The sequence below is a fragment of the Magnolia sinica genome, chromosome 3 (genome assembly GCF_029962835.1).
Source record: "Magnolia sinica isolate HGM2019 chromosome 3, MsV1, whole genome shotgun sequence".
NCBI classification, from domain to species: Eukaryota; Viridiplantae; Streptophyta; class Magnoliopsida; order Magnoliales; family Magnoliaceae; genus Magnolia; species Magnolia sinica.
Window position 1 is genome coordinate 50,734,554 of NC_080575.1, and position 72,089 is coordinate 50,806,642.

The 72,089-nt window shown below is 40.8% G+C and overlaps 1 protein-coding gene and 1 non-coding gene across 2 annotated transcripts; both read right to left on the reverse strand.

Annotated features, from left to right (window-relative positions):
- Positions 1 to 31,065: 31,065 nt before the first annotated feature.
- Positions 31,066 to 32,598, reverse strand: LOC131238880 (early nodulin-like protein 21). Its single transcript, XM_058236469.1, has 2 exons — positions 32,373 to 32,598; positions 31,066 to 31,526 (listed from the first exon to the last, which is right to left on the reverse strand). The coding sequence occupies exons 1-2, from the start codon at positions 32,596 to 32,598 to the stop codon at positions 31,171 to 31,173; spliced, it is 582 nt and encodes a 193-aa protein (XP_058092452.1). The 3' UTR covers positions 31,066 to 31,170.
- A 33,357-nt stretch (positions 32,599 to 65,955) lies between these two features.
- Positions 65,956 to 66,062, reverse strand: LOC131241863 (small nucleolar RNA R71). The gene has a single exon (XR_009169429.1). It is a non-coding gene; the product is annotated as a small nucleolar RNA R71 (small nucleolar RNA).
- Positions 66,063 to 72,089: the final 6,027 nt, after the last annotated feature.

Here is a 72,089-nt window from a genome sequence, read left to right on the forward strand (position 1 = left end):
TTGCAAGAACAAACTGTGAAGACTTCATCAACTTGCGAGCACAAACTATGAAAACTCCAACAAATTACGATCACAAACTGTGAAGACCCCAACAACTTGCAAGCACAAATTGTGAATAGTCCAATACTTTGTGCGCACAAATTATGAAGACTCCAATAGCTTGCGAGCACAAACTATGAAGACTCCAACAACATGGGCGGCAAACTGTGAAGACTCCAGCAGCTTGCGACCAAAAACTATGACTACTGCAAAAATTTGAGCGCACAAACTTTGAAGAATCCAACAGCTTGTGAGCATAAACTGTGAAGACTCAAATACTTGATGCGTACAAACTATGAAGACTCCAACAGCTTTCAAGCACAAACTGTGAAGACTCCAACAGCATGCGAGTTTAAACGGTTAAGACTCAAACACTTTGTGCACACAAAGTTTGAATATAGCAACAACTTACAAGTATAAACTGTGAATACGTCATCAGCTTGTGAGCACAAACAATGTATACTCCAAAAGATTGCGAGTACAAACTGTAAAGACTCCAACAACTTGTAAGCACATACTGTGAAGAGTCCAACATTTTGCGCGCACAAACTGTGAAGACTCTAACTGCTTGCAAGCACAAACTGTGACGACTCCAACAGCTCGGATACAAACTGTGAAGACACCAATAACATGCGACCATAAACTGTGACTACTGTAAAAATTTGAGTGCACAAACTGTGAAGAATCCAACAGCTTACAAGCACAAATTGTGAATACTCAAACACTTTGTGTGCACAAACTGTGACGACTCCAACAGCTTGCGACCGAAAACTGTAACTACTATAAAAATTAAAGTACAAAACCTATGAAGAATCCAACAGCTTGTGAGCACAAACTGTGAAGACTTAAACACTTTGTGTGCATAAACTAAGAAGATTCCAACATCTTGCGAGCATAAACTGTAAAGACTCCAACACCTTGCGAGCACAAAATGTGAAGGCTCAAACACTTTGTGCGTCAAAATTATGAAGACTCCAACAGCTTGCGAGCACAAACTACGAAGATTCTAATAGCGTGAGACTACAAACTGGGAAGACTCAAACACTTTGTGTGCAAAAATTGTGAATACTCCAATAACTTGCGAGAACAAACTGTGAGAACTTCATCAGCTTGCGAGCACAAACTGTGAATACCCAAACACTTTGTGGGTACAAAATGTGAAGACTCCAACAGCTTGCTACAAAAAACTGTGACTACTGTAAAAATTTAAGAGCAAAAACTATGAAGAATCCAACAGCTTACGAGCGCAAACTGTGAAGATTCAAACACTTTGTGCGCACAAACTATGAAGACTCTTACAGCTTGCGAGCACAAACTGTGAAGACTCCAACAACGTGCGAGCACAAACTATGAAGACTCAAACACTTTATGCGCACAAATTATGAAGACTCCAACAGCTTGCGAGCACAAACCGTAAAGACTAAAGCGAGCGAGCACAAACTGTGAAGACTCAAACACTTTGTGCGCATAAATTGTGAATACTCCAATAACTTGCAAGAACAAATTGTGAAGACTTCATCAGCTTGCGAGCACAAACTATGAAAACTCCAACAAATTACGAGCACAAACTGCGAAGACTCCAACAACTTGCAAGCACAAATTGTGAACTATCTAAAACTTTGTGCGCACAAATTGTGAAGACTCCAATAGCTTGCGAGCATAAACTATGAAGACTCCAACAGCATGGCCGACAAACTATGAAGACTCCAACAGCTTGCAACCAAAAACTATGATTACTACAAAAATTTGAGCGCACAAACTTTGAAGAATCCAACAGCTTGTGAGTACAAACTGTGAAGAATCAATTACTTTGTGCGTAGAAACTATGAGAACTCTAACAGCTTTCAAGCACAAACTGTGAAGACTCCAATAGCATGCGAGCTTAAACGGTTAAGACTCAAACACTTTGTGCACACAAAGTCTGAATATAGCAACAACTTACAAGTATAAACTGTGAATACGTCATTAGCTTGCGAGCACAAACTATGTATACTCCAAAAGATTGCGAGTACAACTATAAAGACTCCAACAACTTGCAAGCACATACTGTGAAGAGTACAACATTTTGCGCGCACAAACTGTGAAGACTCTAATAGCTTGCGAGCACAAACTGTGAAGAGTCTAAAAGTTCGGGCACACAAACTGTGAAGACACCAACAACTTGCGACCATAAATTGTGACTGCTGTAAAAATTTGAGGGCACTAACTGTGAAGAATCCAACAACTTGCAAGCACAAACTGTGAATACTCAAACACTTTGTGCACACAAACTGTGACAACTCCAACAGCTTGCGGCCAAAAACTCTAACTACTATTAAAATTTAAGTGCAAAACCTATGAAGAATCCAATAGCTTGCGAGCACAAACTATGAAGACTTAAACACTTTGTGTGCATAAACTATGAAGACTCCAACATCTTGTGAGCACAAACTGTAAAGACTTCAATAGCTTGCAAGCACAAAAGTGAAGACTCAATCACTTCGTGTGCAAAAATTATGAAGACTCCAACAGCTTGCGAGCATAAACTACGAAGACTTTAATAGCGTGTGACTAGAAATGGTGAAGACTCAAACACTTTGTGCGTAAAAATTGTGAATACTCCAATAACTTGCGAGAACAAACTATAAAGACTTCATCAGCTTGCGAGCACAAACTCTGAATACTCAAATACTTTGTGAGCACAAAATGTGAAGACTCCAACAGCTTGCGACAAAAAACTGTGACTACTGTAAAAATTTAAGAGCAAAAACTATGAAGAATCCAACAGCTTATGATCACAAACTGTGAAGACTCAAACACTTTGTGCGCACAAACTATGAAGATTCTTACAGCTTGCGAGCACAAACTGTGAAGACTCTAACAGTGTGCGAGCACAAACTATGAAGACTCAAACACTTTATGCGCACAAATTATGAAGACTCCAACAGCTTGTGAGCACAAACCGTAAAGACTAACAACGAGCGAGCACAAACTGTGAAGTCTCAAACACTTTGTGCACATAAATTCGGAATACCCCAATAACTAGCAAGAACAAATTGTGAAGACTTCATCAGCTTGCGAGCACAAACTATGAAAACTCCAACAGATTGCGAGTAAAAACTGTGAAGACTCCAACAACTTGCAAGCACAAACTGTTAAGAGTCCAACACTTTGCGCGCACAAACTGTGAAGACTCTAACAACTTGCAAGCACAAATTGTGAATAGTCTAACACTTTGAGCGCACAAACTATGAAGACTCCAATAGCTTGCGAGCACAAACTATGAAGACTCCAACAGCATGGCCGACAAACTATGAAGACTCCAACAGCTTGCGACCAAAAACTATGACTACTACAAAAATTTGAGCGCACAAACTTTGAAGAATCCAACAGTTTGTGAGCACAAACTATGAAGACTCAAATACTTTGTGCGTACAAACTATGAAAACTCTAACAGCTTTCGAGCACAAACTGTGAAGACTCCAACAGCATGCGAGCTTAAACGGTTAAGACTCAAACACTTTGTGCACACAAAGTTTGAATATAGCAACAACTTACAAGTATAAACTGTGAATATGTCATCAGCTTGCAAGCACAAACTATGTATACTCCAAAAGATTGAGAGTACAAACTGTAAAGACTCCAACAACTTGCAAGCACATACTGTGAAGAGTCCAACATTTTGCGCGCACAAACTGTGAAACTCTAACAGCTTGCGAGCACAAACTGTGAAGACTCCAATAGCTCGAGCACACAAATTGTGAAGACACCAACAACTTGCGACCATAAACTGTGACTACTGTAAAAATTTGAGTGCACAAACTGTGAAGAATCCAACAGCTTACAAGCACAAACTGTGAATACTCAAACACTTTGTATGCACAAACTGTGACGACTCCAACAACTTGCGACCAGAAACTGTAACTACTATAAAAATTTAAGTACAAAACCTATGAAGAATCCAACAGCTTGCGAGCACAAACTGTGAAGACTCAAACACTTTGTGCGCATAAAATATGAAGACTCCAACATCTTGCGAGCACAAACTGTAAAGACTCCAACAGCTTGCAAGCACAAAATGTGAAGACTCAAACACTTTATGCACAAAAATTATGAAGACTCTAACAACTTGCGAGCACAAACTACGAAGACTCTAATAGCGTGAGACTACAAACTGTGAAGACTCAAACACTTTGTGTTCAAAAATTGTGAATACTCCAATAACTTGCGAGAACAAACTGTGAAGACTTCATCAGCTTGCGGGCACAAACTGTGAATACTCAAACACTTTGTGGGCACAAAATGTGAAGACTCCAACAGCTTGTGACAAAAAAATGTGACTACTGTAAAAATTTAAGCGCAAAAACTATAAAGAATCCAACTACTTGGAGCACAAACTGTGAAGATCCAAACACTGTGCGCACAAACTATGAAGATTCTTACAGCATGCGAGCACAAACTGTGAATACTCCAACAGCGTGCGAGCATAAACTATGAAGGCTTAAACACTTTATGCGCACAAATTATGAAGACTCCAACAGCTTGCGAGCACAAACCGTAAAGACTAACAGCGACCGAGCACAAACTGTGCAGACTCAAACACTTTGTGTGCATAAATTGTGAATACTCCAATAACTTGCAAGAACAGAAGACTTCATCAGCTTGCGAGCACAAACTATGAAAACTCCAACAAATTACGAGCATAAAATGTGAAGACTCCAATTACTTGCAAGCACAAATTGTGAACTGTCTAACACTTTGCGCGCACAAACTATGAAGACTCCAATAGCTTGCGAGCACAAACTATGAAGACTCCAACATCATGGCCGACAAACTATGAAGACTCCAATAGCTTGCGACAAAAAACTATGACTACCACAAAAATTTGAGCACACAAACTTTGAAGAATCCAACAGCTTGTGAGCACAAACTGTGAAGTCTCAAATACTTTGAGCGTACAAACTATGAAAACTCTAACAGCTTTCGAGCACAAACTGTGAAGACTCCAACAGCATGCGAGCTTAAACTGTTAAGACTCAAACACTTTGTGCACACAAAGTTTGAATATAGCAACAACTTACAAGTATAAACGGTGAATACATCATCAACTTGCGAGCACAAATTATGCATACTACAAAAGATTGCGAGTACAAACTGTAAAGACTCCAACAACTTGCAAGCACATACTGTGAAGAGTCCAACATTTTACATGCACAAACTGTGAAGACTCTAACAGCTTGCGAGCTCAAACTGTGAAGACTCCAATAGCTCGGGCACACAAACTATGAAGACACCAACAACTTGCGACCATAAATGTGACTACTTTAAAAATTTGAGGGCACAAACTGTGAAGAATCCAACAGCTTCTAAGCACAAACTGTGAATACTCAAACACTTTGTGTGCACAAACTGTGACGACTCCAACAGCTTGCGACCAAAAACTGTAACTACTATAAAAATTTAAGTGTAAAACCTATGAAGAATCCAATAGCTTGCGAGCACAAACTATGAAGACTCAAACACTTTGTGCGCATAAACTATGAAGACTCCAACATCTTGCGAGCACAAACTATAAAGACTCCAACAGCTTGCGAGCACAAAATGTGAAACACTTTGTGTGCAAAAATTATGAAGACTCCAACAGCTTGCGAGCATAAACTACGAAGACTCTAATAGCGTGAGACTACAAACTGTGAAGACTCAAACACTTTGTGCGCAAAAATTGTGAATACTCCATTAACTTACGAGAACAAACTGTGAAGACTTCATCAGCTTGCGAGCACAAACTGTGAATACTCAAACACTTTGTGGGCACAAAATGTGAAGACTTCAACAGCTTGCGATAAAAAAACTATGACTACTGTAAAAATTTAAGCGCAAAAACTATGAAGAATCCAAGAGCTTACGAGCACAAACTGTGAAGATTCAAACACTTTGTGCGCACAAACTATGAAGACTCTTACAGCTTGCGAGCACAAAGTGTGAAGACTCCAACAGCGTGCGAGCACAAACTAAGAAGACTCAAACACTTTATGTGCACAAATTATGAAGAGTCCAACAGCTTGCGAGCACAAATCGTAAAGACTAATAGCGAGTGAGCACAAACTGTGAAGACTCAAACACTTTGTGCGCATAAATTGTGAATACTCCAATAACTTGCAAGAACAAATTGTGAAGACTTCATCAGCTTGTGAGCAAAAACTATGAAAACTCCAACAAATTACGAGAACAAAATGTGAAGGCTCCAACAACTTGCAAGCATAAATTGTGAACAGTCTAACACTTTGCGGGCACAAACTATGAAGACTCCAATAGCTTGCGAGCACAAACTTTGAAGACTCCAAAAGCATGGCTGACAAACTATGAAAACTCCAACAACTTGCGACCAAAAACTACGACTACTACAAAAATTTGAGCGCACAAACTTTGAAGAATCCAACAGCTTGTGAGCACAAACTGTGAAGCCTCAACACTTTATGTGTACAAACTATGAAAACTCTAATAGCTTTCGAGCACAAACTGTTAAGACTCCTACAGCATGTGAGCTTAAAGGGCTAAAACTCAAACACTTTATGCACACAAAGTTTGAATATAGCAACAACTTACAAGTATAAGCTGTGAATACGTCATCAGCTTGCGAGCACAAACTATGTATACTCCAAAAGATTGCGAGTACAAACTGTAAAGACTCCAACAACTTGCAAGCACATACTGTGAAGAGTCCAACATTTTGCACGCACAAACTGTGAAGACTCTAACAACTTGCGAGCACAAACTGTGAAGACTCTAATAGTTCAGGCACACAAACTGTGAAGAAACCAACAACTTGCGACCATAAACTGTGACTATTGTAAAAATTTGAGTGCACAAACTGTGAAGAATCCAACAGCTTACAAGCACAAACTGTGAATACTCAAACACTTTGTGCGCACAAACTGTGACGACTCCAACAGCTTGCGAACAAAACTGTAACTAATATAAAAATTTAAGTGCAAAACCTATGAAGAATCCAACAGCTTGCGAGCACAAACTGTGAAGACTCAAACACTTTGTGCACATAAACTATGAAGACTCCAACATATTGCGAGCACAAACTGTAAAGACTCCAACAGCTTGCGAGCACAAAATGTGAAGACTCAAACACTTTGTGTGTAATAATTATGAAGACTCCAACAGCTTGCGAGCATAAACTACGAAAACTCTAATAGCGTGTGACTACAGACTGTGAAGACTCAAACACTTTGTGTGTAAAAATTGTGAATACTCCAATAACTTGCGAGAACAAATTGTGAAGAGTTCATCAACTTGCGAGCACAAACTGTGAATACTCAAACACTTTGTGGGCACAAAATGTGAAGACTCCAACAGCTTGCGACAAAAAACAGTGCCTACTGTAAAAATTTAAGAGCAAAAACTATGAAGAATCCAATAGCTTACGAGCACAAACTGTGAAGACTCAAACACTTTGTGCACACAAACTATGAAGACTCTTACAGCTTGCGAGCACAAACTGTGAAGACTCCAACAGCGTGCGAGCACAAATTATGAAGACTCAAACAGTTTATGCGCACAAATTATGAAGACTCCAACAGCTTGCGAGCACAAACCGTAAAGACTAATAGCGAGTGAGCACAAACTGTGAAGACTCAAACACTTTGTGCGGATAAATTGTGAATACTCCAATAACTTGCAAGAACAAATTGTGAAGACTTCATCAGCTTGCAAGCACAAATTGTGAACAGTCTAACACTTTGCGTGCATAAATTGTGAAGACTCCAATAGCTTGTGAGCACAAACTATGAAGACTCTAACGTGGCCAATAAACTATGAAGACTCCAACAGCTTGCGACCAAAAACTATGACTACTACAAAATTTTGAACGCACAAACTTTGAAGAATCCAACAGCTTGTGATCACAAACTGTGAAGTACTTTGTAAGTAGAAACTATGAAAACTCTAATAGCTTTCGAGCACAAACTGTGAAGACTCCAATAGCATGCGAGCTTAAACGGTTAAGACTCAAACACTTTGTGCACACAAAGTTTGAATATAGCAACAACTTACATGTATAAACTATGAATACGTCATCAGCTTGCGAGCACAAAATATGAATAATCCAAAAGATTGCGAGTACAAACTGTAAAGACTCCAACAACTTGCAAGCACATGCTGTGAAGAGTCCAACATTTTGCGCGCACAAACTGTGAAGAATCTAACAGCATGCGAGCACAAACTATGAAGACTCCAATAGCTTGGGCACACAAACTGTGAAGACACCAACAACTTGCGACCATAAACTGTGACTACTGTAAAAATTTGAGTGCAGAAATTATGAAGAATCCAACAACTTGCAAGCACAAACTGTGAATACTCAAACACTTTGTGCGCACAAACTGTGACACTCCAACAGCTTGCGACCAAAAACTGTAACTACTATAAAAATTTAAGTGCAAAACCTAGGAAGAATCTAACAGCTTGCGAGCACAAACTGTGAAGACTCAAACACTTTGTGCGCATAAACTATGAAGACTCCAACATCTTGCGAGTACAAACTGCAAAGACTCCAACAGCTTGCGAGCACAAAATGTGAAGACTCAAACACTTTGTGTGCAAAAATTATGAAGACTCCAACAGCTTGTGAGCACAAACTATGAAGACTCTAATAGCGTGAGACTACAAACTGTGAAGACTGAAACACTTTGTGCGCAATAATTGTGAATACTCCAATAACTTGCGAGAACAAACTGTAAAGACTTCATCAGCTTGCGAGCACAAACTGTGAATACTGAAACACTTTGTGGGCACAAAATGTGAAGACTCCAACAGCTTGCGACAAAAAACTGTGACTACTGTAAAAATTTAAGAGTAAAAACTATGAAGAATCCAACAGCTTACGAGCACAAACTGTGAAGACTCAAACGCTTTGTGCACACAAACTATGAAGACTCTTACAGCTTGCGAGCACAAACTGTGAAGACTCTAACAGCGTGCGAGCACAAACTATGAAGACTCAAACACTTTATGTACATAAATTATGAAGACTCTAACAGCTTGCGAGCACAAACCGTAAAGACTAACAGCGAGCGAGCATAAACTGTGAAGACTCAAACACTTTGTGCGCATAAATTGTAAATACTCCAATAACTTGCAAGAAAAAATTGTGAAGAATTCATCAACTTGCGAGCACAAACTATGAAAACTCTAACAACTTGCAAGCATAAATTGTGAACAGTCTAACACTTTGCGTGCACAAACTATGAAGACTCCAATAGCTTGCGAGCACAAAGTATGAAGACTCCAACAGCATGGCCGACAAACTATGAAGGCTCCAAGAGCTTGCGACCAAAAACTATGACTACTACAAAAATTTGAGCCCACAAACTTTGAAGAATCCAACAGCTTGTGAGCACAAACTGTGAAGACTCAAATACTTTGTGCGTACAAACTATGAAAACTCTAACAGCTTTCGAGCACAAACTGTGAAGACTCCAACAACATGCGAGCTTAAATGGTTAAGACTCAAACACTTTGTGCACACAAAGTTTGAATATAGCAACAACTTACAAGTTTAAACTGTGAATACGTCATCAACTTGCGAGCACAAACAATGTATACTCCAAAAGATTGCGAGTACAAACTGTAAAGACTCCAACAACTTGCAAGCACATACTGTGAAGAGTCCAACATTTTGTGCGCACAAACTGTGAAGACTCCAACAGCTTGTGAGCACAAACTACGAAGACTCTAATAGCGTGAGACCACAAACTGTGAAGACTCAAACACTTTGTGTGCAAAAATTGTGAGCACAAACTGTGATGACTTGAACAAATTGTAAGTACAAATTGTGAAAACTCCAACAACTCGTAAGCACAAACTGTGAAGAGCCCAACACTTTGTGCGCACAAACTATGAAGACTCCAATAGCTTGGGACCAAAAACTGTGATGACTCTAACAATTTGTGTACACAAATTGTGAAGAATCCAACAACTTGTGAGCATAAACTGTGAAAACTCAAACACTTTGTGTGAACAAACTGTTAATAATTGAACAACTTGTGAGAACAAACTGTGAAGACTCCATCAGCTTGGGAGCACAAACAATGAAGACTCCAACAGCTTGCGAGCATAAACTGTGAAGACTCCAACAATTTACATGCACAAACTGTGAAGAATCTAAAAGCTTGCGAGCACAAATTGTGAAGACTCAAACACTTTATGCACACAAACTATGAAGACTCCAAAAACTTGCGAGCAAGAATCCAATAGCTTGCGAGCACAAACTATAAAGACTCAAACACTTTGTGCCTACAAACTATGAAGACTCTAACAATTTTGACAACAAACTATCAAGACTCTAACAATTTACGCACACAAACTGTGAAGACTCCAACAGTTTGCGTGCACAAACTGTGAAAACTCCAACAGCTTGCGAGCACAAACTATGAAGACTTAAACACATTATGCGCACAAACTATGATGACTCCAAGAACTTTCGAGAACAAACTGTGAAGACTCTGTCAGCTTGCGAGCACAAACTGTCAATACTCGAACAATTTGATTGCACAAACTATGAAGACTCCAATAGCTTGCGACCAAAAACTGTGACTATTGTAATAATTTGAGCACAAAAACTATGAAGAATCCAACAGCTTGCGAGCATAAATAGTGAAGACTCAAAGACTTTGTGCGAACAAACTATGAAGACTCCAACAACTTGTGAGCATAAACTGTGAAGACTCCAACAACGTATGAGTACGAACTGTGAAGACTCCAACAGATTGTGAGCACAAATTGTGAAGACTCCAACTACTTGCAAGCACAAACTATGAAGAGTCCAACACTTTGCGCGCACAAACTGTGAAGACTTCAACAGCTTACGAGCACAAATTATGAAGACTCTAACAGCATGGGTTGCAAACTGTGAAGACTCGAACCGCTTGCGACCAAAAACTGTGACTACTGTAAAATTTTCAGCTCACAAACTTTGAAGAGTCTGACAGCTTAAGAACACAAAATGTGAAGAGTCAAACACTTTGTGCATACAAACTATGAAGACTCCAATAGCTTGCAAGCACAAACTGTTATGACTCTAACAGCGTGCATGCACAAACTGTTAAGACTCAAACACTTTGTGTGAACAAAGTGTGAATACTCCTACAACTTACAAGAATAAACTATGAAGACTTCACAGCTTGTGAGCACAAACTATGTAGACTCTAACAGATTGCGAGTACAAACTGTGAAGAGTCCAACAACTTTCAAGCACAAACTGTGAGGAGACTACATTTTGTGCATGCAAACTATGAAGACTCTAACAGCTTGCGAGCACAAACTGTGAAGGCAACAATAGCTTGGGCGCACAAACTGTGAAGACACCAACAACTTGTGACCAAAAACTATGACTACTGCAAAAATTTAAGTGCACAAACTGTGACGAATCCAACGGCTTGCGAGCATAAATTATGAATATTGAAACACTTTGTGCACACAAACTGTGAAGACTCAAACAGCTTGTGACCAAAAACTGTAACTACTCTAAAAATTTAAGCGCAAAAACTATGAAGAATCTAACAGCTTACGAGCACAAACTGTGAAGACTCAAACACTTTGTGCACACAAACTATGAAAACTGCAATAGCTTGCGAGCACAAACTGTGAAGACTCCAACAGTGTGCGAGCATAAACTGTGAAGACTCAATCACTTTGTGTGCACAAATTATGAAGTCTCCAATAGCTTGCGTGCACAAACTGTGAAGACTCTAATAGCGTGCGAGCACAAACTGTGAAGACTTAAACACTTCGTGCGCACAAATTGTAAATACTCCAATAACTTGCAAGAACAAACTGTGAAGACTTCATTAGCTTGCTAGCACAAACTATGAAGACTCCAACAGATTGCGAGTAAAAACTGTGAAGACTCCAACAACTTGCAAGCACAAACTGTTAAGAGTCTAACACTTTGCGCGCACAAACTGTGAAGACTCCAACAACTTGCGACCAAAAGCTATGATGACTGTAACAATTTGTGCAACAAAGTGTGAAGAATTCAATAGCTTGTGATCACAAACTATGAAGACTCAAACACTTTGTGTGAACAAACTGTTAAGAATCCAACAACTTGCGAGAACAAACTGTGATGACTCCATCAGCTTCCAAGCACAAACAATGAAGACTCCAACAGCTTGCGAGCATAAACTGTGAAGACTCCATCAATTTACGTGCACAAACTGTGAAGAATCTAAAAGCTTGCGAGCATAAATTGTGAAGATTTAAACACTTTGTGCACATAAACTATGAAGACTCCAATAACTTGCGAGAACAAACTTGAAGACTGCATTAGCTTATGAGCACCAACAATGAAGACTCCAACAATTTGCATACACAAACTGTGAAGATTCGAACAGCTTGGGAGCACAAACTGTAAAGACTCAAACACTTTGTGCGCACAAATTGTGAAGACTCTAACAACTTGCAGGACCAAACAATGAAGACTCCATCAACTTGTAAGCACAAACTCTAAACACTCCAACAGCTTGCGAGCACAAAGTGTGAAGACTCCAACAATTTATGCACACAAACATTGAAGAATCCAACAGCTTGTGAGCACAAACTGTAAAGACTCGAACACTTTGTGTGTACAAACTATGAAGACTCCAACAATTTTGAGAACAAACTGTGAAGACTGCATTAGCTTGTGAGAAAAAACTATCAACACTCCAACAATTTGTGCGCACAAACTGTGAAGACTCCAACAGCTTGCCTGCACAAACTATGAATATTCCAATAGCTTGTGACAAAAAATTGTGACTACTCCAACACTTTGCATACAAAAATTATGAAAAATCCAATAGCTTGAGAGCACAAACTGTGAAGACTTAAACACACTGTGCGCACGAAGTATGAAGACTCCAACAGCTTATGTGCACAAACTGTGAAGACTCCAATAGCTTCTGACAAAAAACTGACTACTCCAACCATTTACGCGTACAGAGTATGAAGAATCCAACAGCTTGCCAACATAAACTATGAAGACTTAAACACATTGTGCGCATAAACTGTGAAGACTCCAAGAACTTGCGAGAACAAACTGTGAAGACTCCGTCAGCTTGCGGGCACAAACTGTGAAGAATCCAACAGCTTCCAATCACAAACTTTACGCGCATAAATTGTGATGACTCCAACAGTTTCTGAGCACAAACTTTGAAGACTCCAACAACTTGCGTACACAAACTGTGAATACTCCAATGGTTTGTGACAAAAAATTGTGACTACTCCAACAAGCGTCTACAAAATATGAATAATCCAACGGCTTGCAAGCACAAACTGTGAAAACTTAAACACATTGTGCACATAAACTGTGAAGACTCCAACAGCTTGCGAGCACAAACTGTGAAGACTCCAATAGCTGGTGAGCACAAACTGTGAAGACTCCATCAACTTGTGAGCACAAACTCTGAATACTCCAACAGCTTGCGAGCACAAACTGTGAAGACTCGAACCGCTTATGAGCACAAACTATGAAGACTCCAACAATTTGCATGCACAAACTGTGATGAATCCAATAGCTTATGAGCACAAGCTGTAAAGACTCCAACAACTTGCAAGAACATACAGTGAAAATTACATCTGCTCGTGAGCATAGACTATCAAGACTCCAATAATTTGCATGCATAAACTGTGAAGACTCCAATAGTTTTCGAGCACAAACTATGAAGACTCCAACAGCTTGGGACAAAAACTGTGACTACTCTAATAGTTTGCGCACACAAACTGTGAAAAATCCAACTTGTGAGCACAAACTGTGAAGACTTAAACACTTTATGCGCACAAGCTGTGAAGACGACAAAAACTTGTGAGAATAAACTGTGAAGACTCTATCAGCTTACGAGTACAAACTATGAAGACTCCAACAGCTTGTGAGCACAAACTTTGAAGACTCCAACAACTTGTGAGCATAAACTATGAAGATTCCAATAATTTGCGTGCACAAACTGTGAAGACACCAACAATTTACGTACACAAACTATGAAGAATCCAACAGCTAGTGTGCACAAACTGTGAAGACTCAAACACTTTGTGTGCACAAATTGTGAAGACTATAACAACTTGCAAGAACACATTATGAAGACTCCATCAGCTTGCGAGCACAAACTTTGAACACTCTAACAGCTTGTGAGAACAAACTGTGAAGACTCAAACAATTTGCACATACAAACAGTGAAGAATTGAACAGCTTGCGAGCACAAACTATAAAGACTCAAACACAATGTCGTACAAACTATGAAGACTAACAATTGCGAGAACAAACTGTGAAGACTACATTAGCTTGTGAGCAAAAACTATTAAGACTCCAACAATTTACACACACAAATTGTTAAGAGTCCAACAATTTGCGAGCACAAACTGTGAAGACTCCAACAACTTGCGCATACAAACTATGAATACTCTAACAGCTTGTGACAAAAAACTGTGACTACTCCAACAGTTTGGGCGCACAAAATATGAAGAATCCAACAACTTGCGAGCACAAACTATGAAGACTTAAACAGACCCTCTGCCTGATCAGCAAGAAAGGAAGGAAGAAAGAAAGAAAAGAAAAGGAGAAAGAAGAGAAAAGAAACAGAAGAGAAAGGAAAGGAAGGAAAGAAAGAAAGAGAGAGAAAGGTAGTGAGCTAAGTTGACTTATCGAGGTTGAGTTGTTACTCGACGTTAGTTCAAGATAGCAAAATGGGTTCTAATCGTAGGTTACTCGAGGCCTTTAACCTTATTAGCAGACATTAAATAACTGAAGGGGAGGGTTTTATCCTTTAGGCTTATATTAATTTAAGTTATTATATTTACCCTGTCATTACATGCCATCCTGTTGTTTAAATCTTGCCTTTACATGCTTTCATGTTATTTCTACCTTGCCCTAACATACCTTCGTGTTACTTTGAGTTCTTCATGCTATTATATGTTTTGCCATCAATTAATTACCCTTTGAGATTATAATATAATGTTACTTATAAAGTGATCTTTCTGAGTTTATATGGGGCCATGGATACAAGCATTGCCCTTGCCTTATTAAATTTATTGAGTTGGCCCCACCACTCTCCTTATTATTGAATCGGCCGTTGCCGCTCTTCTATTTGTTGAGATAGTCATTTCTACTCTTCTTTTATTAAGTTGACCATTATCACTCTCTTATTTGTTATGTTGGCCATTGCCACAGTTTGATTTGACCATTGTCACTCTTCTCTTTATTATATTGGCCTTGTGCTATTTATTTTTAAGGCTTGGGCATGAGTCTTGATATTTTAAAACCCCCATGATTCAGTTTGTATTCTCTATAAGTGCAAGTAATGTGGTCAGATGTATCACGACTAGTGAATTAAATAATCTATCATGGACGTAATGCGTTATGGGTAGAGATCCTCTTAGTCGTCACGTAATTCTATGGGTTTTGGGTAGTGGTGTATAAATCGATGTGTGTAATTCGCAAATGCAGTGTCACGTCACTTCCGAGATTGAATGTCGCAAATAGTCACTCCATGAATAAATTGTGTCACATAATTCATTCGACTCATGCGTTGTACGCCTTGAGGTGTTCACGTAAATCCACGATAGCGTTGGCCATGCCAGTGAATATTCATATAGTGAGACTGTGAGTCGAGCCGGCTATCATGAAACTGTTTTCCACATTATGATGATCACTATGTATGATGAGCTGCACACGCTTTGCTAGGCATGCATCTCATGTAAGTTGTTTGCATATGCTGATACCCTCGTGTTAGTGGAGCATGGGACATATCAGACCCTTACTTTACTTTTATGAATCTCTTGAATTATGGTTAATCTTAAAGGATAACTATCACTATGAGTAGAGCATTGACCCTCTCCCAACCGTATAAATTATGCAAGTGACGTAGAGATTGAAGACCTAATGAACAATCTCTTTAAGGATGATTATGTTGAAAGAATAAGAAGACAGTTTTATGATTTAGTTTTATACTTCCACTTCGAACTCAATAAATGTAATAAAATCCCATTGAGAGGACATTTGATTATTCTTTTTACTCTGATGACATATAATCAATACAAATGATTTTATTCTTGTGAATGTTACCTTCATGAATGTATCTGGAGGTGATCCAAAAGAAAAAAAGGGTGCGACTGTCAAATGCATCCAATTTATAAAACATTAACATTCGATTTTCTTAAGCATGAGTATAAACTCTGGCTGTGAAAATCCTGAATTTATTAACATCCTGAATTTTCACAGTCAGAGTTTATACTCATGCTTGAGAAAATCGGATGTTAATGTTGTATAAATTGGATGTTTTTTAAAGTCGCACCCTTTTTTTCTTTTGGATCACCTCCAGATACATTCATGAAGGTAACATTCACAAGAATAAAATCAACTGTATTGATTATATATCATTAGAGTAAAAAGAATAATCAAATGTCCTCTCAATGGGAGCTTATTATATTTATCAAGTTCGTAGCGGAAGTATAAAACTGTTTTCTTATTCTTTCAACATAATTATCCTTAGGGAGATTGCTTACTAAGTCTTCAATCTATACGTCACCTGTATAATCTGTACGGTTGGGAGATGGTCAATACCCTACTCATAGTGATGGTTATCCTTTAAGATTAACAATAATTCAAGAGATTCATAAAAGTAAAGTAAGGGTCCAATACGTCCCGTGCTCTACTAACACGAGGGTATCAGCATGCGCAAACAACCTACATGAAATGCATGCCTGACAAAGTGTGTGCAGCTCATCATACGTAGTAATCATCATAATGTGGAAAATAGTTTCATGATAGCCGGCTCAACCCGCACTCTCACTATGCGAATATTCGTCGGCATGGCCAATGCTACCGTGGTTTTACGTGAACACCTCAAGGTGTACAACACATGAGTCAGATAAATTACGTGACATAATTTGTTCATGGAGCGATTATTTATGACATCCAATCCCGAAAGTGATGTGACACTGCATTTGCGAATTACACACATCAATTTGTGCACTACTACCAAAAACCCATGGAATTACGTGACGATCAAGAGAGTCTCTACCCAGAGCGCATTATGTCCATGATAGATTATTTGAATTACTAGTTGTGATACATCTGACCACATCGCTTACACTTATAGAGAATACAAACTGAATCATGGGAGTTTTGAAATATCAAGACATATGCCCAAGCCATAAAGATAAATATCACAAGGCCAATATAATAAAGAGAAGAGTGACAATGGTCAACTCAAACTGTGGCAATGGCAATGTAACAAATAGGAGAGTGACAATGGTCAACTTAATAAAAGAAGAGTAGCAATGACTATCTCAACAAATAGAAGAGTGGTAACGACCGATTCAATAATAAGGAGAGTGGTAGGGCTAACTCAATAAATTTAATAAGGCAAGGGCAAGGCTTGTATCCATGGCCTCACATAAACTCAGAAAGATCACTTTGTAAGTAACATTATATTATAATCTCAAAGGGTAATTAATTGATGACAAAACATATAATAGTAGGAAGAACTTAAAGTAACACGAAGGTATGTTAGGGCAAGGTAAAAATAACATGAAAGCATGTAAAGGCAAGATTTAAACAACAGGATGGCATGTAAGGATAGCGTAAATATAATAACTTAAGTTAATGTAAGCTTAAAAGATAAAACCCTCACCTTCAGGTATTTAATGTTTGCTAATAAGGTTAAAGGCCTCGAGTAATCCTAAGATCAGAACCCGTTTTTCTGTCTTGAACTTGATGGGGATTTGTGTTGCGGAATCACACAAATCTAGATCTAGGATGTCAATTTAAGAGCAACAAGCAATCACAAGAGAACACAAAGATTTAAGGTGAAAAATCCTTTTAGAAAAAAATCACGGCACAAAGCGACAAAAATCCACTATGAAAAGAAATTACAAGAGAGAGGACTTACCCGATGAGAACAATCTTGAATCTTACCCTTGCTACACCATTTAGAAACCCTAAAACCCTTTTAGGAACCCTTGAAACCCCTTTAGAAAGCCTTAAATACTTTAAAATAGCCCTAAGGACCCCTATTTATAGTTTAAGAAACACCCCTTCTACACCTTTCCGAAACTGCCTCAAATTTATACAGTTCGCACAAAATCCGCATCGAATCTGCGTAACCCTTGACTAGTCGAGCCAGGTCCTCGACTGGTCGAGGGACCCCTTCGACCGGTCGAGCCTGACCCTCGACTAGTCGACTCCAAAAAATATAGCATGATGGACTTCGAGTCGAGTGGTGCTCAACTGGTCGAGTCAGGCCCTCGATTGGTCGAGCAGATAGTAAATTTATACATTTAAGACATTCTGACAACAATCTCCACCATGTCTTCAATCTTCAACTGTATAGCTTCTTGACCTCTTCTCTTATCTCTACATCACATTATAGCTTCTCATGTACACTCCATCCTTCTTTTCCGCCATCGCTAAGCCCAGAGAAGTTGCACAGAACTTAAACTTCTCTACAGGAACGTTCTAGGTGAGCACATCTACCAGATCATAATCCACGTGCCCAACTACCTTTGCTCTTGTCTTCCCAAAAATAAAGACGTAGTCTTCTTACCATCTCACTACTACCCAATATTACTTGCCGGGGTATTTGCTCATAATACTAATAGCCTATGAAATAATTGGTCTAATCCAGACCATGACATACATACCAACTGCATTCGAATAAGGCTCATGAGATATCCTAGTTTTTCTCATCTGTTTTGGGACATGTCTTGAGTAAAACTTGAGGAGAGATGCATAGGGAACACTCTCTAGCTTTACATGGTCCATCACCTCCTTGATCAATACCTACCCAAGGTATTCTACCTAAGATAATCAAAGCCTACTCCTCTTCCAGTCTCAATGCCGAGAACCATCTTTGCAGCCTCCCGATCCTTCATCCTAAATGTCCCACTTAACCAAGTCTTCAGTACATTGATCTCGGACATGTCATAATTGGTGATCTAGATATCATTATCATATAATTCCTGACTCACCATGAAGGAATCAAACCACTGCGTAGGCGACAGGTTGTACCACGACCTCTTGTAAACTTTTTTCTCTGCCCCTTTAACTTCGAACTACTCTGGTTGCTTCATGTAGATCTGCTCTTCCAATTTCCCATACAGAAGTGCATATTCCACATCCATCCTTCCATCTCAAGATCACATTGGCCAACTAACGCCAATCACGGATCTAATAGACACTTGCTATACCATTGGCGCGGATATCTTTGAGAAGCCGATCTCTTCTCTTTGAGCATAACCCTTCGCTACCAACCTTGCTTTGTATCTATGATGTATCCTCTTGAAGATCCACCTACAGTGTCACATCTTTTATTCAACTGCTTTTCGGCTAACTAGAAGCTCCACCAGCTCCCATATGTCGGTATAGTATAATGAGTCCATCACATTGCCCATAGTCACCTTCCACTTCTCAACACCTGGCTCACCTAGAGTCATTTGAATAAAAGATGAATCCCCTGTGATATTGGAGTCATCCATGTACCTCGCCGATATCCTATGATTATGTTGTGTGATTTTTCTTATAGGTGACTGCTCCACTTGCTTTGTATCCTTGTCTGCACGTCTCAACCTTCCTGCCCTGCCCACTCATGTGGCCATGTCTAACATGACACACACGTGCAGAGGTGGAATCCGCTACATCCACTACAGCTCTACCTTTTGAAGTGCTCCCGATCAACCTGTACATGTTACTGAGTCATTGTGCTTTCATGATTACCCATGTCCCCCTTATATACCTTAAGGACACTATCAATACCTGTGAACTTGCAGCCCATTACCTCAAATACACCAAGAGAAATCAGATTCTTCTTCAAATCAGGAACGTGCTTGACATCAATCAAGGTATGCTCCACCCCATCAAACATCTTGATGCGCACCGTATCAACATTCATAACATTACATGTAACGTCATTGCCCAAAACACCTGTCCACCATCGCACTCCTTGTAACTGGTGAACCAACTTCTATGAGGAGTCATGTGAAATGATGCCCTTATGTTTAGAATTCACTCACCCTTACGATCATCGTATGGGTGTCTGATCGTAGACACAAACAAAACATCACCATCACATCCACTCGATCCATTTAATGTGACAGCATTGACCTTCCTGTACGAAGCCTCAGAACCTTCTCTCTTAGATTTAAGATTTGTACAATCCTTCTTCACAGGTCCTTCCATCCTATAGTTCTAGCACTTTACCTTTCCTTTTCCCTTGCCATTGGGTTTGGACCTAGAATGTGAGACTCGTATCCTAACCTGTACCATTCCATAGGCTCCTGCAGTTCTCCCGGTCGAATTCCGGCGACCTGCGATGTGTAGATAGCATTTGCATGTGACTTTAAGTGTCATCCTGTAATTTCGAGTCGGCTTGACCTAAGACCTATGTCATTGCGACCGCATCGTCGCTGCGGTTCCAACGCCGCGTCTCGTATGACAATCCGAGATGTACATCAAAAGATATAGGCCGCGCTTTATTTGAACCTTAATCGCATTTGTGGGACCCACCTATGGCATGGCACGCCACCCTATGCATGCATGACATCATCATGCTCATAATTTCCTACCCACCTATGGCTAGTCTAGACCCCTAACCACCTATAGCTAGTATAGACCCCTAACCCCCTCCCTTACATTCATTATGACATGCATTTATTACTCTCTCTCTCTCTCTTTCTCTTATCTCTCTCCCTCCCTCTTTCTTTCTTATTTCCTAGCAAGAGAGAGAGCTTCCAACGATCCATTAGAGCTCTCCATTTCCAACCCTTTTGCAAGCTCTCCACCCCTAAATCCAACCCTCTAAAATCAATCTCAACCATTGAATTTTGTTCCTTTGGAGCTCTAAATCACCTTGGTGGAAGGAGTCCAAGATCTAAGGTGGGTGCTTCTCTCTCTCTCCCTCTCTCTTTCATTATTGTGTAATGTGTGGCCCACTCGGATGGACCCCACCTTGATGTATGCCTTAGGCAAACCGTCCAAGTCATGTGGACTATACCCTTTGGTGATGGGAAAATACAAATATCAAATTGATCCAAGCCAAGTGGGCCACATCTACATGGGACCCACCAACCGTGGTCCCACACGTGGGACCCATCTTGATGAATTGAATAGTCCAGCGTCCAGGGACGCTGGACGTGGCCTGAAGCGTGAACAGGTAGCCATTGCAGCCATTGCAGTACCCAAAAAAAAAAAAAACTGTAATTACTTTAGCCCTTTTTGAGTAGGCTACTCATGCAGGCACTATCTAGATGTATTAATCAAATCCACGCCGTCCATCCCATTCCCCAGATCATTTTAGACGTTGGAACGAAAGATGAAGCCAATCCGATTCCCTGGCGGGTCATGGCATAGAAAACAGTGAGTTTCACCATTAAACAATTCACTTTGACCTTTCTCTGCACCGAAGCATATTAATATTGGGCTTGTCTGGCTTCTCTTGAACCATAGGAGCCAGTGAATGGAGTAGATTCACCGGATGTGGGCCCCACCTAAGAAAATCCCCAGAAAAACATAAAAAAAGCAAAAATAAAAATAAAAATGACCAACAAGGCAGCGCCTGCTGCTGCTGCCAATAGTCAGGACGCTGGCGTCCTTGTACATCTGACGCTGGGACGTGGGTCCCAGCCATGGCCCCACCATGATATATGTGATCTTCCACACCGTCCAGACTGTCTGGACGGTGCTGGACAATGTTTGGACGGTGGTGTGTGGACCACCACGCTGCATGTGTTTCATCCACACCGTTTGTCCGTTTGGGATATGGACCCCACGGTCAGGATGTATATGTTGTATCCTAGCCGTCTATCATCTGGACGGTGAGCCCCAGCAGTGTGGCTGCTATTCTGAGAAGACGCCTGCAGCTCTGTGGAGCCGCTGATGTATATGTTACATCCTGTTCATCCATCAACGGACGTCCTGAACTTGGACGGCTCTTTTCTATATGCATATATAGCATATATTATAATATATAATTTCATATTATATTGGTAATATATAATTTTATGTTGTATTGTGTGGTGGGCCCCATGTGGGACCCACCTGCTGGACGGATTGGATGGAGTACCTCACACCTGCTATTTAGCTGGTGAATTGACGTCACCAAGTTGTGGTCCCCATGAGGTATGCATCATACCACACCGTCCAACCGTCTGCCTTGAATATGGGACCCACCCACATGTGTCACATGTGTGGGGTGGGAACACCTGGATGTATGTATTCTTCCATCCAAACTGTTCGCCCGTTTTGGGATGCTGGACCCCACTTTGGTGTATGTGCTTATATACACACCGTCCATTTATCTTAGACGTGGGCCCACCCCACATGTATGACACGTGTGGGGGGTGGGACCCACCTTGCTGTATGAATTTTGTCCCCACACCGTCCATGCATGTGGGGGCCAGCCGTGAGGTATGTGTCTTATACACGCCATCCACCTGCCAGTTGTGTGGGATGCAATATGATGTATGTGCACTATCTGTACCGTCCATAGGCTGGATGGGTTGGGCCTGCCTTGTGATGCATTGCATAGTCACACCATCCTTCCCCGTGGCCTCGGCATGATGTGCGAGTCTCATCCACACTGCCCAATTCACGAACCCCACATGGTGATGAGGCCTGTGTGTGAGGCCAGCCCATGATGTATGTTTTAGCCACACTGTCCAGTTTGTTGGACATGCGGCCCACTTGACGTATGTGTTGAACATCCATGCTGTTCAGCTGGTAGGCCCATTTGGAAGGTGCGGGCCCACCTGCCGTGAGGCCCATTAATGAGGCCCACCTTAATATATTATAGCCCATTTATAAGGCCCACCTTGTTTCATCCACATCGTCCAATCTAGGGGACGTGGACCCCACCTTGAGTTATGTGTTCATATGTCCATCTGGACGATTCATTTGGTGGATCCATCTTTGATTTTCCTTTATACAAGCCATCCATCGGTTTTACCAACATGGGACCACCACGATGTATTTATTTCACCAACACCGTCTAGATTGTAATGGACAGTACTATACAGTGTTTGGCGGGGCTGAATTACATAGACAATTTTTGGGTGGTGCTGATTTACTTGGGAAATGTTTGGACAGTACCGATCACATTGGTGAACCATGTACCCCTATAATTGTGTACCGTAATACACATGATACACCTAAAACTATTGAAATGAATTTTGGCGTAGTCTAAACTCACTTGAGGCCCATTGTTACGGCCTATCTATGAGGCCCATCATGATATATTTATGGCCCATGCGCGGGCCCATCTGTTTGTATTTTGACACATGTGACAGGGCCCACTTGTCTTGTATTTTGAGGCCCATATGATAGGGCCCACCTGCTTGAATCTTAGGCCCATATCATGCGTCCCATTGTGAAATGTATTAGGCCCGTTGGTGTGGCCCATTTGATGTATATCAAACCTATGTATGGGGCCCACATGTTACGTACTTGAGACCCATGTGAAGGACCCTCCTGTTGTATATATGTGGCCCTTGAGTAAGGCCCATTGCTATGTATACTAGGCCTTTGAGAGAGGTCATGGGCCCACTTTAGGTTTAGCTCTATGTGGGCCACTGCTTGGGAGTGATGTTGGTTAAATGTCCATATTGATGGGCAAGGATAGTTTAATGTCCGCATTGTGACCTTGCATTAGGCGTTGTTAGGCCCATTCTTACCGATTCGATTGTCATGACCGATTATCGACTCCGATTACCTTGACCGATTTGCCGATTCTAATTATCGATCGATTCGATTGTCGTGACCGATTATCGACTCCGATTACCCTGACCGATTTGCCGATTCTAATTATCGATCGATTCGATTGTCGTGACCGATTATCGACTCCGATTACCGTGACCGATTTACCGATTTTGATTATTGATCGATCCGATTGTCGTGACCGATTATCGACTCCGATTACCCTGACCGATTTGCCGATTCTAATTATTGATCGATTCGATTGTCGTGACCGATTATCGACTCATATTACCCTGACCGATTTGCCGATTCTAATTATCGATCGATTCGATTGTCGTGACCGATTATCGACTCCGATTACCGTGACCGATTTACCGATTTTGATTATTGATCGATCCGATTGTCGTGACCGATTACCGACTCCGATTACCGTGACCGATTTGCCGATCCTGATTATCGATCGATCCGATTGTCGTGACCAATTTGCCAACTATGATTATCGATCGATCCCGATTGTCGTGACCGATTGTCGATTTCGATTTGCCAAAGCCTATTGTCAATACCTACATGATGCATATGTAACCCGTAGTTGAGGCCCATGGGTAAGGCCCATTGTGATGTATTCGTGGCATATGGGCAAGGCCCATTATGATGTATTTGAGCTCCGTGGGCGTGGCCCATTGTGATACATTCAAGGCCCTTGTATGGAGATCGATGTGATGTATGTAAGGCCCATGAGTGAGGCCCATAAGTGATGTGTATTGGGCCATTGTGTGGGGCCGTGGGCCCATTATATGTTTGGCTCTATGTGAGCTATTCCTTGGGGGCATCGTTGGTTAAATGTCCACATTGTCGAAGCCGATTGTTAAGGCCGGTTATTGATACTAATTATGAGTATGTGACAGCATAGCATCATCATACATGCCCATACACATCATCTGCATGTTTGTTATGAGATGTGGTTGACCATTGCATATGTCGTTGGGCAGATTGTTATGAGACTCCCTGATAGGCGGAGGTTATCTCACATGAGTGCACGGTATGCGCAGGATTGATGCATGACTGTATTGTATGACTCATGCATCTTGCATTGTGTGCCCTAGCGACATCAGGGCCATAGCCTCCACAGGCATATCGTGGATGGCCAGATGGGACACCGGAAATATTTAGTTCTAGCATACGGGCGCCATAGATGTCCCTGGGTGAAAATCCCTAAACCTCTGAGGCCAGGAGACGCCCCAACGTCGAGACCGAGTGGATACATGAGTGCCCGAGTGCCGAATACCAGGAGGCCGCGTCTCCCACTGTGTCGTGGTCGGTTGGGAGGGGGTGTGGCCTTACCCGCCCGAGGGTAGGGGGCAATACTAGGCTGAGTTTGACCAGCTCGTGAATGGGTCCGCTATCGACATGCCGGATAGGTATTGGCAGACTATTGGCCAGGCGGATAGTGAGGTTTCTTACGCTCACTTGGACTGTGCGGCTAGGAGAGCGGCAGTGCCATTTGGAGTGTACTAAACCCCGGTGATGATCCCAGAGATGAACTGTACTGATATGTGGATTTAGTGAGTAGGAGTTACATACTCATTCATGCATTCATTCATTCACTATTTACTCGGGTTGGTGGTACGCAACTAGTTGTTACGTGTGCCTTCGCAATGGCCAGGATTTCGGTTGGGGCGCGCGACTAACCTGAGATCAGGAGTTTACCACATTGAGTCTGACTATCCAAATTTAGGTATGGGACTGGTTTGGATAGAAGTCCCTTGTGATGGACCCCATAGCCTGCGATACTACGTACTACCCTCCCGACTTCATACTCCAGAATGTTCATTCCATTCGCACCACATATTGCATTACATCCGCGGCATACGACATCTTGGGTTACTGTGCTTCTGCATTTATATGGTCTAGATATGGCTGACGTATTTGTGACCACATAAGGAATTATATACCCCATTGCATTCTCGGCAGTTGATATTTGGCTCTTTATGACTCCTCGTTTACATAGCTGTTATATACTGTGTATTCTGATATTGATTGGCTCATGGACTTGTTCGTACTTCTGCTTACTCTGTTATCGTATGATCTATGATCTCGTGAGTATTTCTGTTTACTCTGATAATTCCTGCTCTTGTCAGTATTTCTGCTTATTCAGATAATTCATGATCTTGTTAGTATTCCGATATTGTACGATTTATGGATTACCGGTATTTCCAGTTTGTATGATAATGGCATTGTATTGAATACTTGGCACTTTCCTTGTGCACACACTTACACCACCCTCTAAGCTTTCCATAAGCTTATGCACGATAGATGCGTGCAGATGATGATAGGTTGCAGCAGTGTTGAGCTTGGAGCTTGTAGCAGTCCTCTGGAGCTTGATTTTTTTTATTTATGTATTTTCCTTTCAGTATTGTATTCAAATGTTTATATTAGTGGATATGTGATGATGATGTTGTCTTTGTAATTTGGGTATACTTGTGATTATGCTTATTACGAGTTAAATGTATATTGGAAAAAAAAAATCCTCCTTATAGGATCCTAGGATCGGAATCTGGCGTATGAACGCTAGGAGCCGAGAATGGGATACTACGGAGGCTGTCGGCACCAGATTTGGCGATCGAAATTCCTATGAATCCGATTTTCGGGTTTGGGGCGTGACATAGAACCTGAAGAACCTGTACCTCGTTTAGAATTTCTATCTCTTGTAACCAGTGCTTCAGAAGATATCCCCATGTTGACATTAAGCTTTCTCATAGCCTTTCCTTGAAGGGCTGAGATAACAATGTTAATACTCAGAGTTTTATTCGTGGAGCACATTGTGTCCTTAAATGACTCATATGACGCCGGAAGAGAATTCAGTAACATACATGCTTGTTCTTCATCTTTCATCACTTCCTCAATATCCAGTAATTTGCAAATCAATTTATTAAAGTTGTTAATGTGAGCGTCCAGATCTCTTCCCTCTGTCATCTTGAAGACCACTGCCACTTCAAGAGTAGACGATTTTCAAATGATTTTTTCACATAGACATCCTCTAACTTTGCCCATAACTTAGCCGTAGTTTTCTCCCTCATGACATTGTAAAGAACCTCATCCATGAGACATAAACAGATCAATGATAAAACCTTCTTATCAAGAGTATTTCATTCATCATCAGTCATAGTAGACTTTCGCTCCTCAAGAGCTCCATCTTCGCCTTGCTTGATTAAAGAACTGATCATCTTGATCTTTTATAACTCAAAATTATTTTTCCATGAGTACTTCTCGATCTCATACCTAGTGCTTCCCATTATTACTAATCCCTCAGATTCAGATATGTGCTCCAACGATTTCTTTAATACCACTTGTTAGGGATTTGTGCTGTAGAATCACACAGATCTAGACCTAGGACAGCAATCCAAGAGCAACAAACAATCACAAGAGAACATAAAGATTTAACATGAAAAATCCTTTCGGAAAAAAAACCATGGCACAAAGCAACAGAAATCCACTATGAAAAGAAATTACAAGAGAGAGGACTAACCTGATTCGAACAATTTCGAATCTCACCCTTGTTACACCATTTAGAAATCCTAAAATCCTTTTAGGAACCCTTGAAACCCATTTAGAAAGCCTTAGAATACTTTAGAATAGCCCTAGAGACTCCTATTTATATTTTAGGAAACACCCCTTCTGCACCTTTGCAAAACTGCCTCAAATTTACGCAGTCCGCACAAAATCCGTGTAGAATCTGCGTAACCCTCGACTAGTCGAGTCAGGTCCTTGATTGGTCGAAGGAGCCCTTCGACCGGTCGAGCCTGATCCTCGACTGGTCGACACCAAAAAATATTGCACACTGTACTTCGAGTCGAGTGGTGCTCGACCAGTCAAGGCAAGCCCTCGACTGGTCGAGCAGACAATAAATTTACAGATTTAAGACATTCCGTGGATTGAATAGCACAGAACCTTATGGGTACTGTGTTGACGTCGCAAAAGTTTTGTGGGCCTGACCTATATGTTGTATCTACACCATCCATCCATTTTTCCAGATAATTTCTGGGGATAACAATCCAAAAATTGAGCAACTCTAAAGATCAAGTGGACCACACCATATAAAGCTTGGAGATAGTAATGCGCACTGTTGAGACCTTTCTAGGGTCCATCTTGATCTTTGTTCTCCATTTAACCTGTTCATAAGGTCACGCAGATGGGAATATAAGGGAAAACACAAATATCAACTTGCCTCAAAACTTCTTTTGCTCCCAAAATTTTTCTAATGGTAGGGATTCAATCCGCATTGCTTTATGTGGTTGCTGAGATTAGTGGTTTTTTTTAAAAAAATAAAAATAAAAATCGAATCAACAATTTCAAAATTTTCAGATTTTGCCGCCAAAACGCTTTTTTTTTTTTTTTGGGAATTTCGAATCAAAAAGTTGGATGTGTGCGCTTTTGTCCCACATCGGAAATGAAAAGAAGAGAATCGTGATTTATATGAGGATGTTTATGTAATATTCTTATTTGAGCTTTTGGAGATTATGACGCTTGGGTTACGCACTGGAGTATGCACTCGCACGACGGCAGGGTGGCTATAGTGACATGTGCATCGTGTCGCAGAGGGGTCGCTCCCTTAAAACCTTATGCGAACCGTCGTGAGATGGTGTGCTGGCAATGCGAGTGGTCTAGTATGAGCCTAGGTGCAATGTGTCTGAAATGAGCCAGGGCTTTACAGGCAATTGAGAGCGATCAAATTATTAATCCGAAACAGTCAACCGTTTATGAAAACGGCTAGCTGCCTTAAAAGCCACTACGGATGGGCCATGACGATCCAACGGTCAGATCTTCCAATTCGATCACCAGAAATTGCTGAAATTAATAATTAACGGTCAGAAATATTTTTCAAACATTCTGAACCATTGATGCCCACCTAACAATGGTCCACTCCCTGGTGCCTATATAAATTGGACTATTCTAGTCTAAATTTCATCATCTCAAACTCACATCTCTCCTCATCCATCAGATCCTAAGGATTACATCTCCATTTTAAAATACTGTTAACACATTCTCATTTCGATTATGCCAGAAGATCTGCTACGTTGAAATTGTTCCTATGTGGACCCTTCATTATTGTTGAACACAGATCCAAATAGGCTTGTCTTATCTTAGAAATAATTTTCCTGTAACCCAACAACAATTTGATAAGGGCGAATCACGCTTTAAGGACATTATATATTTTACATGATTTAGCTTGGTGAAAGAAAATAATTTAATTTATTTTATTTTATTTTTTGGTATTTCCCACACATTTTTCCAACAGTATTATGGTCCATTTGAGCTTTAGATGTACTTCATTTTTGGGCTTGTGCCCTAAAATTATGTGAAAAAGTGGGGAGGCAGTGTGGATGTAATACATACATCATGGGGCTCACAACACTTAGCCACGTTAACAAGGGATTTCCCCTGCATCCTGAGACTCTTTGGGCATAAAACAGTCTCAACAATCAAAGTCCTAAAGTTTTCTAAGATCCTGGGCACACCGAGAAGGAAGCCACTCTTTATTTTTCAAGAGCTCCATTGTAATTTGCATGTTAGATCCACTCTGACCATTAGATATGGAACCCTAAGATGGGCCCAACAGTAAAAAAAAAAATTAGTTGATCCGTTATTCAAGTGGGTCATACCAGTGGAAACCGCTGGAAGAGAGAAATCCAGCATGTAAAATCCACTCGAACCATTAAATTCTAAACAACAAACTATGCCTGAGCCTCAAAACGTAGGTCCATACGTGATTGAAATGGGCCATGCCTGGACTCAAAATGAATGGGGTGTGGCTCAAAACCCTTTTAGCCATGGTTTTGAGCTGAGGTTAAAGGGTTTTTTTTTTTTTCCTGTTGTTGTTGTAATATAGACTCAGTTGCACCTAAGGCTTCAACTTGACGAGCTGCATAATGATATCAATGAAGGTAGACTCCGGAGATGGTACTGAAAACTTCTTTAGAGAGGCGGACAAAGCTGTCTAATGGTAGCCATTCAATCCCGCTACTTTCTTTGGTGGCTCATGCTCTAAAAAGATATGGGAAGTTCTCCACGTTAAAAGTTATACAGGTATGCATTGTATTTAAAATAAAAAATCAGTATATTTTGTAAGCTAGCATGATTAGAGATGACATGACCAGTGTAAAGCGATGGCCCAGAATTTCACCGTGCCTTTCAGCACAGACGATCCGCGGTCAAAGGGACAAAAGATAGTGGCTCTAAAATATGAGTTTTTTCTAAGCGCGCAAGCCTGTCCAATAAACCTAGTGTACACGCCACATACCTGGCATCCATCAGGTGGACCTTGCACATGTTTCCCCCCCCCAAAAAAAAATAATAATAATAAATAAATAAATAAAACTTAAGCTAATCAGCGACTCAGCCTCAATATTGAAAACACGTGGATGGATTATAAAAAAGTTTTTCAGATACGTACATTTGTTTTTGTAAACTGTGGTCTACCTTATCCCTTCGGCCAGGGCATCAATGTAGTGGTACCGATCTGATGGATGGATGGATTTTGATCTCATACCTATCATGCCATGCTGGCACATATATATGTGGCGTCTACTGGAGATTTATTGCACGCTTAGCAAATGTTCACAGTCGAATACGTGTAGTTTCGACCAATGGTCTATCTATGAAGTGGCCCACAAGATGAAAATCCCATTTCATCCACACGGGATAAAATATAGATATTTTTACGAAATGCTACCCAATTTTTGGCTTAATTGGAGGTGTATTTAGTTTATCATTTTCTGTCCAATTTAAGTACCACCTATGAACGGTTCAAATTAAGTAGTTGGAACAACGATCTGGACAGTTCCAAAGTGGTAGATAGCCATCTAGACCATTTAAAAGGAGCTGGCAAGCAATGTAGTCGGTTCTTAGATGGTAGACGGTGATGAAGATTGATCCCTCCATGGACGTATGCAAGATAAGACAACTTCTGGTGGTAATATTGTCATTTTTCACTGATAAAGAGTGGTTAACGACTGTGAATTTAATTTTACAGAAAGTGGTCAAATAAGGAGACCTCTCAAAATGGAATTTCGGATCGTCAGTTTCTGGTAAATAGGGAATGTCTGTTCCCTGAATTTTGATTGGGCTACATTATCTCTGATGACATCAGGACTATAGCCTTTTAAAAAATAAAGAGAAAAATAAAATACCCGTCCCAATCAAAATGGTTGGATTCCACGACTTGAATGTTTATTAACAAACATATAAAAGCAACAAAAAAGGCGCAAAGGTTAACTTCGAAAACTCACATAATTAAACACACACAAAGTAACATCCACATATAAGATAAAAGAAGAATAATATAAAGACCAACTCAAACAAAAGGCAAGACTAAAGATATACTAACAATGCCTTGCCATGTAAATGTAGACCATGAACCCTAAAATTCAATGAAGCAAAAACCCAAGGACTGAAATGACCAACCGGCTAATCACTATATAAGTAATCCTAGTCATTGGAACTGTGGCATCCGACTTAGTGGAGCCAGGAGGGTTGATGGACCCACCACCAGGCGGCGATGGAGAGTTTCTGGGTGCCGGAGATTGACCCAATACCTTAACGATCATCTTCTGACCTCTCTCACAGTGCCCAGAGACTCCGCTGATGAAATAAAACGGTCCCGATTCATCAAGCTTGAAATCAGTGTGGCCATTGTTGGAGAAGAAGATGGGGTGAGAGGAATTGCATTGGCTGTAGTCCTCAGCATTCACTACCATCAATGAATCTTTCTTGTACTCAAAGACTGAAACAGAAAAACAAAAAGTTTTATTTTGCCATTTATAAAGTCGAGATTATATATTAACAAATACTACTGTGACTACTCATGATTCATTTCCCATATGCCAATGTGGTACGTGTGAGAGATCCCGGTCATTCAGCAAATTGGGTGCACTGTTTATATGTGATGACCTGGAATTTAGGTTGACATGGTCATCAGTCGGCACAACATGTGTACATTGGATCTAGGCCATTCATTCTTTTCACACATATCTAGCCTACTTGATGACTGGACTGCTACACATACACTACTGGGCAACACTGATGAATGACACAGATCTTGCACCTTTGGATTGATCATGTTCCTCCAAAGAGACACAAGCACGTGCTGAAAAGAAGATGCATTTTACACCTCACTCCATTTCTCATTGGATTGCATGGGAAGTTGTTTACACTATGGATCATCTATGACTGTATCAACCAGATGAACGGTTTTGATCGTCCTACACAGCCATGTGTAGGATCGAGATTTGGGCGGGCTACCATTCTGGGTGTTCCAGATGAAGCCTCTTTTCATCCTTATAAGCCGCTACGATCTCAAAGCAATGGCGAAAGTAATCTAAATCATGATTATAATTGGATGAGAGAGAGAGAGAGAGAGAGAGAGAGAGAGAGAGAGAGAGAGAGAGAGAGAGAGAGCATGCAGATTAACACGAATGATTTAAGGAGAACAAATCAACTATAGAAAAAGGTATAACGCAAGGACTTGGCATGAGATGTGCTTAGAACATGAAATTGCAACTCATATCAAAAGGAGACTACAAAACAAGACATGGGTCTTTTCTTTCTTTATTTATTTTTTAGCACTTACTGAGGGTATCGCCGACTTGGAACCTTTTCTTCGATGCCCATGAATTGTAGAATTGAAGCTTGTCAGAAGGCGGAACCTTCCACCCATCATCATCTCCCACATCGAACTCAAAAGCTGCAACGGGCAGAAGACGGAGAGAAAAGAAGATGATCAGGAAGAGGAAGGAGGAGAAGAAGATGTTGCAAGAAGCGACGAAGGAGAAGAAGAACATGAAATTGCAACTCATATCACAAGGAGACTACAAAACAAGACATGGGTCTTTTCTTTATTTATTTATTTTTTAGCACTTACTGAGGGTATTGCCGACTTGGAACCTTTTCTTCGATGCCCATGAATTGTAGAATTGAATCTTGTCAGAAGGCGGAACCTTCCACCCATCATCATCTCCCACATCGAACTCAAAAGCTGCAACGGGCAGAAGACAGAGAGAAAAGAAGATGATCAGGAAGAGGAAGGAGAAGAAGAAGATGTTGCAAGAAGCTACGAAGGTGGAAGCCATTTTCTCTTATAACAAAATTGCTTTGAGGGAAGCTCTATCTGGAGTTGGGATTAAAGAACGTAAGAGTGTTTGGTTTTTGACAAGTATTTGGAGGTTTTTATATTAAAGTTTGGATGTGAGGAGAAGAATGTGGGAGAATTGAGGTGGAGTGGGTAGTTACATATGTGGAGATCATGGGCTGCAACAGTTTGTAATTTTAGCTACATCTTCCCTTTGACTTAGTCCAACTTATGCCTTCTGCTCTGCTTCATTGCTTCATCAACTCTTTTGCTTAAAACGACCCTTCTCAGGCCACTCATCTGATAGCCCACCCATCAGATTCGATGAGCCCACACAGCCATGCCACCACATTTGCCAACGTGGCAGATGGGCGTGATATCAGGGCCATCCAGTAGGTGATGGCTCTTACCGCGTATATGTTCTTTTCCCAAAAAATCGAGATTGTCTACCCATTAGGTGGGCCACGATGTTGGAAACAGATGGTTGCGATAGAAAACTTCGCCCCAGGTTTTTTTTTTTTTCCTCACCATACATTTGTTTCGTAAGCTGTGAACCACTTAGAAATGTCGACCCACTTGATTCTTAAAAGAGATCATAGTCTGACCCCTGATAAATGTTGGGATTTGTTTTGGAGAATCACACAATCTGGATTTGGGATAGCAATCCAAGAGTACCAAGCATACAAAAAAGAACACAAAGATTTAACGTGAAAAACTCTTTCGGGAAAAAATCATGACACAAAGCGATAGAAATCCACTATGAAAATAGAAATTACAAAGAGAGGACTTACCCGATTCGAATAACCTCGAATCTTACCCTTACTACACCTTTTAATAACCTTAGAACCTTTTTAGAAACCCTTGGAATACCTTTAGAAAACCTTAAAATACTTGCTAATGGCCCTAGGGACTCCTATTTATAGAAGGGGAAACCCCACTTATGCACTTCCTTAGAAACCGGGTCAAATTTATGCAGTCCGCGCGGAATCCGTGCACCGTTTGCGTAACCCTCAACTAGTCGAACGAGGGCTTCGACCAGTTGAAGGGACCTTTGACTAGTTGAGCCAGTCCCTCGACTGGTCGAGCACCTCGGAACTCCAAATACATCGCTGCTGGTGAAAAGGCCAAGCTATATGTCCTAGAGGGGGGGTGAATAGGACAATGCCAAATAAAAACTTATAACAGCGGAATAATAAAGAAAATGATAGCCAAATTAAATAACAATGCAGGAAAGAAAAAGAACCTCAAAATTCAGATCTCGAGAGGTTGATACAAACGTTATTCTAAGGACAACCTTACATCAAAAACAGAGTTTATGGTAGGACAACCTTATTTCTAGAAAGGTCTTTGTATCAAGTCTCAAATCGAAGAGGAATACAAAAATAAATATAAACTGAATTGAAATAACTTGTAATTAAAGATGTATTGTTCTAGGGACAGCCATACACCATAAAAATGGCAGGGCAACCTTGCTGGAACAACTTTCAAATGAAATTGAAAATCAAGCTTATAAAGGAATAGCAGAAAGTAAATTCTAAGCTATTACAACATTCTCACAAAGCTTGAAATAATTACAACATTCACCACCATACATACATCCCACAAAAAGAATAAAAAATTAGAAGAATAAAACAATCAACCACAACTCAAGGGATTATAGTGGTTCGCCTGTGTGTTCACCAACTGTTAAACAACAGCCACACAAAATGCTACTCCACTCCTAATATCCTCACACAAGGGATATTAGCGTTCACTAAAAATAGGTTTTCCCAGGTTCACCCAAAACCCTTACAATTGTGTCTTTGTCCGTGGGCTTACACAATTAAAAAACCCCACTTCTGAGTTTTCCTGGCTTTCCTCAGATAACCAATATAACAAGATTTTTCTGGCAAATCTTGAAAGAAACCAAAATAATAGAAAGGAATTTACAATATGTAAAATACCTGAAAATCTCCTTCGTTGTAGCAGCCCGGTAGAACCAAATCAAAGTAGATGATTGAATGTCCAAGTTCAATGTCCAGTACTCGATTACAATGGTTCTAATTCTAATAGATTTTAAATTAAACCAAATAGGGCTTGCCTTAATTGATTTTGATTCCAAAGAAAGGGAATAATAATTCCTCTTTATCAAATCAGATTGGAATATAAGAAACAAAATCAATTAAAATAAAGCTAAGGAAAGAGAATATTAAATAAGCACACTTAGCTTAGATGGAGCACAGAATTATCTCTCAGAAGTTCGACGAAGATTGGCTTGAATACTTTAATTAAATCGATAATTTCTTCTGAGAATCGTGCACTATTTATAGGTGAGAAGATCGGGTCTTCGATTGTTAGAGTGTTCTTCGACTAGTCGAAGCAACAACAGATATTTGAAAAATCGGCGGGATATGCTCGACCGTTCTACGAGTGGTCGTAGGTCTCGACTGGTCGTAGGGTTCCTCCGACTGGTTGTAGGACCTGAATATCTTCGTGGGACTTCGAGTCGAAGGTTGTACGACTGTCGAAGATCGACACTGTTCCTACGACTAGTCGAACAGATTCCAGGACTAGTCGAAGGCTAACAGATTTTATCCGGAATTTGTAACAAACTTACGACTGGTCGAGGAATTTCTTAGACTGGTCGAAGCAAGTCTAGGACTAGTCGAAGAAGGCCTAGGACTAGTCGAAGAACAGACCAATCACATGAAAAATAACATTCGACTTATGTATCCGAAATGACCTACTTCTAAGGTCAACCTATGGTCAAACAAACCTCAATCATGAAGTATGGACATTGAAGCATTAGGAACAAGAGACCTTGAAGTATGAGCCTTGAAGTCTTGATGTAGATCAAACCTTGATGTAGCTCAATCTTGAAAGTGGCTTGAGTTTTAGCTTGAGTCTTGAGTTCAGCTTGAGTCTTGCCTTGTACTTTCTTTTCAGCTTGAGTCTTGTTTCGTGAGCAGATCTTACATTCAAGATTGATCTTTGTACTTGTGAGCTTTGCTTGTTGTGAGCTTAGCTTTGTTTATGAATGTTGATCCTTGAGAGAGCTTCACTTATGCAAGTTATATATAACAGAGTATAATAGTGATTTTGGCACCACAAATTTGACAACAAACAGGGACATAAACTATAGCACTTACAATCTCCCCCTTTGTCAAATTAGTGACAAAACACATAACAAAAAAAAAATAACTGGTTAATACCTGCAAATTAATATTCAATATTCAACATTCAACCAGTTTCAACATTCAACCATTATCAATCAACAAGATCAAACATATATTCAAGACTCCCCACTCCCCCTGTATTCAATATTCAACATTCAACCAGTTTCAACATTCAACCATTATCAATCAACAAGATCAAACATATATTCAAGACTCCCCACTCCCCCTGAGTAACATATTCAATGCTACTCCTCTCATAATCACATTAAGAACAAACCATTCTCCCCCTTTTTGTCACAATATGACAAAGGAGAACTAAATAAAGGAAGTCATGAGAGTAAACATAAGGAGAGAATAGAGTATAGCAAAAGAGTCATAGAGATACTCAAGATAGCATCACATATATCCAGCATAAATATTACATCAAGAACAAATATCCAGCATAAAATCCAACTCAAACTCAAGCAAACAAGTGCGAAGTAATAAAGTTATTACATACCAAAAAGTCTCATAGAAACTAGTCAGAACTAGAACTTGAAGATGGAGCAGGAATAGAAGGATCAAGTTGGTGCATGCCTTTGTTTAAGCGCCTAAGATATTTGCGCATGTACTTGAATTGCAAATCATGAGCAACAGACATGTTTTCCAACTTAACATTTATATTCTCAACTTTACCTTCTAATGCACTCAGACGTGCATCAACATCAGATGGTATAAAATCTGGATCATTAGCTGAGTCAGAATCCAGTTCCTCAAAAATGTCATCCATATTAATGTCAACACCAGCTTCTTCAGGACCACCATCACCACCACCACCTTGTTCAGGAAGCAGATCCAACTTCATCTTATTAATATTTGTATTGTTGAAGATCAGATGATGGATTGGTGCTTCATCAACAGGCATATCGACTAACATATGAGTAGCCAATACAGTCATAAAGTATGCAAATGGAATGTCACTGTGACCAGGATGGAGTCGAAACTGAAGAATGAAATGACAGATTAAGGATGACAAACAAATCTGAGTACCATTTGAGATAGCATGGATAACACGAACCATAAATGAAGTCAGGTCAGATTTATTACCCGAACGAGGATACAGATTAGACACAAAGATTCTGTGGAGAATTCTGTATTTGGGTAACAAATACCTTGCGGGGAGCGCATTCCCTTTTTGAGTCCATTGAACATCCATATTGCACAAGTCTCTAGTGAGCATGCGTTTTTCAGCCATTGAGGGTTTATCAGTTAAATTATGAATTGGAATACCCTCATCATTCACAGGAATTTCCATAAGGGCTGAAATTAAATGACGATCAACGTCAAATGGCCCTTCTCTAGTAGAAATTTGAAAAGTTAAATTATCCTGTGAAAATGCACTAATACATGAAAACATGGATTGGGCAATGGACCGGTATGCAGGCCCACCCCAATGCAATAAGTTAGTCCAACCTACAGCTTCAAGCATAGGAAGGATGTCAAATGGAGCAATGTGATTGACATCAACAGGATGTTCAACGATAACCTTACGAGATCTAATGTCCCTAACAAATGATGGATTATCATTGGGAATAAGAAGATGACGTTTAGAGATAGGGGTTGATCTGGAGGAAGAAGAAGGACCACGTGAAGTAGTTTTTCTTCCTCTAGAAGCCATTTACAACAAGGAATTAAAGGAATAAAGAAGTTGCAAAGGATTGAGAAGTGGGTTTGCTCAAAATAGATTTTTCACAACCCAAACCCCAAATCTCAATGATTTTCAAGATAGAAAGCTTCAAGAGAGAAAAGGAAGCAATCTTGACACAAATATGCAAGAAAAACGGATTTGGAACACTAACCTTGAAGAACTTGAAGGATGGGTTCGACGAGTCGAAGTTCGGCTCCAAGGAGAAGAAAGAAGAAATGAGGAAGAAAGTGAAAAATCCCCAATTTGAAGTGAAACCCGTGCCCCACGACTGGTCGTGGGTATCTACGACTGGTCGTAGTACGACTGTTCGTGTATACTCACGACTGGTCGTATAAACCCCAAAAATTCAATATACTTGCAAATTTTACAAAAATTGAAATACAATCTAGCAAATATATACAATATTATACAAGAAGGCATAAATTATCAATTTAAAATGCACATGCCAAGATTAAATTTCATCTTTTTGAACCTGCTTTTATCAAGAGGTTTTGTGAAAATATCAGCACGTTGATCTTCAGTAGGAATATATTCTAGAGATATAACATTTTCTTCTACTAATTCCCTTATATAATGAAATCTAATGTCAATATGCTTAGTACGAGAATGCTGAATAGGATTTTTTGAAATATTTATCGCACTGGAATTATCACAATGTAATAACATAGAATCCTGTTTAATTCCATAATCACTTAGCATTCGTTGCATCCAAACAAGCTGTGTACATGCATTACCAGCTGCAATATACTCAGCTTCAGCTGTTGAAAGTGATATAGAATTTTGTTTCTTACTAAACCAGGAAACTAGACAATTTCCAATGAAAAAACAACCACCACTGGTTGATTTTCTATCATCTAGATTACCAGCCCAGTCAGCATCCGAGTACCCAGCTAATTGAACATTGGTTTCATGAGGATACCAGAGACCGAGATTTACAGTACTTGCGACATATCTAATAATTCGCTTGACAGCAATCAAGTGAGATTCTTTTGGATCAGATTGATATCTTGCGCAAATACCAACACTTAGAGAAATATCAGGTCTACTAGCAGTTAAATATAACAAACTACCAATCATACTCCGATAAAGTTTTGAGTCAACATTTTTACCATTAGAGTCTTTTGATAGTTTCAGGGTAGTACTCATAGGAGTATCAAAATTTTTGCCATTTTCAAATCCAAATCTCTTGATTAGGTTCAAGGCATACTTAGATTGAGAAATGAATATTCCTTCAGGTTGTTGCTTTACTTGCAATCCAAGGAAATAAGTCAATTCCCCAACCATGCTCATTTCGAACTGTGATTTCATCAAATCTGCAAACTCAGTAGTCAAGTCAGTACAAGTTGATCCATAAATGATATCATCAACATAAATCTGTACCATTAAGATATGATCATTATGTTTCTTAACAAACAGAGTTTTATCAACAGATCCCATTTGAAAATTATGAGTTAAAAGAAATTTTGTTAGTTTCTCATACCATGCCCTAGGTGCTTATTTTAATCCATAAAGTGCCTTTTTAAGCCGATATACATGATCAATATTTTTGGAATTTTTAAATCCCATTGGCTGTTCAACATAGACTTCTTCATGTAAATCGCCATTTAGAAAAGCACTTTTCACATCTATCTGATAGATCTTTATCTTTCTAAAACATGCAATGGATATAAATAGTCTGATAGATTCAAGACGTGCTACTGGTGCAAAGGTTTCATCGAAATAAATCCCTTCAATTTGAGTATAACCTTGTACCACCAGTCTAGCCTTGTTTCTAATTATATTTCCACATTCATCAGACTTATTTTTGAAAATCCATTTTGTTCCAATGATGTGTTTATCTTTAGGTCTTGGTACGAGATACCAAACATCATTTCTTACGAATTGGTTGAGTTCATCTTGCATCGCAACAATCCAGTTTTCATCAGCCAGAGCTTCTTTTACGTTAGATGGTTCAATTTGGGATGTAAAACATACATAATTACATATATCCTCAAGTTGTCTACGAGTGCGAACACCGGTGAGAGGGTTTCCAAGAATTTGTGTGGTTGGATGATCTTTAACAGTACTCAGAATCAGTCTGATTCGATGAAGTATCGGGTTTATCAATGATTAGTACTTCATCATTATCTAAATTAGAGATTGGTGTGTTTAAGTGATCATCAATGACAACATTAATGGATTCTTGAATCACACCAGTCCTTTTATTCAGGACCCTATAAGCTCGACTGTTTAAAGAATATCCTAGAAAAATACCTTCATCACTCTTCGTATCGAACTTTCCCAAATTTTCATGATCACGTAAAATATAGCACTTGCTGCCAAAAACTCGAAAGTATTTAACAGTAGGCTTTTTATTGAACCACAATTCGTAAGCCGTTTTATTATTATCTTTGCTAGTGTATACTCGGTTAATAATATAGCAAGCTGTGTTCAGCCCAAAGATTTTTAGAGAGCTTCATGCTATTCAACATGACATTAGCCATTTCTTGAAGCACCCTATTCTTTCTTTCTACAACTCCATTTTGTTGTGGAGTTTTGGGAGCAGAGAATTCATGTAATATTCCTTGGTCGATACAGAACTTCTCAAAATTGCTATTCTCAAATTCAGATCCATGATCACTACGAATTTTACTGATTTGAGAGGATTTTTCAGTTTGAATCCTTTTGAGAACTTTTCTTACTTCTTCAAGGGTTTCAGATTTATCCCTTAAGAAGACTACCCAAGTGAATCTGGTAAAGTCATCGACTATTACTAGGATATACTTTTTCCCACCACGACTTTCCGTTCTGGTAGGTCCTATCAAATCCATGTGGAGAAGTTCGAGTGGTCTTGATGTGGTATTTGAATTCACCTTTTTGTGTGAGTTCTTTGTTTGTTTGCCTATCTGGCACTCACCACATATTTTATCTAATTTCTAAAGTTTGGGTAAACCTCTTACAAGTTCTCGTTTGCTCAATCGATATAAATTTCGATAATATACATGTCCAAGACGTTTGTGCCATAAATCAGTCTCGTCTGTATGGACCATGTAACATGTTTGATTAGATGAGCTGGATTCACTAATAATATAGCAATTTTCAGACGTTCTACGTCCAGTTAATATTACAGAACCCTTATTGTTTATTATCTCACAGCTTTGATTAGAAAACCGAACATTATGGTTATTATCACATATTTGTGATATACTAAGTGTCACGCCCCAGACTCGGTAACCGGACTCACAAGGAACCCGATGGCCAGTTCTGGCCGCAACAGCCTCCGTAGTACCCCATTCTCGGCTCCTGAGGTAGGTTCCGATCCTGGGATCCTACAAGGAGGATTTTCATAACAATATAATCACTTCCAATGCGAGCATACTCAAGATCACAGCAAGTACATCTGAGAATAACAAAGGCACACATCACAAAATCCACTAAAAATTTGAACTTTTACAATCATCCAAAAGGTCTAAAAGGACATACATGAGAATAAAAGGAAAAGAGAGAGAAATCAGCAACACTGGAGTCCTCACTGCTCAACTCTACTCCATGCTCTGCTGCTACGGCGCCTACCTAGAGTCTCCTGCACGTATCAATCGTGCATAAGCTTATAGAAGCTTAGAGGGTGGTGTAAGTGTGTGACAATGGTGCACAGAAGAATAGTAGGAGGTATAAGGAGAGAAGCATAATCAATGAACATATCACTAGTCTTACCAAGGCTTACCATGAATACGATGCAACAAGTACTGAGCGCCATACCAAGGCGATGCATGAAGGGGATTACACAACCAATGTTAATGCGATGCAAGTAATGCCAGTGCTCATATCCAAACCACATGTCAAGTACATTTCCAATCATAAGGAAATCATTGGGGTCCATTACACTGCTGAATGACTGTCGCTTTGCAGACCCCGCACAGTCAAACGAGCGTGAGAAACCTCACTACCCGCCTGTGGATAGCTAATCACCAACAAGGCCTAAAGGTAGCGGACTCATACGATCTGGTCAGACTCAGCCTAGCAATGCCTCCTTACACAAGGCAGGTAAGGCCACACCCCTATCCAACTGACTACACGATAGTGGGAGTCGCGGCCTAATGGTATAAGGCCCTCGTGCGCTCATGTATTCCACCCGGTCACGGCGTTGGAGCAGATCCTTGATACCATGGAAGTTTTAGGAATTTCACCCATGGGCATCCTATGCACCCGGTATACTCAACTAATATTTCCGGTGTCCACACATGCGGCCATCCACAAATGTCCTTGTGGAGGCAAGGCCCCGATGAAGCAAGGGCGGTATCCTCATGAAATGCGATGCCAATGCATGAGTCGCACACACAAATCATGCACAAGTTTCGGGCACTCAATGTGCAAAAGGGAAGAAACTCCATCCCCGAATGACCACTATACAATGCAATCAATTCATACGATGATGCATATGGGTTGCAAGATGTAAGTGTGCTACCCGAGGAATATGAAATCGTCTGTCCCAAGGAGGGTCAAGACCTAGGCAATCGACAAGTATTCTAAGAAGAAGAGAAGCCCTCTAGTGGGAGCCCGATTTGGGATGACCCACAAACTAAGAGAGTCAAAATCCTAAGGAGGAAAGGTCGCCCGGCCCAAGGTGGGCCTTTAACCACCTATAAGGGCCTCTTGGGCCTACCTTAGGGCCACCAAGGAGGACATCCAACCTCAACTGGGTCCCAAAAGGTAGCCTACTATATATGTAAAGAAAGGTCCAAGGCACAATCAACCCATGGCCTAGTGGGCCATACACTAAGCCCAAAAACAAAGGCAACCTGGTGGGCCCTTAAGCAAGGTTAGGGCCCAACCATAAGGGTCATAGGTTCATTCATTGTGGTAGGCCTAATGGGCAGCCCATTATCCCAACATATGGAAAATTCTTAAATTTTTAACACATGTAAGTTGGGCCTCACATCTCGGCCCAAGTATGGATTTATTATAGTGGGCAAACAAGGGCCCAACTACTTGAGTATTTAGCCCATAAGGCCCATTACAATGACATGGTAAATATAGGACCCAAGGGTTCAATGGGCCTATCAAAAGTTCCCCCAACCAAGGCTATAAGGCCCTTACTTAACTAAGAGACTAGCCCAAGAAGAATCCTATTTGGGATGGGCCTTTAATCATACACTAATTAAGCCCAAAAATAAAAATTAAGATGATAAGATACTGACATAAATCCTCCTCAAATCTAGTGGGCCATATTGCCCCAAAGAACATCTATAGGCAACAATTATTGGGCTCAATGCCAAATTCCAGCCCACCCAAATTTCTGGGTTGGTTGGAGTTCAGTATTAGAAGTATTTCTTAGTATAATTAATTCTGGATGGCTCACACACATCACTGTGGGCCCCACCAGATGAGAGAGGATATACAATACATATATGAAATGGGCCAGACTGTTAGAATGCAAGCCCAGCAGTAGCCTAAGGCAGGGATGTCCCATGTGTAGGCAGTCCTATGGGCCTGGGGTATATGGCCCAAAAATCCACCTAATGTGTTCTAATTGAATAAAAAGGGGGCAAGTATGATCAATCCCCTAAGGACCCTACATGGATGGGTGGTGGGACATTCAACACATCGAGGTGGGCCCACGAAGAGGCTAGATGCCCCAGCCTGGGCGTCCTTGCCTAGCAGACCACTTCCAGCCACACCACGGGCAACTCAAATGTATTTTGGATCTGAAATTTTACAGAGTGATACTTCCATAGGTGACCTACACCCCCACAAAATTTCAAGATTTTTGGACACTTGGAAATATTTTAATTTATTTAAATAAAATAGACTGTCCAGAAAATCGGACTGACCTGGACGTCCCAACGTGGTGGGCCAGTCCGGCCCTTGCCATGGTGTACACAGAGGTCCATTGGCCCTGAAATTTGGTAAGTGGGTCCTAGAATGGGTGGAACATATCTCCACAAAATTTCAAAATTTTTAGACATATATAAATATTTTAATTTATTTAAAGAAATCAATCTGTCCTAAAAATCGGACTGATCTGGACACCGTATTGTAATGGGCCAGTCCAGCCACCACCATGGTGTGTACAGGTGTCCATTGGCCCCAAAATTTTGTAGGTGGGTCCTACTATAAGTGAACCACCTCTCTGTAAAATTTTATGATTTTTGGATACTCATAAATATTTTAATTAAATTAGGAATTTCAATCTGTCCAGGAAGGGATGTTGCTGTCCATGCATTGTTTACCCAATAAGGTGGGCCCAACCTTCATCCAAGAGGGGAAAAATGGAGGTTTAGTATTTTCTTCATAAAATAAAGTAAGGTGGGGTCCATAAAAGTGGCCCATCCTTCAGAGAAACCAAGCTGAAGTGTATGTTTTCCCTCCATACATGTGGGTTGGACAGCCCAACAAGGTGGACCGCCCACCCCTATGGGCCTCCTTTTTGGGTACCATATCATGGACCATCTGAGGTATGACCCATCACACCTCATGGTGGGGTCCACACCTTCTCATTATACTCCATACTTGTAAAGAAAATAATGACAATCATGATCCAAAAATCCATGCCAAAGATTGAACATGACAATCCATGCAACAGTCCAAGTTTTTGGACAGCAATACATGGCTGGACACATCAGCTTATATCTCAATAATCCCAGCCATAAAAAGGGTGTGTAGCCTTCCTCAGTGGGCCCCACATAAGTCCAGATCACATACTAGAACTAGGACACTTGCATGCATTTGATTAAGGTGTCCGATGATCATGGAGTTAGGTGATAAGAGCATCCCACCTTGCTGGATTTTTATTTTTTATTTATTTTGGGACATCCAAGGCCCACTATAAATGGGCCACACACACACTATCATCCATACATCAGAGAAAGAAAAGAAGGAAAGAGAGTAATCCGGCCATGGGGGTAGGGCCCCGCCACTAGTGGGCCCTCCCAAGAGTGAATCATACCCATACAACTACATTGATTTTACATGCAACAAAAAAATCACTACATGCATGATATATAATTGTTATGGATGGTTGGGATGCCATCCCAACATGATCCTTAGGGTCTAGATGACCTTAAGATGGAGTGGATTATAAAATACATCATGATGGGGTCCATGGAGAATGGCCCCATCATGGATCATGACATGCATGTAGGATGGGCCAAAGGGCCACATCCATGGGATCAAATGGGATCCCCACCATGGATTGGTGGGTCCCATATGATCCATCTAGAAAGAAAAAAGATCAAAGGTTAGAAAATAAGATCAACAATTATAATCACCCACCTTGAATCTTCAAGCTACCACCAACACTAGGTACTCCAAGCTCCAAGCTTAAAGGTTCAATGGTCAAGATGAGTTTGTGATGGCTAGATGGAGGAAGAAAGGAAGGGAAAGTTGCTGGAAATTGGGAGAGGGAGGGCTGGAAATTCTTCCATGAAAGAGGAAAATGAGAGAATGAAGGAGGAGAGAGAGAAAGGAAAGGTTGTAGGGGAGTCATCATTACTCTCCCTCCTTGGTTAGAGAAAGAAATCATAACCTATGGTGATACAAACAATGCTTGCTAGGGTAGGTTAGGTGTGGGTAGTGTTTAGGATGGGTAGTGTTTATTCCAAGGGAATTGTAGTGTGTGTGGGTGGTGTGCATGGGAACTTGTGCCTGAGAGTGGTCCATATGCTTTTGTACAAAAAGTGGGCCACATGATGAAATGCTCACAACTTTTGATCTATAAGTCGGATGAATGCACAAGACGCGTCGTTGGAATCGCAACGACGATGCGGTCACAATGGTATAGGTCTCAACTCGATCCGAGTCGAGTCTACGTGACCGGACTCAAGGATGACCGCAAACACTACCTTAAGGTCACAGATCGTCGAAATTTGACCGGTAGGACCGCGGGACTAAAATGAATGAAATGCATACTCACACACACATATGCACACATGCGAACTCGGGTCGGGTCTCACAACCCTCCCCACCAACAACGAAATTTTGTCCTCAAAATTCACTAATTTAGGATAAAATAAAAGACAAAACACCACCATTATATAACAATCATCATATAAGGAAGGCAATACAAACAATCATTTATCAATCAATCATCAAACAAATGGGGATAATGTTCTCTAATCTTGGCCTTGCGTTCCCAAGACGCCTCGGCCTCCGAATGATGACCACATTACACCTTCACCAAGGGAATGACCTTGGTCCTGAGGACCTGCTCCTTCCGATCAAGAATACGAATCGGCTGCTCAATATAAGAAGCATCCTCACGGACCTCAAGTGGCTGCCAATCAATCACGGGGATAGTGTCCAGTCCACACTTCCGCAACATAGAAACATGAAACATGTCGTGGATCGCGGACAACTCAGGAGGTAAGGCAAGCCTATAGGCCACAGCGCCTATGCGCTCGGTAACCTCAAAAGGTCTGATGAATCTAGGGGCCAGCTTGCCCTTCACACCAAAGCGAACCACGCCCTTCATAGGTGAGACCTTGAGATACACCATGTCCCCGACTATGAACTCGAGGGGTCGTCCTCCGCCTGATAACATCAATAACCTCTGACGTCTGCAGCACAAGCTCGGGACCTAAGAGACGACGCTCTCCAACCTCGGTCCAACAACTAGGAGATCGCACGGTCTGCCATAAAGTGCTTCAAAAGGAGCCATGCCGATAGTCGCCGGATTGTTATTGTATGCGAACTCGGCGAGGCGCATATGCTCGCCCCAAGCCCGCAAAGTCGATCACACAAGCCCCGAGCATATCCTCAAGGATTGGTTGACCCAGTCTGCCCATCCTTCTGCGGATGATAAGCGGTGCCGAGATGCAAAGTGACCCCCAATGCCTCGTTGAAAACTCCTCCAAAACGGAGACGTAAATCTGGAGTCTCGGTGTGAAACGATCGAAGGATGCCGTGCGCTCACTATCTCCTCAATGAATATCTCGCTAACCGGTCCATAGACCAGGAAGCACATCGGAATGAAATGAGCCGACTTCGCCGACGATCGACGATAACCCGGATGGTATCGTGACCGCGCTGAGTCTCAGCAAACTGCGATGAAGTCCATCGATACATGCTCCCACTTCCACTGTGGAACGCTCAACGGGGACCAGGGGGTCTCCGATGATCGGCCTTGACACGTTGGCAAGTGTCACACTCGGCCACAAAACTAGCAATCGGGCGCTTCATCCCAGAAGTACCGCCTCCTCATATCACGATACATCTTCGTGGAGCCCGGGTGGATAGTAAGTCTCGATCGGTGTGCCTCGGCATCAAATCATGACGCAACTCGGCACATCCGGGACACACAACCGGCCTCTAAAGCGTAATCCACCATCAACCAATCGCCACCGATGCTCCACGGATGTGGCTTCGCCGATACTCCCAAGTGACTCGTCCGTCCGAGCCTCGATCACCCTAGCCACTAAAGAGGGTTGAATCGACAAGCTCGAAAGTGAACAATGGAAGACCGCAGACCGAACTCAAAGTCAAACTCTAATACATCCTCGAGCATCCGCCACTCATGAATCATCATATGTTCCACCACGCGAGCGCGTCCGCCACCACATTTGCCTTCCCTGGGTGGTACTCAAGGTCAAAATCATAATCTTTCAAAAGCTCCATCCATCGCCTCAGGTTCAACTCGGACTGGGAAAATAGATACTTCAAGCTCTTATGATCCGTAAAGAGCTCGAACTTGCCCGTATAGATAATGCCTCCACACCTTGAGTGCAGACGACTGCCGCGAGCTCCAAATCATGAGTGGGGTAGTTCCTCATGGACCTTGGTGGCGCGAGGCATACGCCAGGCTTCCCATGCCGCATCCAAAAACCCAAGCCAACTCGGAGGCATCGGAAAAACAACAAAACCCTCACTCCCATCGGGAAGAGTAGGACAGGGACGTGAGGCGGTCCTTCACCGTAAATGCCTTCTCGCAAGCGTCACTCCAGATGACTCGACGCCCTTCTGCGTCAACCGGGTTAGCGGTGAATACGGGAAAAACTCTCGATAAACCGTCGGTAATATCCCGCTAGACCAAGGAAGGCTGCGAATCTCGGACGCGTTCTTGGGCTGGCCCACTGACTCACCGCATCAACCTTCGAGGGTCCACGACACCCTCCTCGTCACCACGTGACCAGGAACTTCACCTCCTCCCGCCAAAACTCACACTTCTCCAGCTTCGCATACAGCTGGTGGGCACGGAGGGTCTCAAGCACAATCCGCAGGTGCTCAGCATGGTCTTCTCGAGTCCTCGAATATACAAGAATATCATCAATGAATACCACCACGAATTGATCAAGGAACGGTCGAAAAACCTCATTCATCAGCTGCATGAAGATAGCGGGCGCATTGGTCAGTCCAAATGACATGACCAGGAACTCGAAGTGACCATAACGTGTCCGGAAAGCCGTCTTCGGAATGTCCTCCTCTCGGACCCGAATCTGATGGTAACCAGAACGCAAGTCTATCTTAGAAAAATACTGTGCACCCTGCAACTGATCGAACAAGTCATCAATACGGGGAAGCGGGTATCGGTTCTTAATGGTGACTCTATTGAGCTCACGATAATCTACACAGAGTCGCAACGAACCATCCTTCTTCTTCACAAACAATACCGGGGCTCCCCAAGGTGAACTACTAGGACGAATGAAACCTAACTCCCGGAGCTCATCCAACTGCTCCTGTAGTTCCCTCAACTCCAATGGTGCCATCCGGTAGGGGGCCTTCGAGATGGGCGCAGTACCGGGCACCAAATCACCTAACGACGCGACGGTAAACCCGGTATCTCCTGAAACACATCCGGGTACTCACAAACAACTGGCAGCTGCTCAATACTCTCTGCCACAGAATCCTCAATGACCGAGCCCAAGAAACTAGATAATGGCTCTTCTCTGGGCTCGGCGACGAACTGGAACACTGGCAAGCCTGGAATGTGAAACGTAACCTTCCTCGCGGCACAGTCTAAGACGGCACCATACTCTGCAAGCCAGTCCATACCCAGAATCACATCAAAACCTGACATCGGCATCACGAACAGATCGGCAGGAAGGAATATCTCGCCTACTAACACCGGGCAAGAAGGACAGCGACGGGTCAACATAACAGACTTCCCCATGGGAGTCGAAACGGTCAAAGCTTCAGACATGGACTCCGATGGAATACCGGTCAATCGAGAATCAAACAAAACATGAGCAACGCAAGCAGAAGCAAGAAGAATACCCTCAACGACTCCACCAATCGATGACTGCGGGTCCTGATCTTGCGCCTGCTGCACAGAATAAAAACGGTTCTGAGCTAGTAGGGGAAGTAAACTAGAAGACTGAGGGTCCTGAGTCTGAGCCTGCTGGGCTGCTATACATACTGGACCCAGGGACGGACAACATATGGATATCCCCTCTGCTGGTGTCACGGCTGCTACTGTCTCTATTGAGGAGGTCTGTCTGGCTGCCTTTACTTTTGAGGAGGAGCCCCAGGAGCGGCAGGTGGAAGCTGTACTCTCTGTTGCTACTATTGAGGAGGAGGAGGAGGGAGAAACTCCGGTGGCCACTGCTGCTGAATGGGGAGAGGGCACACTCATGCCTCCGATGCCCGACCTGTCCATAACCAAAGCATACACCGAAAAAGGGGCCGAAAGATGAAACGACTGGCGGTGCTGATGATGATGACGAAACTACTATCTGAATCGTAGGCTGTTGAAACCCTGATCTACTCCTCCATCTCTGCTGACAGAGCTGCATGGAACTGCCGGCTGATGCTCTCCTCTTCCGGTCTCCACCGAAACTCTACTCTCTTGATCTCTAGGTCATAGCCTAGTCCCCCTCATAAACCAGTGCCCGATGTACGACCTGGTCGAATGTTCTATACAATGCCCTACCATATGGCTGCGAAGGGCAGGATGCAAACCAGTGCTCGGGGAAGAATTTCTAGTCGGCACGGACCACAAACTCCACCCATGTCGAAATGAACTTAGGCTTGACCATCTTAGATACGAATGACTACTAATGACGAGCCTCACCTTGAAGAAGATAGGTCGTAAGGGATACTCTCTGATCCGCAGGACACTGCATAGTGTCAAAAATTTGCAACCTCTGTGCGTCAAGCCCAGAAGGGTCAGGGTCACCACTAAACCCTGGGGATCATATGCCGGAACTCTCGAGCTATCGCACTAGCACGCGGTAAGTCAGACTCCCAGAAACCTCGGAGGCTGACGGGTCTACAATGCGGTGGCAACAAGCCGCATCAACCTGGAAATGCTCGGCTCCTATAGGTAGCGGAAAGGCGGGCGGCGGAGGCACGGGGGTGGCCGACGGAGCAGGAGCCTCAGTAACTGGAATAGCAGGCTGAGTAGGGGGAATAGGTGGGGGAACCGGAGCAACTGGAGGTATGGGCGCTACGGGCTCAACTGGAGGAACAGGCCGGATCGGGACCTCAGGAATCGGATCCTCAACAACGGGAGCCGGATGTGCTCGAGTAGAAGGGGTAACTCGGGCACCTCGTCCACGTGCACCACGACCACGGGTGCCACGACCACGGGAGCCACGTCCACGCGGCATCGTCTACAAAATAATGATGACTCAAGGAATCAAGACAATTACAGGCTCAATACAGAGCGAAGGATCTCGGGACACTACTTGTCCCATGTTCTTAGCAGACCTGCGATGTCATCCTTAGTCTTTCCAGAATTACCTGCTATGCTCTGATACCAACTCCTGTCACGCCCCAGACTCGGTATCCGGACTCACAAGGAACCCGATGGCCGGTTCTGGCCGCAACAGCCTCCGTAGTACCCCATTCTCGGCTCCTGAGGTAGGTTCCGATCCTGGGATCCTACAAGGAGGATTTTCATAACAATATAATCACTTCCAATGCGAGCATACTCAAGATCACAGCAAGTACATCTGAGAATAACAAAGGCACACATCACAAAATCCACTAAAAATTTGAACTTTTACAATCATCCAAAAGGTCCAAAAGGACATACATGAGAATAAAAGGAAAAGAGAGAGAAATCAGCAACACTGGAGTCCTCACTGCTCAACTCTACTCCATGCTCTGCTGCTACGGCGCCTACCTAGAGTCTCCTGCACGTATCAATCGTGCATAAGCTTATAGAAGCTTAGAGGGTGGTGTAAGTGTGTGACAATGGTGCAGAAGAATAGTAGGAGGTATAAGGAGAGAAGCATAATCAATGAACATATCACTAGTCTTACCAAGGCTTACCATGAATGCGATGCAATAAGTAATGAGTGCCATACCAAGGCAATGTATGAAAGGGGGGCTTGTACAGCCAATGCTAATGCGATGTAAGTGATGTCAATGCTCATATCCAAACCATAAGTCAAGTACATTTTCAATCATAAGGAAATCACCGGGGTCCATTACACTGCTGAATGACTGTCGCTTTGCAGACCCCGCACAGTCAAACGAGCGTGAGAAACCTCACTACCCGCCTGTGGATAGCTAATCACCAACAAGGCCTAAAGGTAGCGGACTCATTTACGAGCTGGTCAGACTCAGCCTAGTAACGCCTCCTCACACCAGGCAGGTAAGGCCACACCCCTATCCAACCGACTACACGACCCTGGGAGTCGCGGCCTAACGGTATAAGGCCCTCGTGCGCTCATGTATTCCACCCGGTCACGGCGTTGGAGCAGATCCTTGGTACCATGGAAGTTTTGGGAATCTCACCCATGGGCATCCTACGCACCCAGTATGCTCAAGTAATATTTCCGGTGTCCACACATGCGGCCATCCACAAATGTCCCTGTGAAGGCAAGGCCCTGATGAAGCAAGGGCGGTATCCTCATGAAATGCGATGCCAATGCATGAGTCGCACACACAAATCATGCACAAGTTTCAGGCACTCAATGTGCAAAAGGGAAGAAACTCCATCCCTGAATGACCACTATACAATGCAATCAATTCATACAGATGATGCATATGGGTTGCAACGATGTAAGTGTGCTACCTGAGGAATATGAAATCGTCTGTCCCAAGGAGGGTCAAGATCTAGGCACATCGACAGGTATTCTAAGAAGAAGAGAAGCCCTCTAGTGGGAGCCCATTTCTTTCGGATGACCCACAATCTAAGAGAGTCAAACTCCTAAGGAGGAACAGTCCTAGCCAGGCCCAAGGTGGGCCTTTAACCACCTATAAGGGCCTCTATGGGCCTACCTTAGGGCCACCAAGGAGGACATCCAACCTCAACTGGGTCCCAAAAGGTAGCCTACTATATATGTAAAGAAAGGTCCAAGGCACAATCAACCCATGGCCTAGTGGGCCATACACTAAGCCCAAAAACAAAGGCAACCTGGTGGGCCCTTAAGCAAGGTTAGGGCCCAACCATAAGGGTCATAGGTTCATTCATTGTGGTAGGCCTAATGGGCAGCCCATTATCCCAACATATGGAAAATTCTTAAATTTTTAACACATGTAAGTTGGGCCTCACATCTCGGCCCAAGTATGGATTTATTATAGTGGGCAAACAAGGGCCCAACTACTTGAGTATTTGCCCCATAAGGCCCATCACAATGACATGGTAAATATAGGCCCCAAGGGTTCAATGAGCCTATCAAAAGTTCCAGCCCAACCAAGGCTATAAGGCCCTTACTTAACTAAGAGACTAGCACAAGAAGAATCCTCTTTGGGATTGGCCTTTAATCATACACTAAGTAAGCCCAAAAATAAAAATTAATATGATAAGATACTGACATAAATACTCCTCAAATCTAGTGGGCCATATTGCCCCAAAGAACATCTATAGGCAACAGTTATTGGGCTCAATGCCAAATTCCAGCCCACCCAAATTTCTGGGTTGGTTGGAGTTCAGAATTAGAAGTATTTCTTAGTATAATTAATTCTGGATGGCTCACACACATCACTGTGGGCCCCACCAGATGAGAGAGGATATACAATACATATATGAAATGGGCCAGACTGTTAGAATGCAAGCCCAGCAGTAGCCTAAGGCAGGGATGTCCCATGTGTAGGCAGCCCTATGGGCCTGGGGTATATGGCCCAAAAATCCACCTAATGTGTTCTAATTGAATAAAAAGGGGGCAAGTATGATCAATCCCCTAAGGACCCTACATGGATGGGTGGTGGGACATTCAACACATCGAGGTGGGCCCACGAAGCAGGCTAGATGCCCCAGCCTGGGCGTCCTTGCCTAGCAGACCACTTCCAGCCACACCACGGGCAACTCAAATGTATTTTGGATCTGAAATTTTACAGAGTGATACTTCCATAGGTGACCTACACCCCCACAAAATTTCAAGATTTTTGGACACTTGGAAATATTTTAATTTATTTAAATAAAATAGACTGTCCAGAAAATCGGACTGACCTGGACGTCCCAACGTGGTGGGCCAGTCCGGCCCTTGCCATGGTGTACACAGAGGTCCATTGGCCCTGAAATTTGGTAAGTGGGTCCTAGAATGGGTGGAACATATCTCCACAAAATTTCAAAATTTTTAGACATATATAAATATTTTAATTTATTTAAAGAAATCAATCTGTCCTAAAAATCGGACTGATCTGGACACCGTATTGTAATGGGCCAGTCCAGCCACCACCATGGTGTGTACAGGTGTCCATTGGCCCCAAAATTTTGTAGGTGGGTCCTACTATAAGTGAACCACCTCTCTGTAAAATTTTATGATTTTTGGATACTCATAAATATTTTAATTAAATTAGGAATTTCAATCTGTCCAGGAAGGGATGTTGCTGTCCATGCATTGTTTACCCAATAAGGTGGGCCCAACCTTCATCCAAGAGGGGAAAAATGGAGGTTTAGTATTTTCTTCATAAAATAAAGTAAGGTGGGGTCCATAAAAGTGGCCCATCCTTCAGAGAAACCAAGCTGAAGTGTATGTTTTAACTCCATACATGTGGGTTGGACAGCCCAACAAGGTGGACCGCCCACCCCTATGGGCCTCCTTTTTGGGTACCATATCATGGACCATCTGAGGTATGACACATCTGACCTAATGGTGGGGTCCACACCTTCTCATTATACTCCATACTTGTAAAGAAAATAATGACAATCATGATCCAAAAATCCATGCCAAAGATTGAACATGACAATCCATGCAACAGTCCAAGTTTTTGGACAGCAATACATGGCTGGACACATCAGCTTATATCTCAATAATCCCAGCCATAAAAAGGGTGTGTAGCCTTCCTCAGTGGGCCCCACATAAGTCCAGATCACATACTAGAACTAGGACACTTGCATGCATTTGATTAAGGTGTCCGATGATCATGGAGTTAGGTGATAAGAGCATCCCACCTTGCTGGATTTTTATTTTTATTTATTTTGGGACATCCAAGGCCCACTATAAATGGGCCACACACACACTATCATCCATACATCAAAGAAAGAAAAGAAGGAAAGAGAGTAATCCGGCCATGGGGGTAGGGCCCCGCCACTAGTGGGCCCTCCCAAGAGTGAATCATACCCATACAACTACATTGATTTTACATGCAACAAAAAAATCACTACATGCATGATATATAATTGTTATGGATGGTTGGGATGCCATCCCAACATGATCCTTAGGGTCTAGATGACCTTAAGATGGAGTGGATTATAAAATACATCATGATGGGGTCCATGGAGAATGGCCCCATCATGGATCATGACATGCATGTAGGATGGGCCAAAGGGCCACATCCATGGGATCAAATGGGATCCCCACCATGGATTGGTGGGTCCCATATGATCCATCTAGAAAGAAAAAAGATCAAAGGTTAGAAAATAAGATCAACAATTATAATCACCCACCTTGAATCTTCAAGCTACCACCAACACTAGGTACTCCAAGCTCCAAGCTTAAAGGTTCAATGGTCAAGATGAGTTTGTGATGGCTAGATGGAGGAAGAAAGGAAGGGAAAGTTGCTGGAAATTGGGAGAGGGAGGGCTGGAAATTCTTCCATGAAAGAGGAAAATGAGAGAATGAAGGAGGAGAGAGAGAAAGGAAAGGTTGTAGGGGAGTCATCATTACTCTCCCTCCTTGGTTAGAGAAAGAAATCATAACCTATGGTGATACAAACAATGCTTGCTAGGGTAGGTTAGGTGTGGGTAGTGTTTAGGATGGGTAGTGTTTATTCCAAGGGAATTGTAGTGTGTGTGGGTGGTGTGCATGGGAACTTGTGCCTGAGAGTGGTCCATATGCTTTTGTACAAAAAGTGGGCCACATGATGAAATGCTCACAACTTTTGATCTATAAGTCGGATGAATGCACAAGACGCGTCGTTGGAATCGCAACGACGATGCGGTCACAATGGTATAGGTCTCAACTCGATCCGAGTCGGGTCTTCATGACTGGGCTCACGGATGACCGCAAACACTATCCAAGGGTCACGGGTCGCCGGGATTCGACCGGTAGGACCGCGGGATCAAGATGGACAGAATGCATACTCACACACACACATGCACACATGCGAACTCGGGTCGGGTCTCACACTAAGCAAGTTATGTTTTAAGCCTTCAACGTATAAAACATTTTTAAACACCGGAAGATTAAAAAGTTGAACCGTACCTTGGCCTATAATCTTGCAGTTGTTACCATCACCAAATGTGACTGAACCATCAGTCATATCTTTCAGATCGGTGAATAAAGCTTTGTCACCTGTCATATGCCTGGAGCATCCACTGTCTAGGTACCATTTTGAATGACTTGTTGCTTTGAAAGCAGTGTGAGCAACCAAGCAGGTAACTTTAGGAACCCATTTCATAACTGTTTTGGGTTTAGGAACATAGTTGGTCTTCTTTTGTGTATATTTGTAGGAATGACCTGTAGAGTTAGATTTTAAGAGCTCCTTGAGTAAATCAACTATCTTTTCAGCTAGTGGATTTCGTTTCTGATTAAAGTTGACATGGCTGTTTCTAGGTTTTTGAAAAGTTTTTGAATTTTTAGAAAAATCTTGATAAGTACTTTTCCCTTTTGAGTTTGAGGACTCTCCATTAACAAATATAGGAGGAGTATACTTTTGTTTAGGAGGTTGATTTTTATCATAGCCCAACCCGGATCGATTGCCACATTTTCTAGATCTGGATAAAAGTTTTTCTAACTTTGGATCACCTTGGGCATATTTCCATGTGTCCTTTAAACTCAGAAGAGAAGATACTTCAGTTTTAAGTTTCTCAATTTCATATTTTAAATCAACAATTAGGGAGTTTTTGAATTCCAAATCGCATTTTGATTTTTCAAAACAATCTGAAATTTGTGATTTTTCTAAAACAAGCGATTCAAAACAATTTTTGAGTTTAGAAAACTTTTCTTTTTGAAGTTTAAGTTTGACAACAATTTTACAACTTTCCTTATATAGGGCATTGTAAGCGTCTTGAAGATCATCTTCATTTTCACATTCATTATTCAGATTTTCTTCACTTGTAGAGTCATTATCTGAAAATGTGAATTTGGCTAGAGTCATAAGAGCTTTGACCTCATTGCCCGACTCAGTTTCAGAATCTTCTGATTCAGAAGAACCTTCAGAATCAGATGATTCATCCCATGTAGCCAACATACCCTTCTTCTTGGGTTTGTCCCTTTTAGGACATCTATTTGCTAAGTACCCACATTCTAGACAGTTGTAACATTGACTATCTTTCAAAGATTTTTGAAATTTGGGTCTAAACTTCTTTTTGTCATTTGATTTTTGAAAATCAACCCTTTTCTTGCTTTTGAAAATTTTGTAAAATTTTTTAGCTAAAAGAGCCATATCATCTTCTGAATCAGAATTTTCTTCTGAATTACATTTAGAAGATTTTAGCGCGATAGATTTACCTTTTGGAGCTTTAAAGTTTAACTCGTAGGTTTGTAGAGAACCAACTAGTTCTTCAACCCTCATATTATCCGTATCACGAAGTTCCTGGATTGCGGTTACTTTAGAATTGAACCGTTCAGGAAGTGAGCGTAGTATTTTTGCACACACTTTACTTTCTGGGATTTTATCGCCAAGACCCCACATTGAGTTTACAATGTCATTCAATCTAGTGTAGAAGTCCATAAACATTTCATTTTCCTCCATATGAATTTCTTCAAATCTGGTTATGAGGAGTTGGACTTTAGATTTTTTGACAATTGTAGTACCCTCGTGTGTCATTTCTAATATATCCCAAGCTTGCTTTGTAGTATCACAAGAAATGATTCTTTTGAACTCATCCGGTGATAGTGCGCAAGTAATTGCATTTAGTGCTTTAGCATTTGTACTACTCTCACTTTTCTGAAGGGTGGTCCATTGGTAATATGGTGTGGTTTTCATTGATTTTGAACCATCAACCCCAGTAACTTCCATGATAGGAGGATTCCATTTAGTCACTATGGCTTGCCACACATTTTCATCTAATGATTTGAGGAAGATCCTCATTCTGGCTTTCCAATAAGCATAGTTGGAGCCATCAAAGGGTGGAGGCCTAGTGACTGAAAGGCTATCAAAATTTGACATCTTAAATAGCTTAAATCGTTAGCTCAGGAATTAAATCCAAAAAACGAGCTATTAGGCTCTGATACCACTTGAAAAGGCCAAGCTATATGTCCTAGAGGGGGGGTGAATAGGACAATGCCAAATAAAAACTTATAACAGCGGAATAATAAAGAAAATGATAGCCAAATTAAATAACAATGCAGGAAAGAAAAACAACCTCAAAATTCAGATCTTGAGAGGTTGATACAAACGTTATTCTAAGGACAACCGTACACCAAAAACAGAGTTTATGGTAAGACAACCTTATTTCTAGAAAGGTCTTTGTATCAAGTCTCAAATCGAAGAGGAATACAAAAATAAATATAAACTGAATTGAAATAACTTGTAATTAAAGATGTATTGTTCTAGGGACAGCCATACACCATAAAAATGGCAGGGCAACCTTGTTGGAACAACTTTCAAATGAAATTGAAAATCAAGCTTATAAAGGAATAGCAGAAAGTAAATTCTAAGCTATTACAACATTCTCACAAAGCTTGAAATAATTACAACATTCACCACCATACATACATCCCACAAAAAGAATAAAAAATTAGAAGAATAAAACAATCAACCACAACTCAAGGGATTATAGTGGTTCGCCTGTGTGTTCACCAACTGTTAAACAACTGCCACACAAAATGCTACTCCACTCCTAATATCCTCACACAAGGGATATTAGCGTTCACTAAAAATAGGTTTTCCCAGGTTCACCCAAAACCCTTACAATTGTGTCTTTGTCCGTGGGCTTACACAATTAAAAACCCCACTATGAGTTTTCCTGGCTCTCCTCAGATAACCAAAATAACAAGATTTTTTCGGCAAATCTTGAAAGAAACCAAAATAATAGAAAGGAATTTACAATATGTAAAATACCGAAAATCTCCTTCGTTGTAGCGCGGTAGAACCAAATCAAAGTAGATGATTGAATGTCCAAGTTCAATGTCGATGCTCGATTACAATGGTTCTAATTCTAATAGATTTTAAATTAAACCAAATAGGGCTTGCCTTAATTGATTTTGATTCCAAAGAAAGGGAATAATAATTCCTCTTTATCAAATCAGATTGGAATATAAGAAACAAAATCAATTAAAATAAAGCTAAGGAAAGAGAATATTAAATAAGCACACTTAGCTTAGATGGAGCACAGAATTATCTCTCAGAAGTTCAACGAAGATTGGCTTGAATACTTTAATTAAATCGATAATTTCTTCTGAGATTCGTGCACTATTTATAGGTGAGAAGATCGGGTCTTCGACTGGTCTAGAGTGCTCTTCGACTAGTCGAAGCAACAACAGATATTTGAAAAATCTGGCGGGATATGCTCTGACTGTTCTACGACTGGTCGTAGCTCTCCTACGACTGGTCGTAGGTTTCCTTCGACTAGTCATAGGTCCTGTAAACCATCGCTGGACTTCGAGTCGAAGGTTGTACGACTGGTCAAAGATCAGTCGACACTGTTCCTACGACTAGTCGAACAGATTCCAGGACTAGTCGAAGGCTAACAGATTTTATCCGGAATTTGTAACAAACTTACGACTGGTCGAGGAATTTCTTAGACTGGTCGAAGCAAGTCTAGGACTAGTCGAAGGAGGCCTAGGACTAGTCAAAGAACAGACCAATCATATGAAAAATAACATTCGACTTATGTATCCGAAATGACCTACTTCTAAGGTCAACCTATGGTCAAACCTCAATCATGAAATATGGACATTGAAGCATTAGGAACAAGAGACCTTGAAGTATGAGCCTTGAAGTCTTGATGTAGATCAAACCTTGATGTAGCTCAATCTTGAAAGTGGCTTGAGTTTTAGCTTGAGTCTTGAGTTCAGCTTGAGTCTTGCCTTGTACTTTCTTTTCAGCTTGAGTCTTGTTTCGTGAGCAGATCTTGCATTCAAGATTGATCTTTGTACTTGTGAGCTTTGCTTGTTGTGAGCTTAGCTTTGTTTATGAATGTTGATCCTTGAGAGAGCTTCACTTATGCAAGTTATATATAACAGAGTATAATAGTGATTTTGGCACCACAAATTTGACAACAAACAGGGATATAAACTATATGTAAGTGCTATAGTTTCTATCCCTCTTCATTGTCAAATTTGTAGTGCCAAAATCACTATTATACTCTGTTATATATAACTTGCATAAGTAAAGCTCTCTCAAGGATCAACATTCATAAACAAGCTAAGCTCACAACAAGCAAAGCTCTCAAGTACAAGACTCAAGATCTTGAATGAAAGAACTGCTCACAAGACAAGACTCAAGCTGAACTCAAGACTCAAGCTGAAACTCAAGCCACTTTCAAGATTGAGTTACATGAAGAGTTCAACTACATCAAGACTTCAAGACTGATACTTCAAGGTCACTTGTTCCTAATGCTTCAATGTCCATACTTCATGATTGAGGTTTGTTTGACCATAGGTTGACCTTAGAAGTAGGTCATTTCGGATACATAAGTCGAATGTTATTTTTCATATGATTGGTCTGTTCTTCGACTAGTCCTAGGCCTTCTTCGACTAGTCCTAGACTTGCTTCGACCAGTTTAAGAAATTCCTCGACCAGTCGTAAGTTTGTTACAAATTCCGGATAAAATCTGTTAGCCTTCGACTAGTCCTGGAATCTGCCGACGATCATAGAGCGATGTCGACGATCTTCGACGACGTACAACCTTCAACTCAAGTCCAACGATGGTTTACAGGACCTACGACTGGTCGAAGGAAACCTACGACGTCGTAGGTGACCTACGACGAGTCGAAGGAGACCTAGACCACTCGTAGAACGGTCAGAGCATATCCCGCCGGATTTTTCAAATATCTGTTGTTGCTTCGACTAGTCGAAGAGCACTCTAGACCAGTCGAAGACCCGATCTTCTCACCTATAAATAGTGCACGAATCTCAGAAGAAATTATCGATTTAATTAAAGTATTCAAGCCAATCTTCGTTGAACTTCTGAGAGATAATTCTGTGCTCCATCTAAGCTAAGTGTGCTTATTTAATATTCTCTTTCCTTAGCTTTATTTTAATTGATTTTATTTCTTATATTCTAATCTAATTTGATAAAGAGGAATTATTATTCCCTTTCTTTGGAATCAAAATCAATTAAGGCAAGCCCTATTTGGTTTAATTTAAAATCTATTAGAACTAGAACCATTGTAATCGAGTACTGGACATTGAACTTGGACATTCAATCATCTACTTTGATTTGGTTCTACCGGGCTGCTACAACGAAGGAGATTTTCAGGTATTTTACATATTGTAAATTCCTTTCTATTATTTTGGTTTCTTTCAAGATTTGCCAGAAAAATCTTGTTATTTTGGTTATCTGAGGAAAGCCAGGAAAACTCAGAAGTGGGGTTTTTTTTTAATTGTGTAAGCCCACATACAAAGACACAATTGTAAGGGTTTTGGGTGAACCTGGGAAAACCTATTTTTAGTGAACGCTAATATCCCCTGTGTGAGGATATTAGGAGTGGAGTAGCATTTTGTGTAACTGTTGTTTAACAGTTGGTGAACACACAGGCGAACCACTATAATTCCTTGAGTTGTGGTTGATTATTTTATTCTTCTAATTTTTTATTCTTTTTGTGGGATGTATGTATGGTGGTGAATGTTGTAATTATTTCAAGCTTTGTGAGAATGTTGTAATAGCTTAGAATTTACTTTCTACTATTCCTTTATAAGCTTGATTTTCAATTTCATTTGAAAGTTGTTCCAGCAAGGTTGCCCTGCCATTTTTATGGTGTATGGCTGTCCCTAGAACAATACATCTTTAATTACAAGTTATTTTAATTCAGTTTATATTTATTTTTGTATTCCTCTTCGATTTGAGACTTGATACAAAGACCTTTCTAGAAATAAGGTTGTCCTACCATAAACTCTGTTTTTGGTGTAAGGTTGTCCTTAGAATAACGTTTGTATCAACCTCTCAAGATCTAAATTTTGAGGTTGTTTTTCTTTCCTGCATTGTTATTTAATTTGGCTATCATTTTCTTTATTATTCCGCTGTTATAATTTTTTATTTGGCATTGTCCTATTCACCCCCCCTCTAGGACATATAGCTTGGCCTTTTCACTATAGCACTTACAGTTGGACTTCGAGTCGAACGGGCATCGACCAGTCGAAGGGACCTTCGACTAGTCAATTCAGTCCCTCGACAGGTTGGGTAACGCGGACAAATAAATTTAAGACATCTGTTTTTACAAAATTCTTCACCATGTCTTCAATCTTCATCCGTGTAGCTTTTTGACCTCTTCTCTTATCTCCTGCATTGCATCATAGCTTCAATCAACACTTCTCTTATCTCTACATCCGTCCTTCTTTTACGCCATAACCAAGCCTAGAGAAGTTGCACGGAACTTAAACTTCTCTGTAGAAATGACCTTGGTGAGCATGTCTACTAAATTCATGCTGGCGTGAATCTTCTCCAGAGTTATGCCTCCTTCCTCTAGCACCTGTCGAATAAAGTGGTGATGAACATTAATGTGTTTAGTACATGGGTGATAAACAAAATTTTTAGCTAAATTGATAGCGCTCTCACTATCATAGTTAACCGGTACGGCCTCCTGTTGAAGTCCCAACTGATTTATCATGCCTCTGAGCCAAATACCTTCTTTAAACGCTTCTGTCACTGCCATATATTCTACGTCGGTTGTGAAAAGAGCCACCACAGACTTAAGCTTCGACATCCAACTGATTGCTCTACCTGCTAGTACAAACAAGTATCATGAAGTACACTTTCTAGAATCCACACTGCCTGCGTAGTCTGAATCTACATACCCTACCAACTTTGTCCCTATCTTTTTAAAAGTTTAGACGTAGTCTTTTATACCTCGAATGTATTGAAATAGCCATTTCATCGCTTCCCAATGTTGTTTGCCGGGGTTTGACATTATCTGCTCACAACGCCGAATGCCTGTGAAATATCTGGTCATGTACAGACCATGCCATACATTAAACTGCCAACTGCATTTGAATAAGGCATATGAGACATAACTTGTTTTTCCTCATTTGATTTAGAACATTGCTATGAGGAAAGCTTGAAGTGAGCCGCATGGGGAATGCTCACCGGCTTTGCTTAGTTCATCCCATACTTGATCAACACATTTTGAAAGTATTCTGCCTGTGATAACAAAGGCCTGATCTTCTTCCTGTCTCTATGAATATCTATGCCGAGAACCCTCTTTGCAGCCCCCAGATCTTTCATCTCAAATGTCCCTGATAACTGAGTCTTCAGTATGTTAATTTCAGATATATAATGACTGGCGATCAACATATCATAACATACAATATTAGGATGATAAATCTGCCATCACTCAGTGTCTTGTAATAGACACAGTGATCGTATTCACTCCAAGTAAATTTCTAACTCAACATGAAAGAATCAAATTTTTTATACCACTACTTAGGTGACAGTTTCAGGCCGTACGACGACCTCATTAATGTGCAAACTTTTTTCTCTACCCCTTTAATTTCGTAGCTCTCTGGTTGCTTTATGTAAATCTGCTCTTCCAACTCCCCGTGTAAGAATGCAGTCTTGACATCTATTTATTTCAGCTCGAGATTGTATTGGGCAACCAATACCAATACGAATCTGATAGACATCTGCTTAACCATAGGCGCATATATCTCTGTGAAGTCAATTCCTTCTCTCTGAGCATAGCCCTTCATTACCAATCTAGCTTTGTATCTATCTTGTTTTCTTTTGAATAACCATTTGCATTTGATCACTTTTTTGCCCACTAGAATCTCCACCAGATCCCATGTGTGATTTTTCTGCAACGAGTCCATCTCATTATCCATAGCTGCCTTCCACTTTTCTACATTAAATTCATTAAGAGCATCCTGAATAGTAGACGAGTCCCCCTCATCAGTAATGAGGGCATATGTAATATTAGAGTCGTCCCTATATCTTGCCGGTAACCTGCGATCACGTGGTGAGTTTCTTCTCATAGGTGGCTGTTTCACTTGATCATGTACCTCTGTCTTCGCATTTGTCTCTGCTTGAGTATCATTTATATCAATCTGGACGTCTACGATTAACCTTTCAGGTTCCTTTTGTTCCTCTTAATCATTCTTTCGGAATATGAAGCTTTCATCGAATTTGACATCATGGCTAGACCTTGCGTGTGACTTTGTCGAATAACTTGTACCCTTTCACACTAATGCCATAGCCAACAAAGATGTACTTTTTGGCTCTATAGTTTAGCTTATCTCTCTCAACTGACGGTACATGAGAGGAAGCCTCACAACTAAATATGCGTAGATCTGAGTAGTAGATTTTCTACCACTCCATACTTCTTCTAGGATTGTACATTCAATTGCCGTTGAAAGAGACCGGTTCACCAAATAACAAGCTGTGTTAATGGCCTCTATTATTGAGGGTCAAATATTACATATTGGACCCTAGTTATTACTTGGTTTCATGAACATAATAATGCTTAATGTTCTATTTTAATCATGTTTGTGTTGCAAGGTGAATTTAAGAGCTTGGATTGAAAAGAATGTTAAAAGCATGTAATTAACACTCAAGAATCACCAAAGTCAAGAATGGATCTGATGAAACCAAGAATAAAGAATGCACATACTAAAGATATAAGAAAACCAAGTCAAGAATAAAGAAAATCAGAGTTTTGAAGTGAAACTGCATAATCCTCGACAAGTCTAGGCTCCGGCTTGACCAATCCTTGGCGCGGTTCGACTAGTCGAGGTGCCTCGACTCGAACTCTAGCGAGTAAAAAAAATTCTTTCTTGACCAGTCGAGGGTGTTCCATAACCGGTCACGACAACTCTCGACCAGTCGAGCATTACGCAGAACTTATGCGGACTGCGTAAATTTGAGGCGGTTTCAGGAAATTTCCACTTGGTGCGAAAGGTTAAGGCCAAAAACTATAAATAGGTGTCCCTAAGGCATCCCTGAGGATCATCTAGGGTTTGTGAAGTAGAGCAAAAGTGTGGAGAAGCCGTCCCCAAGAGTTTTTCTTCCATTTCCTTAGTTATTTTTATGATTTTATTAAGATATTCTAGTTCAATCATGTCTGTGGTTGGCTAAATCTCTTAACTAGGGCTAAGAGGTGAAGCTTATAGCGTGATTGGAATGTTTACTTTTTTTCGATTCATGTTTTATTGAATTCCTTTGGATTCTAGTTTGATTATGAAGGAATACTTTCAGTTTTTAATGGTTTGTTGTCACTTAAATTACAATAGATCTGCGATAGCTGTGAGTATGTTCTTTTCATATTTTGAGATTGTGAAATTAGGTAATCCCGTTGTTCACCATCATCCCATGGGCATGGTTGGGTGATGGAATCCTCCCTAACCTTCACCGTTCTCTTATGATTGGCTGTGGGTTTGGTAAATTGTTGTTGTTTGCCTTGTCTCCTGGGCATGGTTAGGTAATGGAGTCACTTCTAAATCCTCACAACTCTCATACCATTGATGATTAGATCCATGAGAAGTTCAGAGATCTGACAAATCTCTTCATCCTTGAATTAAGCAAGGTGGCATCCTGAGAACCTACAAGTGGATCCTTGGAAACCCTAGTTTCCCACCTTTGAATTTACAAGTTTTAGTTAAATAATTCACAATTATTCTCTCAAATATTCCAAATTTAGGTTTTCATCTTTCTTTAGTTGTAGTTCTAGTTGCTTTCAGAAGACACACATGTTCAATCCTCGTGGATTCGACCTCGGTCTCACAGAGATTATTACTGCATCATGACCCTACAATTGGGGTTGTGAACAAGTTTTTGGCGCCGTTGTCGGGGATTGACGGTTGCGTTTTTCTGTGATTAGCTAGTTTTGGAATAAGTTTAAGATTAGTTTTTGTTTTAAAAAAAAAATGGATTAAAGTTTTTTTTGTTTTATTTTAGAAACTAACCTAACTTTCTTGTTTTGTAGGATCCTAATATAAAATTTCTAAATTGGTAATCTCTTTCTAATTTTTCTGTTTTCTGTTTCTAATATAAATTAGGGCTTGTTTTCCGTTTTTAGAAACTTTCTAATTCTATGATTTCTCTTATTTTTAGAAACTAACTTACCTTCTAATTCTAGGTTTAGAAACCTTTTATTTTCTATTTTTAGAAATTGACTTGTTTTGTTTTGTTTTGCAGGATTTTAATTGAGGAACTTCTAATTTGGTAGCTTCTTTCTAATTCCCCCTCTTTTTATTTCTAGATTTCTATTTCCTTTCTTTCATTTAAGTTTAGGTTAAAATCTGAATCTGAGGGCTGAGAGTGTTTCATGCCCAAGTGGGTCCATGATAACACTCTACATCTCTTGAGTGAAGGAGGATTAGTCGAGGGGTTATCTATCCATCACGGGATTAGACATCACTTGAGATCCTCAGAGTTAACTGAGGTTATGGCTGCAAATCAATCGGTTAATCAACCGGAAAGACAACCTCAACCTCGGGTTGAGGAAGTCTAGGATGAGAATGAGGTGCATCAAGTACCCCCGCCTCGTACTTTACGAGATTATTTATAGCCAGGGGGGGCGAGCACGCCCTCATGCATGGTTTTTCCAGAAAATATGGGACACATGGACATAAAGCTGGAGGTGATCCAACTCCTTCCAAAATTTCATGGACTTGAATCTAAAAGCCCATATTTACACTTAAAGGAGTTTGATGAGATCATAGCCACTTTATATTTTCCTAACGTGTCTGAAGAACAGTTAGATTAAAACTCTTTCCCTTCTCTTTGAAAGAGAAAGCTAAGACGTGGTTGCATTCACTACGTCCCAGATCTATTGGTACATAGAATGACATGATAAGGGAGTTCATAAAGAAATTTTTTCCACATCATAAAACAAACACCCTTAGAAAGTCAATAATGAACTTTGCCCAAAAGGAGGATGAAACATTATTCTAATGTTGGGAGCGGTTCAAGGATCTTGTTAGTTTATGCCCACAACACGATTTTCAAACGTGGTGCATTACACACTTTTTCTATGATGGACGGACATCTTTCATGCGCCAATTGGTTGAGATAATTTCCAATGGGGAATTCATAAATAAAAATGTCGATGATGTGTGAGATTATTTAGATAGACTTGCTGAAAACACACAATCATGGGACACTTACCCAAAATCAAACACCACTTCTAGGCTCACTCATCAAAGGAAAGGGTCAGATTATACCTTCTGAAAGAGGAGGATGATATCAATGCTAAAGTTTCTAATCTTATTAGAAAATTTGAGGCCATGAAATTAAACGGGATAAGGTTAATGAAATTGTTTGCGGTATTTGCGCTTGTAACATTCACACAACTGAAAATTGTCCAACAAACCTGCCTTTCAAGAGGTGTTGAATGACCAATCTAATACCGTGAACAATTACCAAAGACCTTTCAATGGACCTATTTCCAATACATACAATCTTAGTTGGAGAAATCATCCAAACTTCAGTTGGAGGAATGGACAAACTGCTACCTCTCAAGGTTTCTTTAATCAAATTCCAAATCAAGGGAAACCTCAAGAGGATCTAGTTCAGAAACAAATTCGAGACCAAGAGCTACTCAACCAGTAAATTAAATTGGCTTTAAGATCACTTACATCATCTATTCAAAGGATAGTGTCGCACTTAACAATTGGGGGGAAGGGATGCTTCCTGCTTAACCTCTCCCCAATCCCAAACCGCAATATGAGATAAGTGATCGAAGCTCTTCAAATCAGATGGAGCAAGCTAAGTCTATCACTACTCTTACGAGTGGGAAAATAATTGACAAATCTATTCCGGTAAGGGCAAAAAACCCAAAGGACTCGGAAGAGGATAACGATAATAGACCTAGCACTGCTCCACAAGAATCGAAACTAAAACTTCAAGGCAAGCTGATTGCCCCATTCCCCCAACGGTTGGTTACACCAAAACCTCTTTTTAACTCTCAGGACATTCTAGAGGTGTTGAAACAAGTGAAGGTCAATATTCCTTTACTTGATGTCATGAAACAAATTCCCTCATATGTCAAAATTTTGAAAGACTTGTGTACGACCAAAAGATGGCAAAGTATCAAAAAGAAAATTTTTCTGACAGAAAAAGTGAGTACCATCCTAAAGAAAAATGTGCCACAGAAATACAAAGATCCCGGTAGCCCAACTATCGCATGTGTAATTGGAAATTACCACATTGAACATGCACTTCTTGATTTAGGAGCAAGCGTAAATCTGATCCCTTGGTCTACAAACATCTAGGTTTGGGTGAATTGAAATCCACCCTAAGCACATTACAACTTGCTGATCGCTCAGTTCATGTACCGAGATGGGTAATTAAGGATGTGTTGGTCCATGTTGACAGATTCTACCACCTGGTAGATTTTATCGTCCTGGATATGCAACCCATCAGTAACATGAGCACTCAAATTCCTATCATTCTTGGTCGCCCATTCCTTGCTACTTCAAATGCAATCATTAATTGCAGGAATGGAGTCATGAGTATGTCTTTTGGAAATATAACGTTGGAGATGAATATCCTTTTCAACACAGGCATACAATTAGAGGATGATGACGATTTCCACGATTTAACATGATTGTCTCTTTCGTGGAAGATAGAACACTGTTGACCTTATCTTTTGACCCTCTAAAGACTTACTTGGCCCACTCCCATGATTTTGATGATGACATGATTAGGGAGATGGGATCCATGCTTGATATCATGCCAGTACTTGAAGTTAACCTGTGGAGTCCACAATTTAAAGAATTGCCCCAAACTGATGTAGTGCCTCCACCATCTAACCTCAAGGCACCGAAGCTTGACCTAAAAACCTTTGCCCTCTGATTTGAAATATGTCTATTTAGGTCAAGATGAGATTATCTGGTGGTGATTTCTTCCCACCTTGAGCAAGAACAAGAGAGTATGCTCATCTCTACTCTCATTGAGCACAGAAGAGCCCTTGGATGGTTGATTGCGGACCTTAAGGGAATTGACCCTTTGATTTGTACTCACCGCATTCATCTTGAGGATAATATGAAGACCTCACGACAACCATAATGTAAATTAAATCCAAACATGAAGGAGGTGGTTAAGGCCAAGGTTCTTAAACTATTGGATGTGGGTATCATATACCATATATTCTATAGTCAATGGGTGAGTCCAACTCAGGTGGTTCCTAAGAAGTCCAGAATCACCATCGTATCTAATGTCAACAATGAACTTGTGCCAACTAGAGTCATTACTGGTTGGAGAATGTGCATTGACTATAGGAAGTTGAATATTGTCACGAGGAAGGACCACTTTCCTTTGCCCTTCATTGATCAAATTTTGAAAAGGCTGGCTGGTCATTCTTATTACTATTTCCTTGATAGATATTCGAGCTACAACCAGATCGAGATAGCCCTTGAAGATCAAGAAAAGACCACGTTCACATGTCCTTTTGACACCTTTGTTTACCAAAGGATGCCATTTGGACTATGTAATGCTCCCGCCACCTTTCAGTGATGTATGATGAGTATCTTTTTAGATATGGTAGGACAATATTTAGAGGTCTTTATGGACAATTTCTCGGTCTTTGTTCCATCCTTCAGTGAGTGCTTGAAAAATGTGTTGAAGCGATGTGAGGAAAAGAACTTGGTACTGAATTAGGAGAAGTGTCACTTCATGGTTCATAAGGGAATTGTCCTTGGACATATCATCTCGTCCGAGGGAATTGAGGTAGATAAGGAAAAAATTGGTCGTATCTCTAACCTACCTCCACCCAAGAACATACGAGACGTGCGATCCTTTCTAGGACACGCTGGGTTTTATAGAAGATTCATAAAGGACTTTAGTCACCTCTCTCGTCTTCTATGTAATTTACTTCAAAAGGATGCACCATACGAGTGGACTGAGCAATGCCAGGAAGCTTTTACTAAGCTTAAGGGCATGTTAACCACTACACCTACCATGCAGCCACTCGACTGGAGCCTTTGTTTTGAACTTATGTGCGATGCGTATGACTATGCTCTTAGGGCAATTTTAGGCCAGAGAAAAGAAAAGAAGCTCTACGTTATTCATTATGCAAGTAGAACTCTAAATCCTACCCAAGTGAACTACTCTACTACTGAAAAAGAACTCTTAGCCATAGTGTTCGTTTTGGACAAATTTAGGTCCTACTTGATCGGATCCAAGATTGTCATTTACACAGATCATGCGGCACTCAAGTATCTTCTTTTTAAGAATGATACTGAGCACCGCCTGATAAGATGAATCCTCCTACTTTAAGAATTTGAGTTGGAAATAAAAGATAAAAAGGGAGTAGATAAAGTAGTGGCTGACCATCTTTCACACCTTGATCTCTCTAATTCCCTTGAGACAACACATCTAAATGACATGTTCCTTGATGAATAATTGTTCAAAGTCTCCTATTCACCTTGGTTTGCTATATTGTTAATTATCTTGCTACAGGTTTCACGCCGACACATTGGACTGCACAAGATAAGAAAAAATTCTTCGCCAAGGTTCATGAGTTCTTTTGAGATGATCCATATTTGTTTAAATATTGCCTAAATTAAATCTTAAGGAGATGTGTGCCAGACAATGAACACTAAAGTGTCATCTCCTTCTGTCACTCTCAGGCTTGTGGTGATCACTTTTCTACTAAAAAGAATACGGCCAAAATTTTGCAATGTGGCTTTTACTAGCTCACTATGTTTAGGGACACTCATAGGTTTTACAATGCTTGTGAGCGTTGTCAAAAGTTGGGAGCATTGTCCTGACGAAATATGATGCCTCTGAACCCCATTTTGATCATTGAAGCATTTGATTGTTGGCCCATCAATTTCATGGGACCTTCCCCCAATCCTTTAGGAATTTATACATTTTGCTAGCCATAGACTATGTCACTAAATGGGTTGAAGCGATTCCATATCGGAACAATGACCATGAAATGGTCATTAAATTCTTAAACGAGAACATCCTTTCCCGGTTCGGAACATCTCGAGCCATCAATAGTGATGGGGGCTCACATTTTTGTAATAGGCCATTCGCAAACCTAATGAAGAAATATGACATCTCTCACAAAGTGAGCACTCCATACCACCCACAAACAAGTGGGCAAGCTGAGATTTCCAATGGGGAGATCAAACACATCTTGAAAAAGACAGTTAACCCTGACCATAAGGATTGGTCAATTCGATTGACTGATGCCTTATGGGCATACCGTACCTCATTTAAGACCCCTATTGGAATGTCTCCCTTAAGACTTGTCTATAAAAAGGCTTGCCACTTGCTTGTGGAGTTGGAACATAGAGCCTACTGGGCGATAAAAAATTTGAACTTCAATTTGGACAACGCTGGCTCGCTAGGCAAACTTCAGTTAAATGAACTCGAAGAAATATTAAATAATGCGTATGAGAACTCGAGAATTTATAAGGACAAGATGAAGGTGTTTCATGACCAACACATTCTTTGAAAATCATTCACACCAGGTCAGAAAGTCTTGTATAATTCTCAGTTACATCTCTTTTCAGGAAAACTTCGATCTCGTTGGACCGGTACTTTCATTGTTACCAATGTCTATCCTTATGGGGCCATCGAGATACAAGATCCAAACAATGGTAAAGAATTCAAAGTAAATGGACATCGATTAAAGTCATTTGTTGAGAAATTTGATTTAGAGGACATGTCCATTCCTTTGAATGACCCTGTTTACCAGGATTGACATCCTAGTCTGACGGAGGTGTAGTTAGGTTTATTGCTTTCTGCCGTTCTAAGATAGTTTACTTTCTGTCGTTTTAGGATAGTTTGCTTCCGCCATTTTAGGATAGTTTGTTTTCGGTTGATTAACTCTTGTGCTAACCCACCTTCACGCTAAGATCCTTTGAAAAAACTGCAAAATGTCTTCATCAGGTACTATCTTTCCATCACTTCTTATTCAATTATGTTACCTCTTTTACAAATCATGCTTATTTATTTTACATTGAGGATAATATAGATTTTTAGTAGAGGGTGGGAGATTAGGTAACCTAATCAGTTTTGAGCAAAATTTGTAAATTTTTTCAATGTTTATCTGTTTGGAAAGTGATAAGTTGTGTATTTAAGACTGTTTTGCATATGATGATAAGATAGAAATCAAATTTTGAAATATTGGATTTGGAGTAACTAAGGAATCTATCACTTATGGTTCTTACATTCAATTGTTTAAGAGTAAGTTCGAATATTATGTTATTTAAATTGTGTTCTATGAACAGTCTGGATTTTCTGATTGTTAGTATGATGATCATTGAAAGATTTTGAGAGCCGAGTTTGGAGAATTTTATCCACCTTAAAAGAAGAAAAAGAATCAGTTAGAAAAATAGGAGATCGACAAAGAGGTCATAAAAAATGAAGAATGACAATATCTTTGAGTAGAATAAAAAATGTCTTTGAAAAGGATGTAATGTTTGATTTTAAAAAAAAGAGAGAAAAGATTAAAAGAATTAATACAAATGACCATTGATGTAAAATCAAAAACTGGAAAAAGAAGGAAAATGAATAAGTTCGGAATCAGAACTTGTGTTTTCAACTAATTTTGAAATGATGACCATGGCTAACAATATGAAAAGATGATATTTTTAGTGAGCACTTTGAAAATTTTGATATGCGAATTATGCTCTGACCTAATGAATAGAGGGCTTATTGATTTGATTGCTTATGTGATTCAACTCTACTTTTTCAAAATCTCAATTTCTCATCATGAGTCTACTCATTCATACTTGATTACATAAAAGATCGTTTTCTGAAAAAGGTTTGAACATTGCGCATTAAAGTTCATTTTTTGCATACTTTGCTCGAGCCTAGCAAAATGCTGGTTGGTGATTGTGTTGAGGGTCAAATATTGCATATTGGACCCCAGTTATTACTTGGTTTTATGAACATGATAATGCTTAATGTTCTATTTTAATCATGTTTGTGTTGCAAGGTGAATTTAAGAGCTTGGATTGAAAAGAATGCTAAAAGCATAGAATTAACACTCAAGAATCACCAAAGTCAAGAAT

Bases quoted from the DNA above. Each gene is read 5' to 3' on its own strand.
- LOC131238880 (XM_058236469.1), bottom strand. From the start codon at position 32,598: ATGAGTTGCAATTTCATGTTCTTCTTCTCCTTCGTCGCTTCTTGCAAC. The intron at 31,527-32,372 runs GTAAGTGCTAAA...TTTCTGTTTCAG, and splicing joins CCAAGTCGGCGATACCCTCA to TCTTTGAGTACAAGAAAGAT.